The 72,089-nt window shown below is 38.2% G+C and overlaps 2 protein-coding genes and 1 pseudogene across 3 annotated transcripts in view; 1 reads left to right on the forward strand and 2 right to left on the reverse strand.

Annotated features, from left to right (window-relative positions):
- The first annotated feature begins 31,831 nt into the window (after window positions 1-31,831).
- ANKEF1 (ankyrin repeat and EF-hand domain containing 1) lies at window positions 31,832-49,728 on the forward strand. Its single transcript, XM_081256229.1, is given in 10 exon segments — window positions 31,832-32,216; window positions 37,107-37,306; window positions 38,085-38,234; window positions 39,265-39,388; window positions 42,703-43,124; window positions 43,126-43,526; window positions 45,418-45,644; window positions 47,168-47,331; window positions 48,512-48,649; window positions 49,496-49,728. Coding segments are annotated over 10 exon segments (2,331 nt in total). The 5' UTR covers window positions 31,832-31,870; the 3' UTR covers window positions 49,655-49,728.
- Window positions 49,729-64,751: 15,023 nt separating this feature from the next.
- On the reverse strand, window positions 64,752-65,228 carry LOC308629073 (V-type proton ATPase subunit G 1-like; the record flags this gene model as incomplete). The annotated part of the gene is given in 3 exon segments (XM_081256515.1): window positions 64,752-65,144; window positions 65,148-65,165; window positions 65,169-65,228. Coding segments are annotated over 3 exon segments (408 nt in total). The 3' UTR covers window positions 64,752-64,814.
- Window positions 65,229-71,951: 6,723 nt separating this feature from the next.
- LOC308629182 (large ribosomal subunit protein uL6-like) overlaps window positions 71,952-72,089 on the reverse strand; it is a 595-nt pseudogene continuing 457 nt past the window's right edge. The window contains exon 1 of the transcript in view: window positions 71,952-72,089. This exon is cut by the window's right edge and continues 457 nt beyond it. The product of the transcript in view is annotated as a large ribosomal subunit protein uL6-like (transcript).

The following is a 72,089-nucleotide window of genomic DNA, read 5'->3' on the forward strand; positions in this document are numbered from 1 at the left end:
CTCACCCGCCAGGTCGGACGGGGCTGGGAGCTGAGTCTCAGGCTTCGGTCGGATCGCAGGGAGAGGACTGGGGTTGGCGGCGTGAACACAGCCTGAAGGGGTTAGTGCACCACGGCTAGCCGGGAGGGAGTCCAGGGAAAAGTCTGGAGCTGCCAAAGAGGCAAGACACTTTTTCTTCCCTCTTTGTTTCCTGGTGCATGAGGAGAGGGGATTCAGAGCGCCGCTTAAAGGAGCTCCAGAGATGGGCACGAGCCGCGGTTATCAGCGCGGACCCCAGAGATGGGCATGAGACGCTAAGCCTGCTGCTGCTGCCACCAAGAAGCCTGTGTGTGAGCACGGGTCACCATCCACACCTACCTTCCGGGGAGTCTGTGCAGCCCGCCACTGCCAGGGTCCCATGATCCAGGGACAACTTCCCCGGGAGAACACACAGCACGCCTCAGGCTGGTGCAACGTCACGCTGGCCTCTGCCGCCGCAGGCTTGCCCCGCATCCGTAACCCTCCCTCCCCCTGCCCTGAGTGAGCTACAGCCCCCTAATCAGCTGCTTCTTTAACCCCTTCCTGTCTGAGTGAAGAACAGACGTCCTCCGACGAACTACACGCAGAGGCGGGTCCAAATCCAAAGCTGAACCCTGGGAGCTGTGTAAACAAAGAAGAGAAAGGGAAATTTTCCCCAGCAGTCTCAGGAACAGCGGATTAAATCTCCACAATCAACTTGAAGTACCCTACATCGGTGGAATACCTGAAGAGACAACGAATCATCCCAAATTGAGGAGGTGCACTTTGGGAGCAATGATATATGTATTTTTTCCCCTTTTTCTCTTTTTGTGAGTGTGTATGTGTATGCTTCTGTGTGTGATTTTCTCTGTATAGCTTTGCTTTTACCATTTGTCCTAGGGTTCTGTCTGTCCGTTTTTGGTTTTTTTTACTTAAATTTTTTTTCTTCTAATTATTTTTTTAATTTTTATTTTATTAACTTTATATTATTATATATTATTTTATTTTACCTTCTTCTTTCTCTCTTTTTTTTTCCTCCCTTTTATTCTGAGCGGTGTGGAAGACAGGCTCTTGGTGCTCCAGCCAGGTGTCAGGGTTGTGCCAATGAAGCGGGAGAGCAAAGTTCAGGACACTGGTCCACAAGAGACATCCCAGCTCCACGTAATATCACACAGCAAAGATCTCCCAGAGATCTCCATCTCAACACCAAGACCGAGCTCCACTCAGCAACCAGCAAGCTACAGTGATGGACATCCTATGCCAAACAACTAGCAAGACAGGAACAAAACCCCATCCATTAGCAGAGAGGCTGCCTAAAATCATAATAAGGCGACAGACACACGAAAACACACCACCAGACGTAGACCTGCCCACCAGAAAGACAAGATCCAGCTGCATCAACCAGAACACTGGAACTAGTCCCCTCCACCAGGAAGCCTACACAACCCACTGAAACAACCTTAGCCACTGGGGACAGACAACAAAACCAACAGAAACTGCGAGCCTGCAGCCTGCGATAAAGAGACCCCAAACACAGTAACTTAAGCAAAATGAGAAGACAGAGAAAGACACAGCAGATAAAGGAGCAAGGCAAAAACCCACCAGACCTAAGAAATAAAGAGGAAATAAGCAGTCTACCTGAAAAAGAATTCAAAATAATGATAGTAAAGATGATCCAAAATCTTGGAAATAGAATGGAGAAAATTCAAGAAATGTTTAACAAAGACCTAGAAGAACTAAAGAGCAAACAAACAGAGATGAACACAATAAACAAAATTAAAAATTCTCTAGAAGGGATCAATAGCAGAATAACTGAAACAGAAGAACGGATAAGTGACCTGGAAGATAAAAGAGGGGAAATAACTACTGCAGAGCAGAAGAAAGAAAAAGGAATGAAAGGAATTGAGGACACTCTCAGAGACCTCTGGGACAACATTTAATGCAGCAACATTCAGATTATAGCGGTCCCAGAAGAAGAAGAGAAAAAGAAAGGGACTGAGAAAATATTTGAAGAGATTATAGTTGAAAACTTCCCTAATATGGGAAAGGAAATAGTTAATCAAGTCCAGGAAGCACAGAGAGTCCCATACAGAATAAATCCAAGGAGAAACATGCCAAGACACATATTAATCAAACTATGAAAAATTAAATACAAAGAGCAAATATTAAAAGCAGCAAGGGAAAAACACCAAGTTACACATAAGGGCATCCCCATAGGTTAACAGCTGATCTTTCAGCAGAAACTCTGCAAGCCAGAAGGGAGTGGCAGGACATATTTAAAATGATGAAGGAGAAAGAACTACAACCAAGATTACTCTACCCAGCAAGGGTCTCATTCAGATCTGATGGAGAAATTAAAAGCTTTACAGACAAGCAAAAGGTAAGAGAATTCAGCACCACCAAACCAGCTTTACAACAAATGCTAAAGGAACTTCTCTGGTCAGGAAATACAAGAGAATGGAAAGACCTAAAATAATAAACCCAAAACAGTTAATAAAATGGTAATAGGAACATACATATCGATAATTACCTTAAATGTAAATGGATTAAATGCTCCAACCAAAAGACATAGAATGGCTGAATGGACACAAAAATAAGACCCATATATATGCTGTCTACAAGAGACCCACTTCATACCTAGGGACACAAACAGACGGAAAGTGAGAGGATGCAAAAAGATATTCCATGCAAATGGAAATCAAAACAAAGCTGGAGTAGCAATTCTCATATCAGACAAACAGACTTTAAGACAAAGACTATTACAAGAGACAAAGAAGCACACTATGTAATGATCAAGGGATCAATCCAAGAAGAAGATATAACAATTGTAAATATTTATGCACCCAACATAGGAGCACCTCAATACATAAGGCAAATACTAACAGCCATAAAAGGAGAAATCGACAGTAACACAATCATAGTAGGGGACTTTAACACCCCACTTTCACCAATGGACAGATTATCCAAAATGAAAATAAATAAGGAAACACAAGCTTTAAATGATATATTAAACAAGATGGACTTAATTGATATTTATAGGACATTCCATCCAAAAGCAACAGAATACACATTTTTCTCAAGTGCTCATGGAACATTCTCCAGGATAGAACATATCTTGGGTCACAAGTCAAGCCTTGGTAAATTTAAGAAAACTGAAATCATATCAAGTATCTTTTCAGACCACAATGCTACGAGATTAGATATCAATTAGAGAAAACATTCTGTAAGAAATATAAACACATGGAGGCTAAACAACACAATACTAATAACCAAAAGATCACTGAAGAAATCAAAGAGGAAATCAAAAAATACCTAGAAACAAATGACAATGAAAACACAATGACCCAAAACCTATGGAATGCAACAAAAGCAGTTCTATGAGAGAAGATTATAGCTATACAAACCTACCATAAGAAACAAGCCTACCAAAAAAACAACGTAACCTTACACCTAAAGCAATTAGAGAAAGAAGGACAAAAAAATCCCAGAGTTAGCAGAAGGAAAGAAATCATAAAGATCAGATCAGAAATAAATGTAAAAGAAATGAAGGAAATGATCGCAAAGATCAATAAAACTAAAAGCTGGTTCTTTGAGAAAATAAACAAAATTGATAAATGATTACCTAAACTTATCAAGAAAAAAGGGAGAGGACTCAAATCTATAGAATTAGAAATGTAAAAGGAGAAGAAACAACTGTCTCTGCAAAAATACAAAGGATCATGAGAGATTACTACAAGCAACTCTATGCCAATAAAATGGACAACCTGGAAGAAATGGACAAATTCTTAGAAATGCACAACTTTCTGAGACCGAGCCAGGAAGAAATACATAATATGAACAGACCAATCACAAGCACTGAAATTGAAACTGTGATTAAAAATCTTCTAACAAACAAAAGCCCAGGACCAGATGGCTTCACAGGCGAATTCTACCAAATATTTAGAGAAGAGTTAACACCTATCCTTCTCAAACTCTTCCAAAATATAGCAGAGGGAGGAACACTCCCAAACTCATTCTATGAGGCCACCATCACTCTGATACAAAAACCAGACAAAGATGTCACAAAGAAAGAAAACTCCAGGCCAATATCACTGATGAACATAGATGCAAAAATCCTCAACAAAATACCAGCAAACAGAATGCAGCAGCACATTAAAAGGATCATACACTATGATCAAGTGGGATTTTTCCAAGGGATGCAAGGATTCTTCAATATACACAAATCAATCAATGTGATTAATCGTATTGACAAATTGAAGAAGAAAAACCATATGATCATCTCAATAGATGCAGAAAAAGCTTTTGACAAAATTCAACACCCATTTATGATAAAAACTATCCAGAAAGTGGGCCTAGAGGGAACCTACCTCAACATAATAAAGGCCTTATACAAAAAGCCCACAGCAAACATCATTTTCAATGGTGAAAAACTGAAAGCATTTCCTCTAAGTTCAGGAACAAGACAAGGATGTCCACTCTCACCACTATTATTCAACATAGTTTTGGAAGTCCTAGCCATGGCAATCAGAGAAGAAAAAGAAATAAAAGGAATGAAACTGGAAAAGAAGAAGTAAAATTGTCACTGTTTGCAGATGACATGATACTATATAGAGAGAATCCTAAAGATGCCACTAGAAAACTACTAGAGCTAATCAATGAATTTGGTAAAGTAGCAGGATACAAAATTAATGCACAGAAATCTCTGGCATTCCTATACACTAATGACGAAAAATTTGAAAGAGAAATTAAGGAAACACTCCCATTTACCACTGCAACAAAAAGAATAAAGAACCTAGGAATAAACCTACCTAGAGAGAAAAATGACCTGTATGTAGAAAACTGTAAGACACTGATGAAAGAAATAATAAATGATGCAAACAGATGGAGAGATATACCATGTTGTTGGATTGGAAGAATCAATATTGTGAAAATAACTGTAGCACCCAAAGCAATCTACAGATTCAATGCAATCACTATTAAATTACCAATGGCATTTTTCACAGAACAAGAACAAAAAAATCTTAAAATTTGTATAGAGACACAGAAGACCCAGAATACCCAAAGCAGTCTTGAGGGAAAAAAAACAGAGCTGGAGGAATCAGACTCACTGACTTCAGACTATACTACAAAGCTACATTAATAAAGACAGTATGGTACTGGTACAAAAACAGAAATATTGTTCAGTGGAACAGGATAGAAAGTCCAGAAATAAACCCATGCACCTATGGTCAACTAATCTATGACAAAGGACACAAGGATATGCATTGGAGAAAAGACAGTCTCTTCAATAAGTGGTGCTGGGAAAACTGGACAGCTACATGCAAAAGAATGAAAATAGAACACTCCCTAACACCATACACAAAAATAAACTCAAAATGGACTAGAGACCTAAATTTAAAACCAGACACTATAAAACTCTTAGAGGAAAACATAGGAAGAACACTCTTTGACATAAATCACAGCAAGATCTTTTTTGATCCACCTCCCAGAGTAATGGAAATAAAAAGAAAAATAAACAAATGGGACCTAATGAAACTTCAAAGCTTTTGCACAGCAAAGAAACTATGAACAAGATGAAAAGACAACCCTAAGAAGGGCAGAAAATATTTGCAAATGAATCAGCAGATAAATGATTAATCTCCAAAATATATAAACAACTCATGCAGCTCAATATTACAAAAACAAACAACCCAATCCAAAAATGGGCAGAAGACCTAAATAGACATTTCTCCAAAGAAGACATACAGTTGTCCAAGAAGCACATGAAAAGCTGCTCAACATCACTAATTATTGGAGAGATGCAAATCAAAACTGCAATGAGGTATCACCTCACACCAGTTAGAATGGGCATCATCAGAAAATCTACAAAAAACAAATGCTGGAAAGGGTGTGGAGAAAAGGGAATCCTCTTGCACTGTTGGTGGGAATGTAAATTGATACAGCCACTATGGAGAACAGTATGGAGCTTCCTTAAAAAACTAAAAATAGAATTACCATATGACCCAGCAATTCCACTACTGGGTATATACCCAGAGAAAACCATAATTCAAAAAGACTCATGCACCTCAATGTTCATTGCAGCACTATTTACAATAGCCAGGTCATGGAAGCAACCTAAATGCCCATCAGCAGACGAAAGGATAAAGAAGATGTGGTACATATATACAGTGGAATATTACTCAGCCATAAAATGGAATGGAATTTTGTCATTTGTAGAGACGTGGATGGATCTAGAGACTGTCATACAGAATGAAGTAAGTCAGAAAGAGAAAAACAAATATTGTATATTAATGCATATATGTGGAACCTAGAAAAATGCTACAGATGAACTGGTTTGCAGGGCAGAAATAAAGACACAGATGTAGAGAACAAACATATGGACACAAAGGGGGATAAGTGGTGGGGGGGGTGAGATGAATTGGGAGTTTGGGATTGACATGTATACACTAATATGTATAAAATAGATAACTAATAAGAACATGCTGTATAAAAAAATAAATATATAAAATTCCAAAATTCAAAAAATAAAAGACCCAACACAGCCAAAATTAAATAAAATAAATATTTTTTTAAAAGAAGAAAAGTGAAGCTCTCTATTATCATAATTCCTAACAGTAAGCTACATAAAACATTACCTGTCCAATCTCTTTTTCTAAAGTAGTAGTTTTTAACCTTGGATGTATGTTGAAATCTCCTGGGTAGTTTAAAAAATCACTGATGCTTCAGTCTCACCCTTAGAGTTTCTGATGTAATTAGTCCGAGGTGCAGCCCGGTAGAGGATTTTAGAAAACTTCTTGGTGATTCTAATGTTCAGCCAAAGTTGGGAAGCAAAAAGGGTAATAGCTTTTCAACCAGCCTTTCCTGGTTTTGTTATTTTTGTTATTCCTTGGCAAGTATGATGACAAATTACAAATTTACACTTCCCTTAAGGTCTCATGTCAGTCTTGGGTCTATTTTCCCACAACTCTGTTTCTCTCCTTCCCCTGTTCTAAGCTGCGCATTTCAGAGGGCTGATACTCATAGACGCTTTCCTGGGCTCCTGTGACAGCTAAAACTTTAGCTAAAAGTTTTGTAGTTTTACCTCTTATATTTAGGACTTTGATCCATTTTGAATTAACTTTATGTATAAGATGTGAGGTAGAAGACATTATTTTGTATATAGATATCCAACTGACCCAGTATCATTTATTGAAAAGACTATTCTGTCCACCCTTGAATTGTCTTGGCAACCTTATTAAAAAATCATTGGACCATAAATGTATTGGTTTATTTCTGGACTTTCAGTTTTATTCTATTTATCAATTTGTCTATCCTTATGTCAGTACCATACTCTTTTGTTTACTGTAGATTTGTAGTAAGTTTTGAAACAGTTCACCAACTCTGTTCTTTTTCAGTATTATTCTGGCTAATCCATGTCCCTTGCACTACCATATGCATTTATGGATAACTTGTCAATTGCTGGGAACAACATGGCTTGGATTTTGATAAGGATCGTGTTCAACCTGTAAATCAGTTTGGGGAGCACTACCATCTTAACAATGTTAAATCTTCCAATCCATGAACATGGGCTTTTGCATCATTTATTTATGTTTTTAATTTCTTTTTTTACTCTTTTTTTTTAGTTTCTGCTTTATAAAAAAAAGTGAATCAGTTATACATATACATCTGTTCCCATATCCCTTCCTTCTTGCGTCTCCCTCCCTCGCACCCTCCCTATCCCACCCCTCCAGGCAGTCACAAAGAACCGAGCTGATCTCCCTGTGCTATGCGGCTGCTTCCCACTAGCTATCTACCTTACGTTTGGTAGTATATATCTGTCCATGCCTCTCTCTCGCTTTGTCACAGCTTACCTTTCCCTCTCCCCATATCCTCAAGTCCATTCTCAAGTAGGTCTGTGTCTTTATTCCTGTTTTACCCCTAGGTTCTTCATGACCTTTTTTTTTTTCTTAAATTCCATATATATGTGTTAGCGTACAGTATTTGTCTTTCTCTTTCTGACTTACTTCACTCTGTATGAAAGACTCTAGGTCTATCCACCTCATTACAAATAGCTCAATTTCGTTTCTTTTTATGGCTGAGTAATATTCCGTTGTATATATGTGCCACATCTTCTTTATCCATTCATCCGATGATGGACACTTAGGTTGTTTCCGTCTCTGGGCTATTGTAAATAGTGCTGCAATGAACATTTTGGTACATGTCTCTTTTTGAATTATGGTTTTCTCAGGGTATATGCCCAGTAGTGGGATTGCTGGGTCATATGGTAGTTCTATTTGTAGTTTTTTAAGGAACCTCCATACTGTTCTCCATAGTGGCTGTATCAATTTACATTCCTACCAACAGTGCAAGAGGGTTCCCTTTTCTCCACACCCTCTCCAGCATTTATTGTTTCTAGATTTTCTGATGATGGCCATTCTGACTGGTGTGAGATGATAACTCATTGTAGTTTTGATTTGCAATTCTCTAATGATTAATGATGTTGAGCATTCTTTCATGTCTTTGTTGGCAGTCGGTATATCTTCTTTGAAGAAATGTCTATTTAGGTCTTTTGCCCATTTTTGGATTGGGTTGTTTGTTTTTTTGCTATTGAGCTGCATGAGCTGCTTGTATATTTTGGAGATTAATCCTTTGTCAGTTGCTTCATTTGCAAATATTTTCTCCCATTCTGAGGGTTGTCTTTTGGTCTTCTTTATGGTCTCCTTTGCTGTGCAAAAGCTTTGAAGTTTCATTAGGTCCCATTTGTTTATTTTTGTTTTTATTTCAATTTCTCTAGGAGGAGGGTCAAAAAGGATCTTGCTGTGATTTATGTCATAGAGTGTTCTGCCTATGTTTTCCTCTAAGAGTTTGATAGTTTCTGGCCTTACATTTCGGCCTTTAATCTATTTTGAGCTTATTTTTGTGTATGGTGTTAGGGAGTGATCTAATCTCATACTTTTACATGTCCCTGTCCAGTTTTCCCAGCACCACTTATTGAAGATGCTGTCCTTTCTCCACAGTACATTCCTGCCTCCTTTATCAAAGATAAGGTGACCATATGTGCGTGGGTTTATCTCTGGGCTTTCTATCCTGTTCCATTGATCTATCTTTCTGTTTTTGTGCCAGTACCATACTGTCTTGATGACTGTAGCTTTGTAGTATAGTGTGAAGTCAGGGAGCCTGATTCTTTCAGCTCCGTTTTTCATTCTCAAGATTCCTTTGGCTATTCGGGGTCTTTTGTTTTTCCAAACAAATTTTGAAATTTTTTGTTCTAGTTCTGTGAAAAATGCCAGTGGTAGTTTGATAGGGATTGCACTGAATCTGTAGATTGCTTTGGGTAGTAGAGTCATTTTCACAATGTTGATTCTTCCAATCCAGGAACATGGTACATCTCTCCATCTATTTGTATCATCTTTAATTTCTTTCATCAGTGTCTTATAATTTTCTGCATACAGGTCTTTTGTCTCCTTAGGTAGGTTTATTCCTAGATATTTTATTCTTTTTGTTGCAGTGGTAAATGGGAGTGTTGATTTCACTTTCAGATTTTTCATCATTAGTGTACAGGAATGTCGGAGATTTCTGTGCATTAATTTTGTATCCTGCTACTTTACCAAATTCATTGATTAGCTCTAGTAGTTTTCTGGTAACATCTTTAGGATTCTCTATGTATAGTATCATGTCATCTGCAAACAATGACAGCTTTACTTCTTTTTTTCCGATTTGGATTCCTTTTATTTCCTTTTCTTCTCTGATGGTTGTAGCTAAAACTTCCAAAACTATGTTGAATAAGAGTGGTGAGAGTGGGCAGCCTTGTCTTGTTCCTGATCTTAGTGGAAATGGTTTCAGTTTTTCACCATTGAGGACGATGGTGACTGTGAGTTTGTCATATATGGCTTTTATTATGTTGAGGAAAGTTCCCTATATGCCTACTTTCTGCAGGGTTTTTATCATAAATCGGTGTTGAATTTTGTCAAAAGATTTCTCTGCATCTATTGAGATGATCGTATGGTTTTTCTCCTTCAATTTGATAATATGATTAATCACATTGATTGATTTGCATATATTGAAGAATCTTTGCATTCCTGGAATAAACCCCACTTGATCATGGTGTATGATCCTTTTAATGTGCTGCTGGATTCTGTTTGCTAGTATTTTGTTGAGGATTTTTGCATCTATGTTCATCAGTGATATTGGCCTGTAGTTTTCTTTCTTTGTGACATCCTTGTCTGGTTTTGGTATCAAGGTGATGGTGGCCTCATAGAATGAGTTTGGGAGTGTTCCTCCCTCTGCTATATTTTGGAAGAGTTTGAGAAGGATAGGTGTTAACTCTTCTCTAAATGTTTGATAGAATTCGCCTGTGAAGCCATCTGGTCCTGGGCTTTTGTTTGTTGGAAGATGTTTAATCACAGTTTCAATTTCAGTGCTTGTGATTGGTCTATTCATATTTTCTATTTCTTCCTGATTCAGTCTTGGTAGGTTGTGCATTTCTAAGAATTTGTGCATTTCTTCCAGGTTGTCCACTTTATTGGCATAGGGTTGCTTGTAGTAATTTCTCATGATCTTTTGTATTTCTGCAGTGTCAGTTGCTACTTCTCCTTTTTCATTTCTAATTCTATTGATTTGAGTCTTCTCCCTTTTTTTCTTGATGAGTCTGGCTAATGGTTTATCAATTTTGTTTATCTTCTCATAGAACCAGCTTTTAGTTTTACTGATCTTTGCTATCGTTTCCTTCATTTCTTTTTCATTTATTTCTGATCTGATCTTTATGATTTCTTTCCTTCTGCTAACTTTGGGGTGTTTTTGTTCTTCTTTCTCTAATTGCTTTAGGTGCAAGGTCAGGTTGTTTACTCGAGATGTTTCCTGTTTCTTAAGGTGGGATTGTATTGCTATAAAATTCCCTCTTAGAACTGCTTTTGCTGCATCCCATAGGATTTGGGTCATCGTGTCTCCATTGTCATTTGTTTCTAGGTATATTTTAATTTCCTCTTTGATTTCTTCAGTGATCACTTCGTTATTAAGTAGTGTATTGTTTAGCCTCCATGTGTTTGTATTTTTTACAGCTCTTTTCCTGTAATTGATATCTAGTCTCATAGCATTGTGGTCGGAAAAGATACTTGATACAATTTCAATTTTCTTAAATTTACTAGGGCTTGATTTGTGACCCAAGATATGATCTATGCTGGAGAATGTTCCATGAGCACTTGAGAAAAAAGTGTATTCTGTTGTTTTGGGATGGAATGTACTGTAAAAATCAATTAAGTCCATCTTGTTTAATGTATCATTTAAAGCTTGTGTTTCCTTATTTATTTTCATTTTGGATGATCTGTCCATTGGTTAATGTGGTTTGTTGAAGTCCCCTACTATGAGTGTGTTACTGTCAATTTCCCCTTTTATGGCTATTAGTATTTGCCTTATGTATTGAGGTGCTCCTATGTTGGGTGCATAAATATTTATAATTGTTATATCTTTTTCTTGGATCGATCCCTTGATCATTATGTAGTGTCCTTCTTTGTCTCTTCTAATAGTCTTTATTTTAAAGTCTATTTTGTCTGATATGAGAATTGCTACTACAGCTTTCTTTTGATTTCCATTTGCATGGAATACCTTTTCCATCTCCTTAGTTTCAGTCTGTATGTGTCTCTAGGTCTGAAGTGGGTCTCTTGTAGACAGCATATATATGGGTCTTGTTTTTGTATCCATTCAGCCAATCTGTGTCTTTTGGTGGGAGCATTTAGTCCATTTACATTTAAGGTAATTATCGATATGTGTGTTCCTATTCCCATTTTCTTAATTGTTTTGGGTTCGTTATTGTAGGTATTTTCCTTCTCTTGTGTTTCTTGCCTAGAGAAGTTCCTTTAGCATCTGTTGTAAAGCTGGTTTGGTGGTGCTGAACTCTCTCAGCTTTTGCTTGCCTGTAAAGTTTTTAATTTCTCCATCAATTCTGAATGAGATCCTTGCTGATTAGAGTAATCTTGGTTGCAGGTTTTTCTCCTTCATCACTTTAAATATGTCCTGCCACTCCCTTCTGCCTTGCAGAGTTTCTGCTGAAAGATCAGCTGTTAACCTTATGGGGATTCCCTTGTGTGTTATTTGTTGTGTTTCCCTTGCTGCTTTTAATATATTTTCTTTGTGTTTAATTTTTGACAGTTTGACTAATATGTGTCTCGGCATATTTCTCCTTGGATTTATTCTGTATGGGACTCTCTGTGACTCCTGGACTTGATTAACTATTTCCTTTCCCATATTAGGGAAGTTTTCAACTATAATCCCTTCAAATATCTTCTCAGTCGCTTTCTTTTTCTCCTTCCTCTGGCACCCCTATAATTCGAATGTTGGTGTGTTTAATGTTGTCCCAGAGGTCTCTGAGACTGTCCTCAGTTCTTTTCTTTCTTTTTTATTTATTCTGCTCTGCAGTAGTTATTTCCACTATTTTATCTTCCACCTCACTTATCCGTTCTTCTGCCTCAGTTATTCTGCTATTGATCCCATCTAGAGTATTTTTCATTTCATTTATTGTGTTGCTCATCGTTGCTTGATTCATCTTTAGTTCTTCTAAGTCCTTGTTAACTGATTTCTTGCATTTTGTCTATTCTATTTCCAAGATTTTGGATCATCTTTACTATCATTATTCTGAATTCTTTTTCAGGTAGACTGCCTATTTCCTCTTCATTTGTTAGGTCTGGTGGGGTTTTATCTTGCTTCTTCACCTGCTGTGTGTTTTTCTGTCTTCTCATTTTGCTTATCTTACTGTGTTTGGTGTCTCCTTTTTCCAGGCTACAGGTTCGTAGTTCCCGTTGTTTTTGGTGTCTGTCCCCAGTGGCTAAAATTGTTTCATTGGGTTGTGTAGGCTTCCTGTTGGAGGGGCCTGGGGCCTGTGTTCTGATGGATGAGGATCAGTCTTGTCTTTCTGGTGGACAGGTCCACGTCTGCTGGTGTGTTTTGGGGTGTGTGTGTCTTTATTATGATTTTAGGCAGCCTCTCTGCTAATGGGTGGGGTTGTGTTCCTGTCTTGCTAGTTGTTTGGCATAGGGTGTCCAGCACTGTAGCTTGCTGGTCGTTGAGTGAAGCTGGGTGCTGGTGTTCAGATGGAGATCTCTGGGAGATTTTCGCCGTTTGATATTATGTGGAGCTGGGAGGTCTCTTGTGGACCAGTGTCCTGAAGTTGGCTCTCCCACCTCAGAGGCACAGCACTGACTCCTGGCTGTAGCACCAAGAGCCTTTCATCCACCCAGCTCAGAATAAAAGGGAGAAAAAGTAGAAAGCAAGAATTAGTAGAAGTAGAAAGAAAGAGAGAAGGAAAGAAAGAAAGAAAGAAAGAAAAAAGAAAGAAAGGAGGGAGGGAGGAAGGAGGGAAGATAGGAAAAAAGGAAATAGAGAAGATAAAGTAAAATAGATTTAAGTATGATAAAATATAATAGAGTTATTAAAATAAAAATATAATTATTTAAAAAATAATAAAAAAAAACCGACGGATAGAACCCTGGGACAAATGGTGGAAGCAAAGCTATACAGAGAAAATCTCACACAGAAGCATACACGTACACATTCACAAAAAGAGGAAAGGGGGAAAAATCATAAATCTTGCTCTCGAAGTGCGCCTCCTCAATTTGGGATGATTTGTTGTAAAAAGAGGAAAAGGGGAAAAAATCATAAATCTTGTTCTCAAAGTCCACCTCCTCAATTTGGGATGATTTGTTGTCTATTCAAGTATTCCACAGATGCAGGGTAAATCAAGTTGATTGTGGAGCTTTAATCCGCTGCTTCTGAGACTGCTGGGAGAGATTTCCCTTTCTCTTCTTTATTCTCACAGCTCCTGGGTCTCAGCTTTGGGTTTGGCCCCGCCTCTGCATGTAGGTCGCCGGAGGTCATCTGTTCTTTGCTCAGACAGGACGGGGTTAAAGGAGCAGCTGCTTCAGAGACCCTGGCTCACTCAGGCCGGGGGGGAGGGAGGGGCACAAAGTGCGGGGTGAGCCTGCGGTGGCAGAGGCCGGCGTGACGTTGCACCAGCCCGAGGCGCGCCGTGCGTTCTCCAGGGGAAGCCGTCCCTAGATCCCGGGACCCCGGCAGTGGCGGGCTACACAGGCTCCCTGGAAAGGGGGCGTGGACAGTGACCTGCGCTCGCAAACATGCCTCTTGGCGGCGGCAGCAGCAGCCCCAGCGTCCCACGCCCGTCTCCGGGGTCCGCTCCTTCAGCCGTGGCTCACACCCATCTCGAGCTTCTTTAAGCAGCGCTCTGAATGCCCTCTCCTCGCGCACCAGGAAACAAAGAGGGAAGAAAAAGTCTCCTGCCTCTTCGGCAGCTCCAGACTATTTCCCGGACTCCCTCCCGGCCAGCCGTGGTGCACTAACCCCTTCAGGCTGTGTTCACGCCACCAATCCCAGTCCTCTCCCTGCTCTCCGACCAAAGCCCAGCCTCAGCTCCCAGCCCCGCCCACCCCGGCGGCTGAGCAGACAAGCCTCTTGGGCTGGTGAGTGCTAGTCGGCACCAATCCACTGTGCGGGAATCTCTCTGCTTTGCCCTCCGCACCCCGGTGGCTGTGCTCTCCTCCGTGGCTCCGAAGCTTTCCTCCTCCGCCACCCACAGTCTCCGTCCACGAAGGGGCTTCTAGTGTGTGGAAACCTTTCCTCTTTCACGGCTCCCTCCCACTGGTGCAGGTCCCGTCCCTATCCTTTTGTCTCTGTTTATTCTTTTTCCTTTTGCCCTACCCAGGTACGTGGGGAGTTTCTTGCCTTTTTGGGGGTCTGAGGTCTTCTGCCAGTGTTCAGTAGGTGTTCTGTAGGGGTTGTTCCACGTGTAGAGTGATTTCTGGTGTATCTGTGGGGAGGAAGGTGATCTCCACGTCTTACTCTTCCGCCATCTTCCCCTCTCTAGGTTTTTAATTTCTGTTGACAATGTTTTGTACTTTTCAGTTACAAACCTTGCACTTCTTTTGTTAAAATTTTCCCAAGTGTATTATTCTTTATGATGATATTGTAGATTGAATTGTTAATTTCATTTTGTGGCCTTGCATTGTAAATCTGCCTTTTTCACAAGGTCTCCAGATGATTCTTATGTACTCTGACAGTTTGAGAAGTGCTGCTCTATTCAATAAACTCAACCCAAATAATATTCCATACAACACTGCCAAATTCTGTCCCCCAAAGCTGCCAGCTCTCCATTTAGAAATGACTTGAAGCAGCATTGTTTACAGGAAACAGAGGTAGGTCCAAAGATACTACTTAACTGAGTGAATTAAATGTTTTAAATAAGAGGAAGCAACTAGTTAATATAAATAGAGTTTTGTTTTCATTTCTATGCAGTGAAAAACTCATATTAAATATCCATTTAATTTAGGCAGAAACTACAGTGTTGACTTTTCCCTGAATTATGTGGATAAGTGAAACGTTTGAAAGAATTATATTGATAATTAATAATTCTTCATTTCTATTGTATTTTTCATTTTTTTTCCAATAATAGCAACAATTACAACAGTTATACCTTATAATGAATGTTTACTACACCCTGTTCTGCCATCTGGTGTTAGATATGAACAGCAATTACCTCCATGACTTTCGATAACTCACTTTATCTTTCTAACTTGCAATTTCCTCAACTGAATAATGTAGAAAATGGACTAGATTTCTCTAGCATCTCACTCTTTTTGCTCTACATTAGATAATTCTGAATTTCTCTCATGTCCAAATATACCACTTAATTTTATGAACAATGTATTACAGAATTAGTCACTTACGAATAGTATAAAGCATGATTCAGAATGAAGGTGCTGAGGTCTGACATTTTTATACATAAATACAGCTACAGATCAAATTCAACACAACACTTATAGTCATAATATATTCTCTCGGCTTGCAATGTCCTTTTAGCAAACAATAGTTAATGAAACAAATTAAACAAAATGCAGTTTAAAAAACTTATACTGAGAGTCCTTTGAAGTTAGTTAAAAGGGTACTTATTTACATATGTCTTCCCCAAATTAACACTTTTCTGTATATTTAATAGTCATTTTCTTTTCCCCCAATTTCACACTAATAATTTTGTAAAAATCAATGTGTAAATTACTGTATTAGCGTGTAAAACTAACATGATGCTTTTCAAAGATGAAGTGAATATTTTGGTAAAAAGCCTTCAAACTGGAGGCATTTAATAATACTTATATTTCCTTCCTATTAATTCAGGTTAGCTTTCTCCCTCAGTCCAACAATTACTAACAATTTACCATACAGCAAACATTTCAAGATTTTTGCTAACAATTCTTGCCTTTGAGAAATTAAATCTATTTTCAGAAAACTGTAAAGATGATTTCTTTCTCTGATATCATTCTATCATGGAAGAGATTCTATTGCTTGCTTCTCTCAATGTACCTATGGGATTGATGATATACCCATGACACATTAGTTATATGATAAATGAAGTCAGTTAACTGAATATATAAATAATAATAACAATAATAATAATACTTGTCTTCCTATGGTATCATTGACCTAGGAGTACTTAGCAATTTGACTGATGCCTTATGTCTTATTTCAGGTTTCCTAGAAACAGAGCATTAGCCAGGGATTCTCGTTTAAGTAATTTATTGAGGGAGTGCTCTCAGAGGACACTTGTAAGAGACTGAGGAAAGGAGAAGAGTGCCAGGGAAGGACATGAAGCATGAGAATGCAGCTGAAATCTACTCTCAGCCTGATCACAGGAGCAGCTCTGGAGTGTGAAGAGCACCACAGAGTTGTTCACGTCTAAGCCCATTTGATGGGTGAGTGGTGGATTATGACCTCCCAGGAATCTCCTGGTATATGGGGTCCACTGGCTCAGGGCAGTATCAGGAGAAGGGGGAGCTGTGAACTATTAGCAGGAGCAATCACAGCATCTAGAACAGTGGCATATAACAAGTATGTGCTTAATAATGATTTGTTAAATGAGTCAATAAAATAGCCTTTTGAGTAGAAAATTATGTTTAAAATTGTTCAGTTATTCAAAACTCCCTGGAAAAAAATGAATGAAGAATGAATTGCTGTGATGCCAATGAAAGTTAAATGAATTTGGATTCAATATCCGCCTCTATTATCCATATTCATTCTTCTAATTGCCCAGGGCAAAATGAAGACCAAGATCTAAATATTATTGTCTATCATCACCCTTATCTGCTGTTTTGGTTTTGCATCATGGCTGGATCTCATCTAAATGTGATTCAAACAAAGATGCAGTTGACGGGAACTAGAACACAAATTCATATGGCCCCATTCTATTACTCTACTGGATTCTTTCTGTATCATAGATGCACAAGGACAATTTCAAAGGGAATTCGAGAAAAAAAATGTTCACAGTTTAACACAATATGAATTTATTATTTGTGTTTTATTTCCTAAATAATCTTCCTAAATTGTCTCAAGGGCACTCTAAAATAATTAAAATATTGAGAATAGCAAGATAAAAAGCAGTAAGTTTTCTTTCCAAACTGTTTTATAAAAAGTCTTCCTTCACTGTTTTGAACATGAGTTATTTTAAGAACTTAGCACAGGAAAACAAAATTCTCAATGCAGTAATCATTTTACTGCTTGGTCATATGAAAGGAAAACAACATCATGGATCTTTCCTGCAAAGCTGGACAGGTAGAAAATATGAAAGTATGTAAAACCAATCAGACTGTGTCTCTAGAGAATTTCTCATCTCAAGTGTAGTTAACAAACTCCCAGTCCATTGTCATATCTAGATACAGCCTGTAACCCATGTATATGAGCCTGTGAACAGTGTAAAATAAACTCAAAATAAAATCTTCTTATAGTACAAGATATGGCAGTCATTAAACTAAGATACAGCAAGTGTTATGAAGCATGAAAATTTGGTACTTGAATTCTGTTTATTCAAAAGTCTTCACTGAGCTGAGGGTGTAACTAATTCAATTACTGATTTGAATATGTATTATATTTTAATTGTTGAAGCTGTGAAAAGCAGCATTGCCTAAGGATGAAATTAATAAAAATATCTAATCAGCTTGAAGTTACTCATTTAACTTTTTTTATTTAATGAAGATCTAATTTCTAGAACAACTGTGCCTATATTTTTTGGAGGTACATACCTATACTCTGGTCTATCTAGTGCACAAATCACTTTAGAATCATACTAGTTTGCTTCAACTGCTTATCTAGGGAATGTTAAATAGGAGAGAAAGGTTTGGGTTTTTTTCCATAATTGAAATAAAGGTACAATGAACAGTAACTTCCTGATGTTTTGTCTAATCAACATAACAGTGTAGATTTACTCTGCCTATATATGGAACTGTAGAAGAAAGTTGAGAAAGAATAACTATTAATAAATATAGGTTATACAATAATTATATGTTGCAGACCAGCTATAATTTCTGGATGGATATTCAGACTATATTTACATTGCATAGAAAGATAGACATCAAGATTTATTTGATAAATGTGTCAAATATTGATGAAATTGAGTATCAAAAGGGTGGTGTCAGGATGCTGTGTCAGCATGTTTTTGTCATCTCAAAATGGCTTAAAAATACAGGAAATTATTTTCTCACTTAGTTTGAAGTCAGAAGTAGGGCAGGTCCAAGTTAGTTCAAGTTTATTAAAGCTCCAAGTTCTTGGAATTTGCTGGTTGGCTTTTGTCCTGAAGCTTGCGCCCTTGTGACCAGAATATGGTTGCAGCATCTCCTAACAATGAAGCCTGAACACAAGGTGTAAACCAAACCACTATACATGGTAACCTTTCCATAACCAATCATATTCTTGGCAAAGCCCTCATTCTTGCTTGGCGATGGATAAATTAAATGTTTTCTTATTCAATAATCTAGTCTAATCTGGGATTTTCTACCTAATCCTGTTATGATAGCAGTCACAAGTAGTCAGAAATCCAAGTATTATCAGTATTAGCACATTGTCCATCACTGGGGTGTGCTGGTGGGAAGAAGAGAGGAAAGGGAGGAAAGAAAAGCTGCTTGGATAAGTGATGGTGACTGATGGTTCCCTGGTGGAAAAAGCTGTTTTCCATTGGGATCATCAGCTGCTGGGCAGGTCGGGAGAATTTGACTTTTTAATAATTATTGATGTGATAGTTTCAACATAGCTGGTGGACATATTTTTCTAGACACACCCCTACCTTTTAGCCATATCTCAGTTGTGTTTCTCTTCAGAGCCCACAGTTTATTCACACTCCCTTTAGGAGGCGTGTCCCACTGTTCCATTGCTCTACTGCCAGGCTGGCTCACAACTGCCCTTCAGCTAACCTCCGAGATCTCTTTTGGAAATAGAGGAACTTGTGGGGTCTTACTTGCTGTCCTCTGAGAGCTTAGGGAATGAAGAGAGGGTGGGTGATTTTGCTTATCTTTTTATCCCACCATGTCCTGTTGGCTCAGATCCGTCAAGGATCCTCTTGCCTTTAGAAATGTCCAGATGAGAAGCAGGTATCATTCCTATGGTTCGGCATACATGCAAACTTCAAAAGGTTTATGTTCAGGCCTCTGTCCACCCTGTCTGACCTGCTTGGATGTAGGAAATATTCACGCACCGAACTCTGATTTGCCCAAACTCTGCCAACTTTAGTATATTTTTCTCCCCACTACCTCTTGTTTATACCTCCTGTGGCATTGTTGGGGGTGGGATAGGAACACATCAAGCATGTTATGGCAAAGTCTCCATTAAGCCTGGCCATTGGTCACCTAGGCTGGGGGATGATCTTGACACAGGAAAAAGCCTGATATCTGCTGCCAGGGATTCAGGCATCTGAAGTTTTAACTGGAGCTGAAGGATCCACTTTCTAGATGACTTACAAGGCTGTTGGCTGGAGGCCTCAGGTCTTTGCCACGTGGACCTCGCCCCGGGACTGCCCGAGTATCCTTGTAACATAGCAGCTGACTTGCTCTAGAGTGAACATTCTGAAGGGGAGAGATTCAGAAATTACAATGTCTTTTATGACCTTATCTGAGATGTCACATGCTGTCACAGTCACTTTATTCTAGTCATTAGAAGTAAGACCAAGTCCTGGATCTGTGAAAGGGGAAGGGAAGTAAGCTCTACTATTTTGAAGGGAGGGTCAAAGAACATGTGGACACTTTAAACCACCACAATGTTATTATTCTTTTCACTGAGATACAAAAAAGAAATTTAACTTGACCAAGCTTACATGGTAAAGGTTCTGACTCCATTGTGTGTGTGTGTGGCGGGGCATTGATTTTCCCACACTACCAAGCAATTCTCAGAATCCAGCTGGGTGTCCTACAATTCAACTCAATCCTGACACTATCTACTCAAGTTAGCATCAGGGTAGAGGGCTCATTCCCACAAGATTGCCCTCCACTTCAGATGCCAATAGCAAGTCCAGTTTGTCATCTGGCCTTCTAACCAAACTGCTATACATTGGAGGTTCCCATAATCCCTTCCTTGGGTTTGATTAATTTGCTAGAATGGCTCAAAAGACTCAGGAAAACTGTCTGCTCACTAGAGTACTGGTTTATTACAAATGAACTTAAAGGATATTTATCAATAGCCAGATGAAGAAATACATAGGGTTAAGTCCTGAGGTCCTGACAAAGGAGTTTTTGTTTTTGTGGAGTTTGGGGCCCTGCACAATGGCACATGGAAATTTTCTGGTTCAACTTGGAAGCTCCCTAAATCCCATCTTTTGGGGGTTTTATGGAGGCTTTATTACATAGTCATAATTGATTAACTAATTGGCCATTGGTGATTGATTCACCCTCCAACCTCTCTTCCCTCCCTGGAGGTAGGGGGTTGGGACTAGAAGTTCCAACCTGCTAATCTCAAGGTTGGTTCTCCTGGAAACCAGCCCCCATCCTTAAGTGGGGTCCAAAAGTCACCTCATAAATATAACAAAAGACATCTTTGTTGCTCTCATCCCTTAGGAATTCCAAGAGTTTCAGGAGCTCTGTGCCAGAAATGGGGATGAAGACCAAAGATATTTCATACTATAAATCACAATATCACACATGGTTAGCAGCCAGGGGAGCTGAGACACAAGCCCAGATAATCTGACTCCAGTGCCCAAACTCATAACCACAACATGAAACTGGCCTTTCCATGAAAAAAAAGATTGATTTCTTAGGATTGTGTTATATGCATTGACATGGAATATTCATACTTCCAGTATAGTATAATAATTGTCTGGAATTAGAAATTCTAAATTATCTTGGCCAAACAGAAGAGTTGTCATTGGGCTTGGAGGGATGTAAGATCCTTCCAAGAAGGTTGGATGGAGATAAGATCATGCCCAAGATGTCATCTAGGGGTGGAAAAGTAGAATGGGGAAGTGAAAGTGTTCTTTTTAGATTGGGGGAAACATTGGGAGAACAGAGCATCTGGAGATAGGTGGAGAAAAGTTATTTTTATAAAATAAAAATATAGATTATTAGTGCCTGAAAATGGAAGGTGATTATTAATGGGATAGAAAAGTTCATCAGATTTCCAAAGTTAGCAAGAAGGAAGTTGAGCAAACCAGAAAAATAAACAAAAAAGAGGTCATAGCAGAATAAACTAAATAAATTGATAATGAAAGTTAAAAATAAGAGATTGAGGTATAGCAAACAAAAAGAAATGATTATTGGACCAGGAGGAAAGAAAGGTTATGGACACTACCTAAGAAAATGAGAGACATTATTTAACAATAAAAGGCAAAAGTTAGGAAGCAGATGTCATAAATTTATATGCACAAATAGTATGGCAGCTAAGTACATAAAGCAAAAATTACTAGAAATATAAGACAAACGATAAAAATACACTTATGCAAGAAATTTAGTATATTATAAAAATTAGACTGATATAGTGAATTTAAAAATAATCAAATTCATGGTGTAGGGGTTCAGAATGAACATCCCCTAAAGTGTGTCACTTTTGCATGAGGATTATTTTAAGCTAAAAGGGATCAAGATCCTGAGGGTTTAAGAGAAACTACTACCCCTCTTTTAACTACCTAGAAGAATTTAAGCAGGGGATTTTTCCTAGGAAAGAGTTATTACAGATACATTTTACCTAAGTGGCCCCATCTATATGGCAGGGCAAACGTCTAATTACCAAACATCTGATCTTCTTCTTATCATCCTGTGAAAGAACCTTCTGTCCTTAGAAGCCCCAGGCCCCTATCCCATTCCTTACCTTGGGATGGCATATAGACCATTTTATTCTTCTGTTTCTGACCCTCTGGTATATGTGGGGTCTCTGATCCTCTCATGTATGTGTGATACCTGTATATTTTAAATTAAATTTGATATTCTCCTATTAATCTATATCATGTCAATTTAATTCTTAGACCAGCTAGAAAAACTTAGAAAGGTAGAGGAAAGTTTTCTTTCCCTCCAACAATAGGATCTAAATGATATAACAGTAGCCTACAAATAATGAAAATATGCTGGTGTCAAAGTAAAATGCACAACATAAGAGTTGTGAGTTTAAGTTTTACTCAGGGTCTTATTGAGGACTATAGCCTGGGAGACAGACACTCAGTTAGTCCTGAAGAAACTGCTCAGAAGAGGCAGGGGAAAAGCCAGTTTATATATGATTTGTGACTAGGGAATATGTGCAGTCAAGCTTACATCTTGGTGAAAGATTACTGCTAATCACAAAGAAGAGATATCTTGAGATAATGATTTTTGTGCTTTTCTATGTATGGGAAGATGCAAGAATCTGAGTTCATCATAATTCTTTCTGAGATATACATTGAACTATCTAAGAGGACTGCTTGTCCAAAGCACAGAATGACTCATCCTGTTTTTCATCCTGAATTCCTCCCAGAGTGCACTGTTGGTGGGCAACTGCAGTGGGTTACCACTTAACCCTTATAGAACTGAGGGGTAAGTAATACCCTTTGTTCTTCTTTTTTCACCCTGGATCAAGAGAATTTTTGAAGTGTTTATTTCAGATTCACTATCATTTCCTTATATGATCTTAGACTTTAAGCCAGAGAAAAGTGCAGACTCTGATGTATTTAAACACATTTATCCACAAACTGCTTGTATTCTAAAGGAAGACTTGCTCAACATTCCTTCAATTCAGGGATTGTTTTCTAACTGCTATAATATAAATGAGTCAATCTAAGTTCTTAATGGAAGCATTACCAGGCCAAAGTTGAGTCCATTTGTCTGTCTCACAGCAAGGCCAATCTACTGACACCAGATTGTGGTGAAGGAAAATACAGTGTTTATTTGCAGGGTGCCAAGAAAGGAGAATGGGCAGTTCATGATCGAAAGATCCAAACTCCCCAGTGGCTTTCAGGGAAAGGTTTTTAAAGGCAACATTTGAGGTAAGGGTGGCAGTTCATGGACTTTCTTCTGATTGGTTGGTGGTGAGGTAACAGGGTGATGTTCAGGAACCTTAATGATCAACCTTCTGGTTCCAACCAGTCTGGGATCTACGTGCTTGTGGTCAGCATGAAGTCACCATCCTCCATCTGGGTGGGGGGTGGTCTTTTCATTATGAAAAGGTCCACAATGATTCAATGAATTTTATTTCCAATTAAATGTACCATCACCCTCTAGCATGCCATACAGGTTACTAAATTCATCCATATTTCAATTAATTTCACATTTAATTTAATTAATATAGTTGTTGCTATGGAACAACTACTCTATGGCCTGCTTTTCAGGCCAGTAAATAAGAATTTAAGCACTCTGGTAGCTAATGCAATACTATTGGATTTTAATGACAGTTTTAATAAAGATGTATGACATAATTCAGTAGAATCACTTTTATTTACCAAGCGTTTTGCAGAAAGCCTGAGACTGTGTAAAAAGTGTTAAATATATAATCTCTTTGCATAGTTGTAATTTAGAGATAAAATTTTATTTAATATGAGATATAGATGGAAGCACAAGTTAGATTATTGGTAAAGTATTTAGCCCATGCATCAGTCTGTCTCCTAGTTTGTATTGGGAATGTAGGTGTGTTACCAAACCAGGTCTCTTTGCTAGATGCACAGCAAGCCAAAGGCTGAGACATGGAGGTTTGTGACCGAGAAGGAGTTTATTCACAAGGCAACCAAATGAGGAGACAGGAGAGCTAGTCTCAGATCCGTCTCCTCAAAGCCCAGGGGTTTGGGATATTTATGGGATAAGTAGGGTGGTCTTAGGCATAGGGAAAGGTGCTTGGAAGTAGAGAAAAAGGTGAGCTAATCGGTCTGGGTTACCTGTTTCTGTATATTCAAAATGAAGGCACTTAGCATGGTCAGAGGGTGGAGATTTCCCACCATCTGATGTCAATAAGCCATCACCAGACACCTGCCCAGGGCCAGTTTTAGGGCTGGTGATCCTGACTAGCCCTGGCTCGCACTGGGCAAGATCCAAGCTCCAGTAAAGCAACTGGGTGGTGTGAAACTGGGTAAGTATGCAATTAAAGAGAAAAGAAGAAAGAAAGTAACCACAGAGAGCTTAATTAAGCAAAGGGCTTTTAACAAGTTGTTCCCTTATCTGTTGTTCTGTAAGACAAGCTAAAGAATGTCCATTAGTTACCAGATTCTGTTAACTCTATGGGGCGTGGGGGAGCAAAATTTGCCCCCCAAAATGTCTTTCTGTCATGCAGAATATTTTGAGCTGAAAATAATCAAGGCCCAAAAGAGTCAGGACATCTTTCTTTTGACCTCTGGCTTCGCTACCTGAAGAATTTCAATGAAGGGCCTGTTCTTGGAATAGAGCTATCACCAGGGAATATGGGCTGGGTGTAACGAGGGAAACTCAACAAGGCCTAAAGATCAGAGTCCACTATGTGCCCACTGTCTTTGCATGGCCCAATGTTTTGGTAAATATTTGTTTACCAAATGTTTGCTTTTTCATCTCCATGTGAACTGCCTTCCTCCCCTGTGAAGTCCCAAGCCACTACCCCCAACACCTCTTTTGTCTTCGGCTGAAGATGGCATTTAAGGTGAGGGCTCCTGCCTTGTTGACAAGTTATTAAGTTCTCCTGGGTCTCTCTCCTGTATAAATGTTATTAAATTTTGTTTGATTTTCTCCTGATAATTAGTCTCAGTCAATTTAATTCTTAGGCCAGCCAGAAGAACCCAGAAGGGTCGAGGAAAATCTCTTCCTCCCTGACAGTAAAAACTCTATAAACTTTTCTGTCATGTCTCCATTAGCTTTATTTTAAGCAGTAGGACTATTAATGCCCTTTCCTCCCATTTTTTTCTTTATGTTGCCCAAGTTTTGACAACTCTACTGCCAAATGCTAAGGGCAAAAAATAAAGTTCAAGTTAAGAACGTTTCTGTTTTTAAGACCTCTCATGAAAGAGGGGAAAGGTTGTGTCTATTTACTAATCTGTGGGATTTCTAAAATTTTACCCTTGTTACGCCTGCCCTCTCATTAGAGGAAGATGGTATTTATGTCATTGCTCAGTGTAACTAGCCTCCCAAGGCTACAAAATGTTAAAATCACACATGATTTTCAATTGCCAACTACTTTTCAGCTACCTACTCATAAAATCAAAGAGAATTTTTATGAAACTCAGACATTACCCTTTCAGGGGAAAATTTTCCCTAAAACCATATTAGGAGTGTGAGTCAGACTGCTTTGTCTATCTCCAAGGTCTCAATCAACTAACAAATATTTACCAACTTCTACTCAAAGTATTTGTACCAATAGTTCTGATAAATCCAAGCGTAGTTTATACATAATCAATCTATTCCCTTGGTCTTCTAGGTGTGTTTCTTCCCAAATCTACCAGATCCTCAAATAACTTTAGGGACCTTCTCCAGAGTTAAACAATGCTGCCATCAACATCAACTTTGTCTCCAGAATGAAGAAGACTATCACTGTAAAAATCCATTGATGACCTCTAATACAGAGTTTGAACTATTCATCTATAGAAGCATTCCCCAAGAATCAATCACATTTGTCCACCAGAGCCAAGATGAGATCATTCTTTTTTTTTTTTTTTTTTAATGTTTGGCCATGCCTCATAGGTGCGGGATCTTAGTTCCCTGGCCAGGGATTGAACCTGTGCCCTTGGCAGTGAAAGAGTCCTAACTAGTGAACTGCCGGGGAATTCCCAAGATTATTCATTGTTAAGCCTAGTTCCTATATGGCTTGTAAGCGTAGTTTATTTTATTCTAGTTTTACAAACTGAGACCCAAGTAACCCTAGTGACTTCCTCTTCTTTGCCAAACCCCACTAGGTCAACAAGCTAAACCCAAATGTGAGGCTTTCCCTACACTGAGAAGCAGTAATTCAAGAAGTGCTGCCCTGAATCTATTCAAATAATCTGAGTTGTGTGGTGAGTACTTGAGGGTAAACAGTGTAGCTTTCTGATAATGTTACATTCAAATATCTACATGCAATCAAGCTTTTAGACTAACAATTACTAATCAGAGCATACAAAATAAAATCAGGAAATAGATGGGCAAAAATTTTAAAGTGTGACAAAACCAAGTTTTGGCTAAGACACATACTGCTAACGGGAGTCTAAATTGCTATACATACTTGGAAAACAAGTTGACTTCACCTTGACATCATAAATAACCTATGACCCAGAAATTTCACTCCTAGGTTTATACCTTAGAGAAGCTCTTGAACTTGTGAATCTAAAGACATGTACAAACATGACAGCAGCATTTTTTTTATTTTATTTATTTTTGGCTGTGTTGGGTCTTTGTTGCCGCCCGTTGCGGCGAGTGGGGGCTACTCTTCGTAGCAGTGTGTGTACTTCTCATTGCAGTGGCTTCTCTTGTTGTGGAGCACAGGCCCTAGGCACACGGGCTTCAGTACTTGTGGCTCGCAAGCTTAGTTGCTCTGTGGCCTGTGGGATCTTCCTGGACCAGGGATCGAATCCGTGAGCCCTGCATTTGGCAGGCAGATTCTTAATCACTGCACCACCAAGGAAGTCCCAACAGCATAGTTTTTAATAACAAATATTGGAGACAGCCTAAATGCCCATCAAGAGTAGAATTGATTTAAAAGGGAAATAGAATGGTGGTACCATGGAATAGTTTACAGCTGTTAAGATAAAGGAGCTATAATTAAGTATATCAACAAATACACATTTCGAAAATAAGATGTTGAAATTAAAAAAGTCATCAAAACAATAACACACAGTTCTATACCATTTTTATAAACTCTGAAAACATGCAATATTAAATAATACTATGTGGGGAAGATTTCATATAATGCAACACATTTTTAAAAGGCAGGGGGATGATAAGTACAAAATTCACAATAGTGGTTATCTCTGAGGGCAGGAAAGGAAAGATGCAGTGTAGGGAAGAAAACCCAGGCTGTAGAGGCAGACTTCTTTTTCCTTAGCCATGGTGCGCTTTATTTCTTCATACTTTCAAAGTGTTATATAGTTTACTCTTTTGTGTTCATGGAATAGTCCTTAATCATATTTTTAAATGAAGTGTAAAATATAGGACAGATGGGGTAAGGAACTATTGCTTTTAATTAGAAGCTATTACATATTATTTTTAAAAGCATACATATTTTATACTCACATAAACAGATAAAAGTTTTCAGAATTTGCCTCCAAAAAAGGGTGTATGTGTTTGGGGGTAGGGATGTTAGGGCATCTTTGTAGGCCCTGAAATAAAGCTATCTCCATGATATATTTGGTCCCATTTGTGTATAAATCTTTTTAAGTATATATACATCCTAGAGTATGCAAAGAAAATTTCTGGGGTCTATGAGAAAGAAAACTTACAAGACGCTACTGCAGTCGTCTCTGACAAGTAGATTTACTTTGCCTTTTATTGTATTTTCATTTAATCTTACTGCTTACTTGATTAATTAACACTATATGAGCTTTACCTTTCTGATCAAGTTATTTTTTGAATGAGGGCAGGAGGTAGGAGGAGAGGATGAAGGAAGGGAGAACTTCTGGAGACCCCAGCAATGGGCGCAGCGCCCCTGCCATCCGTTCTGGGAGCGCTGAGCCCTCCTCCAGCATCCTAGTCCGGCCGGGCGACCAGGCAGAGACCAGGGCACCCGGCGGGAGGGGCGGCGGGCGGCGGGCGGCGGGCGGTGAGCGGAGACGGGCCTCGCCCCACCCCACCAGCTGAGCACCTGGGCCGTTGCCCTGGCAGCGGGGCCTTGCTGGCGTGGCCAAAACTCATAATCGGTGGGTGTCGCCGGCTCCCACCCCGCCCCTGCGCTCACCTGGCCTCTCGCTCGCCCTCGGCGGATCCGCGGCCCATGGGCGCACACACCCCCTTCCGCGCGCCTGCTCGGCTGCTCTGCCCAAGCGGACACCATTCACGTCCGGGCGCCCAAGCCGGGCTCTGGGAGCCCGAGGTCGTGGCTGGGACCCGCGCCAGGCGGCAGAGAACCAGAACCGGCCCCCTCAGGCCGAGGCGCGTCTGTGCCCGGACGGCTCTGATCATCCTGGCGACTAAGAGGTGAGCTCGGCACCGTGGTCGCGGCCACCTGGACTTTCCCTTGAAGTGACATCTTACCCACCTTCCCTTCCCGATTTTTCTGAGACTTAAAATTGAACGGAACAGTAAAGAATCCCCGACATCTAAACCTTGGCTTATGAATGAGCTGAAACCCATAGATGTTTGATTTATTCATGGCGAGCCTGTGTTGAGAGACTTGTCTAAATACTTTACAAAGCTGATCTCATTTCTGCTTCACACAGCCCCATGAAGGGTGCACTCCTCTTATCCCCACCTCACAGATAAAGAGACTGAGGCATGAGCTAGGTAGATGACCTGTCCAGGTTTATCTAACTCCTTTGTATAAATAATGATGCAGAGGAGAGAAAACAATGGGCGGCAACAGATCTCCCCACTTCCAATCCTGCACTCTTTCCGCTGTACCTTTCTTCTTTCTGACCAACTACCATTGCCTCACAGGCTCCTTTGAAAAGTTAATGAGCTCTATGGCTCTCTCCCTACAATGGAAAAATGCATCTGGACACACTTACCCTGTAGATTTTCATATAATTTCAGAGTATCCAGACTCCAAACGTGAACTTCAATTCAAAGAATCCTGTTCTATTGCACTATCTTTTGAGATTGTGCATATGGATGGTTACATGGGGTATGCCAAGGTGCCCCAGGGCTACGCATGCATATGCATGTTTGTATATGTGGTGACCCTCCTGAGGATCAGAGAGGCTGTACAGTTTACAAGGAACCCAGGACTAGAGGGCAGGACTTCTGTCATTTCCTCCAACAGGGTCAGTCTTGGCAGTTGGTCGTGAAGGACACTGCACAAGGCGTTGCTCTCTCCCCAGCAACTCGAAGCATTAACCAAGAGGAAAGCAAGCTGTAAAACTGACCTATGGGCTACTGAATTTCCTTGTAGCTGAATGGGACAATGCCATATGCTGCTAGTTCTTTGTAGGGGTGGGTGCTCTCAGAGGCAACATTGAAGCCTCGATTAGGAGGTCTGTCCTCACAAATGAGTTTGCATCAACTCAGTATAAGCAATAAGCTCTTGGGGTGCATCTTATCCTATTCTGTATATGATGTATGTATGCGGTAAGACAACCCAGCATCTAACCAGAATAAGACTAATAATAATAATACAACAAACCATAAACTCCAGCTAAAATAAATGTCACCAAGCCAAGCTGCAAAGGCCAAGTGGATAAGCTCTGAGGCAGCTCAGGACTTACTGGGAGCCTATTTTACACACATGGTTCTAACAAGCTGCCTTATCCAGTTCCCAGTCCATCACCCATTGTAAACAGATTAGAAGGGAAGAGAGGGCCTACAGCAAACAGAATGTTGAAGCCACAAGCCACGTGATGGCTGATGTTCTGCAGCAAAAGAGGAGGCACAAAGAATAAACAGCAGGCAGAAGTGGGGGAAGAAAGGAAGGACCCCATTTGATGGTGGTAACTCCTCACTTGGAAGGCTCTCCTCCTTGTCCTCACCCAGCCTGGGGCTTACTGAAACTGCTAAAAACCTCATCACTCCCCACCCACCAGGCTTAGATCTTTCCCTGAATAATGTACACCATTGCCTTGTGAATTCTAACTCTGCATGTTCAAAGCTTAGCTCACTCCCTGACCAATCTGGACGCTATCCTGGGCTCACCATCTCAGACACAGGTTGCTCAAGACAGAAACTTAGGCGTTTTCTTTGATTTCTTCCATCCCTCAATCTTTTAACTTTCAGTCATCATTTATTGAGCAAATATTTATTGAATGCCACATAGGAGTCAGGTTCTGGGTGATGGAGAGATAATAGTAATTAAAATATAAAGCTTCTATTCCATGAAGACTATATACCAGTGAGGGAGACAGATAATACAAAAATAGAGTATATCTATATTTACAGATTTCTAGAAATGTTATATATAGAATGTTTCACTTCATCGTGAAAAAAATAAAACAAAGGGATGATGTAACATGGTGGCTGCAATTTGAGTGGTGAGAATGCCAACAAACAGAAATTCTGAGCAAAGAGCACTCCAGGCAGAGGGAACAAGAGGTTCCAGAGTCAGGAATGAACCATAACCAAAAAGAAGGCCAGTGTGTGTGGCTGGAGATCACTAAATCGAGGGAGCCTGGAGTGAAGTGAGGTCAGAGGGGCAGGGAAAGTGTCCTTAAGAGATCTCCCCAAGGGGGTTGGATTTTTTCTGATTACAATGGAAAGATATTGAAATACTTTTAAAGGTAGTTTGGAGAGAACTTTCAGGTGTGAAGTTAATGCTCTGTATCTTGATAGGGGTTTAGGTTACAAAGTTGTATGCATTTATCAATGGTTATATATAGAAATAGTACACATAATTCTTGTACATTATATTATATATTCAGAAGACCAAGAAGAGAAAAGGAACTGTAAACAAATATTGAACTACAGTTAAGGATATGTATGCTGGAATATGTCTGCAATTTACTTTGAAATGGGTCAATAAATAAGATAGATTAATGGATAGATAGAGGGATGGATAGATGTGTGATAATGCAAATAAAGCATGAATGGTAGGATCTCAGTGGTGGGGATATATGGGTGTTCAACTTTCTTTATGCTTAAAAATAGTAATACTAAAATGTTGGGGGTGGAAGCTGGTCTGATGTTATCTAATCTACATTTTACAAAGCTTTTTCTGGGGACTAAATAGAGAATGGGCTGTAGAGGGTTTTTGTGGAAACAGTGAGACAAATTACAAGGCAATGGCAATGATTTGGCCTAGGATAGCACCTCTGTACTCTCTGGAATGGATTCCCAATATGTTAATGAGGTTCTGTTCCCAGAAAACGTGAAGAAACACAAGCTGGGCGTACCTAACATGGTCTACTACTTGACTCAAAATATTGTTTTTTGAACTGAATAAACAATAAGAGATAAAATTACATATTAGAATGCTCATTGCAACTTAGTGGGATTATTTATGAAAATTTACAGTTATCTCTGAACCATTTACCTACATAGTTCCCACGTTAAGATGGCACAGGAATCATCCATCACATCTTTGGTATTTCCCAGGGCTCAATAGATTCCTGTTTATAATGAGCACTTCAAAATTCTACACATTCTTTATAACATTTTTAAGCTACTGAAATCTGTATGGTCTGTACACTGTGAGGAACATGCTGGTACAGATCATTATAGTGGGGAGCTTGGCAATTTAATTAGCTTCACCTTCTTCATGGGTAAATGGTAAAGCTGTGTCAAGGAGGGAGGATTAAATGAAATAATAAGAAAACTGCATAGCAAGTCTAGTGTTAATTATGATGGAAGATTTGTTTTGAAATATTTTAATGTTATGCTAGCTGAATATTTTTGTATTTATATGTAATTTCTGCTTTCATGAATCAGTTGCAATAGATTATGGTAATAACGTTTCATACGAAACAGCATCTCTTCTTAGGGAAGGCTTAAACTATTATTATTTAGTCAAAGTAAAGAAGACAAAATTAACTTGGAGTTATATGTTTTTGCTTTGATTTTTGTTGCTGTAGTTTTTGCTTTGGCCCACAAAGGCATTTTCAAGAAGCTGGTCAAATATGGCTTTAGCAGATAAGAGACTTGAGAACCTGCAGATCTACAAAGTTCTCCAGTGTGTTCGGAACAAAGACAAGAAGCAGATAGAGAAGCTGACCAGGCTCGGGTACCCTGAACTCATCAATTTCACAGACCCCGTCAATGGAAACAGTGCCCTGCACTTAGCCTCGATTTCCAATGACATCGATATGGTCAGCTTTCTCCTGAGCCTCGGTGCTCACCCTGATGTGCAAGATAGAATGGGCTGTACTCCGGCTATGAGGGCTGCAGAAATGGGCCACGAATTGTCCATGGAAATATTAGCCAAGGCAAAGGCCGATATGACTATTGTCGATAATGAAGGAAAAGGTAAGAACTCCCAGCATTCTATCCAGCAATTCAGTTTGTAGCCAGAAATCAATAAAACGCATTTTTTGCTTTCCAACTTTAGAAGAGAGTTACTTATGGTACATGGTAGTGAAAGTCTAGATTCTCACTCTTATACCAAAGGACACTATCTCCCCATGATTTGAAAATGATGCAGGTATTTCTTAGGGAAGCCAGTTCTGAGAACTTTCTCATTGAAAAAGAATATTAGAATTAGTCAATCTGTTTTTTTTTTTTAACGTGGAGAACTTTCAACATAACGCACGTTGATATTTCCATAATCACAATCACCCATTGTAAAATGTGAAGTCTCATTTAGAGCTAAAGATGAAGGAGAGCATCTCTTCTTTTTTACATTTTAGAACCTCGAGTAATACTAGATATAGGTTTTGCTCTCAAAAGCAGTCTAGTGTAGAAAGTGTTGTATTTAGGAAGTTGAGGGACAGAGGTGGATGCTGACATAAACTCCAACTTTCTAGTATCATTTAAAAATGTATTTGAAAACATGACTTAAAATTTGAGATATGACATTTCCATGATTATTCAGCTGAGATAGCCCCACTTTCTCACACTTCTCCTCCCAAATCCCATTCAAGACCACGATCTGGGAACTTCTTGTCCAAATAACTCAAGGTTCTGACAGGAGGTGACACAGCCTCATGATAATCATTAAGAAAATTACCTCCAGGCTTAATATAAATTGGTAGATTTAATCAGTTGTTCCAAAGAGTTGCTTCAAGTACAAAGCCATTAACATCAGTCCCACATTAGAGAAATGAATCCCATTTTATAATGTTAATTAATGTTTTCTGACAGGAGCAGAGTCTGCTTTTGTAACTCTCTGCAGACATGGTATTTGAAAAGTGACTTGCTTATAACAAGAGGAGAGGACAGAGTAAAGGAAGAATTATTTAATTACTTAATGGCACCACATAACAAAATACGCTTCAGATGCCCCCAGGAGTCAAATGTGTTTTAAAATGTTTTATTCTGAAAGAAAACCTCCCAACGCTCTATAGAATATCATTTCACAAAGTGTGTGTCACGGGCCATTGAATCAGTGGGATGTTGATAAGTGCTACATGCAAAATTGGTTCATTCCGCTGCCAAATTTATGAGAGAAACATTGGATAAAACAAATTTAGACATGTTTATTTTACATTTGTCATATCGACCAAAACCAGTGACATTTTCCATATTTATTTGACCATGAGATAGTTTTTTAAATGGCATCTTGTATACCTGGAGTTTCATGGAAACTTCAGTACATTCAGAAGAATGGTAACAAAGAAAAGTTTACCTTCTTGAGTTTGAAACAGAGGTACAAGTCACAAAGAAATCTGTCTGAGACATTTTATAGCATAAAAAACTAAAATTATAAAATGTAAACAATCAAGGTAAAATTGGAAACGAGGTCAAATGAGTATCTGTAGCAAATGCAACAGCCATGAGTTTATCTATACCCATTCAAATTAATATTAAACCTACCAAGGTTCTGGAAGACCAATGTATGATAAAAAAACAACCTGAAAAATCAAATAGGAAGAATTAAAAATATAAAATGAAACTTGAAACAAATACAAAATCTTGTTTCACACGTGACCTTGTTAGTACTGCTCCCACCAGCCTTGATTGTGGTTCATGGTATGCCTACTGCACAGAGGGCCTTGTATTCCCATCAGTGAACCTAGCTTACCTTGCACATCCCTCAGTTCAAGGGCTGCTACTGGCCAAACTCCTTGGTTTATTCCACTGTAGTCTCTCTACCCTTAACATCCTATTTTCCAGTGATTGACATTTGGCTCACTGCACATTGTTTCAAAAGGATGAGCAAACATTTAAATGGTTAAAATACTTACTGGAGCTTTAGAAGGATGAGGGACATACTCTAGGTCTAACCTGTACTTTCTCTTTGAACAATTTTGCAGAATATGGAGAAGGTAACACTCTAAGCCAAAAAATTATTTGTTGTATTAAGAAATTAATTACAGTGTCTGGAATTATTTTCTTTAAGGGTAAAGCTGGAATAGTTCCTTGTAACACCCATTCCATTGGTTCTCCCATTTATAGGGATGCATCCCCAATCCTCAATGCAATACACTAGTTCTATTGTGTATACATTTTTTTTCTCTTTTGTTTTTGCTTCAATCTTGGAATGTTGATTTGTGTCCTTTGTGGCTTAAACAGCATAGATAGACTTTCACTGTGCGTTGCACATGCCATCATTATAAAATAGCCATTTCATAAGTTCCTTAAGGTCTTTGTAGTGAATTCAACCTCATCTGGTACTATTTTCTAGATTTTGCTGTTGTTATTGTTTATTGCTGTTTTGGTTCACTCTTGCCTAATATGACTTCTCTGTCTTTGATTTTATATTTTTAACCATGTCCTTGACCATCTTTCTATTTTTAACTGTTTGAGTAACTCTATTTTAGATGCATGTTTATATGAGATATATTTTGGTTTCGATTTTCACATAAATTTTATTTTTATTTTAATGGTAGAGTTTATCCAATTTACATATATCTAGATGCTCCATAGGTTTGGCGTCAGAACTGTCACTTATTTTATATTATGAAAGCATAATATATTTAATTTATATAAATACACAAATATGTATAAAAATATTTCCCTCTATGGTCCATGTGTTCTGTGTTTTGTTTTGCTGTGTGTGTATATTTTCCTTCTCACATTTTCTAAAATTAATGGTATGTTTTTAGTTCTCTTAATGGCTAACTGGACAGCTTTACATATACTTAAAACTTTATTGAATTAGCACTTTAAACAGTATTCATTAATATTTCTCTATGAAAGATGAGATTGGTACAAGAACCCTTCCTCTCACCTCCTTTACCTCCCTTCCAGTACCTAATTTTAGTACATTAAAGTCATTTTAGTTCTTTCAGTGATTCTTTTCATACCTTTAAATAATAAACGTCTATCTCTTTATCTGTTTTTAATAATATCTCATACTCCAGCAGTAAAAGATAAAGAAAATCAAATGCTTACACTGTCTCTCCTTCCCTCTCTTCCCTCCAAGTTTTGTTAAATTACATTATTATTTCTATATTACTGTGAATTACAATATTCTTTTCTGTATCTACAGTTCCTAAGGTAATTGAACTTTGGTTCAATGGTTGAAGGGATTCAGCATCTATCATGGGTCTTTTAGTCACATATTCTCTGTTGATCTCCTGTTAGACTCATTTTTGTCATCAAGTAGTTTAGCTCATTCCTTTGGGCTTATATCCTTTGATTTCTTGCATCTTTAAACTGATTGTCCATCACTTTTATATATGAACAATAGCTTGACTGAGTATTAAAAATTCCCTGTTTTCTTTTCCAAGTGACATTGTAGAGCTCCTTTGGTTATTTTCTAGCAATGAATGTTGCTGTACCAAAGTCTTGCAGCCAGCTTGACTTTTCCTCTTTAGAAATGACTTGAATTTTTAACTGGATGCTCACAGGACACTTTCGTACCTAGCTTTACCTAGGCACCATCTTATGGATTGTTCTTAATCAATTTTTCCTGAGACTCAGTATACTCTGTCAGATCTAGGTTTTTCCTTCAAGAGAGTTTTCTTCTATTATATCTCTCCATTTCTTTCTGTTCCATTTGTTCTTTTATTTCTGAATATCAATTACATACATGTTAAATATTCTTTGCCTCTCTAGAACATTTAAATTCTTGCATCATTTCAGTTACATTTTTCTTTCAAGTTCTTTCAAGTTTTTCTTCCATGTCCCTGACCATGGTTTTGGCGATGTCTGCTCTCCTTTTTCGTGCTTCCAATGTGAACCACTTTCATTTCTTTAGTGGCTTTACAATATTTTTCTCTACCATTTCTTTTTTCAAGCTCTGCTTGCTCAAATTCATCTTTTCCTTCTATTTATCTTTTATTGTCCTATAAGTACTTATTATAGAATCGGTCTAGCTTTGCACTTTTGTTTCAGAAAAAAATATATTTAATTTCTTTGTTATCTTGGAAATGGGTCAGTCAATAATTTTCATGTCGTATAGTTTTTTGAGTATATAATTTTTGCCTAGTGTTTGTCATCAAGTTTCTTTCCTTACCTTTCTTTCAGTATATTTCTTCATAGGTCACATGCTGGTTTCTTGTTGATTATTGTTCCTCTTTGAATGAAACCTCTTTTTAGAGTCAAGTCATTACAAAGTCAGTTTGGAGTTTGATTGCTGTTTACCTGACTTTCTTACCAGGAGAATATAAATAATACCCCAGGTCTGTAGTACATTTTTGAAATGGGTTATGTTGAGGCTCTGTGTGTCACCAGTGCTGGGTATGAAGATTTAGCATTTTTCTCTCTTCAGTAAACAAAATGATTTGCCAAAATGTCAGAGCCCCTTGCCATCTAGTGTTTCTTCTCACTGCTACTGTACAGACAGCCTGCTTCCTATAAATATGGCTGGTCTGCACATTTCATCATTATGTACCATCTCCTTTGCCACTCTGCAGTTTCAGAGGGGATCCAGGGATCCACCAATAGTCTTCTGGCACACACACCTCTGCATATTCCAAGAAGGGACACTGGGGTATAGACTGCAGGATGCCAAATACCCAGGGTCAACCAGAGCTCACATCCCAGCACTCAAATTCTTCCCAAACAAAGTCTTATCACATTTTGCTTATGACTGTTTTCTGGCTCTTATAAGAGGTTGGGTTTCTTTTCTGGTATCTCTGTCTTGGTGTTTCAGTTGATTTCAGAGGGAAAACCAAGGCATAAATATCTTTGCTCTATCACCTTCAGCTAGCTAATTATGAATTTGTAAATTATTGTTTGTTCCTTCCTATCTGATCCAAATATAGAGAGACTACTAATTAAGTATTCTTTGGGGATTCTATTTTTCTACAGGTATTTTGTTTTACTGCATTTTACCTACTAAGAGACATTATCGCTGTGCACGGATTGCCTTGGAACATGGTGCAGATGTCAACAATTGTACCTATGAAGGAAAGCCAGTATTCCTTAGAGCTTGTGAAGAAGCACATGATGTTAAAGATGTGTGCCTGACATTTTTGGAAAAAGGAGCCAATCCAAATGCTGTCAACCCAGTATGACTATTCCTCTGATTATAAATATTCCTTTTTTTCAATTATAGAAAAAAAAATCAATACACTAATAATCTCTATTAGTGTATTTTTTTCATTTGAATATGGTAAAATTATCCTGTTAGGTTAGACTGTTCATTTCTGTTCAAAACACTTTAAGATGATATACTTTCATTATCTCTATATGGCATGGCCATGATTCTACAATCTATTTCCTAATTACGTTTGGAAAATTGGTATTTATTAGGTATAATGTTAAAAGATCATTATAGGAAATAGAAAAGATATTAGTGATGCCTAATAAAAATTTATCTTCTTCAAAAGAAAATATGTAGTTCTGCTGTTTCCCTTAATCATTTTGCTCCCTCTCCTCATTTGGCTAATTTTATTGAGTTTTCTTATCTCTTAACTGTCATTTCCCAACAATAAAAATAGATTTTCTTCTCATTAGAAAACACCTATAGCCTAATTTTAGCATGTGTTTTACCCTCTTTTCTCCCTTATTGCTCTACTTTCTTTGCAAGAAACTGCATTTTTCAGCATGAAGTTCCTACAGGGACTTTTGGTGTGACCCTGACTCTGATTTTAGAATTCTACATTTTGGACACTGACCCATTTTACTGACTTCATTTTTCCTATTTGTTACATGAAACCAATACAACTGTACAGAACTGAACGTGTCAGTGTGACTCTAAGGCCAAATGGATTTAGACCATATTTATACGGAATATGTTATTTAGTATGACAGGGATAAACAGCATCTGATCTGTTTCACGTCCAGTCCACAGGTCGCACGGCTTTAATGGAAGCATCAAGAGAAGGAGTGGTAGAACTAGTTCGAGGGATATTGGAAAGAGGAGGTGACGTGAATGCATTTGACAATGACAGACATCACGCCGCACACTTTGCTGCCAAAGGAGGCTTTTTTGATGTAATAATCTACTCTTTGCTTTAAAATTTGTTGCTAAAAATATTCTCTTCTTTTTCTCAACATCTTAAAATATCATGTAGGTTACACTGATATAATTTTTTCTGAGTTATCATCTTGATTTTCTGAAATAATTCTAAAACTATATTTTATACCAAATATTAACCTTCAAAACATATTTTAGCTCTTTATTCAGTTTTATCTGCTTGCTAATTTATTCTTTTAATATTGCTAATAATGTTTTTTCTATATTTTTAATTATGACAGCTTCAAGGTTTTGCCAACCGGGATTACTCTATCTTATGACTCCCTTACACATTAGAATTTTCACAGTACAGTATGATCTAATTGTGGGGAGAACAATGCCAATATACTCATCTCCCCAATGTTTGAGGCATCTACTGACTCATCTAAATTTTTAACTCTAAGTATTCTTATTATCTGGATATATCAGCAAAGGATATCTCATAGGTACAGTGATATTGCAGAAACAAATTAGAAATCAATGCTATCCTATTTTTTTAAATTCTGAATTATATCTAAAATTTCTTTACTGAGTTTATCTGAGTTTTAACATAATTATCTTTACTTTTGGCATAGGGTCTCTTCCCTGCAATAAAAGTATATATCACATTAGAAGTCACATCTGTTTGGTAAAGAATTTGCTCCCCTGATGATGCTTGCCATAGTCTGATGTTTTCTAAAATTGCCTAAATTTACTTCAAAACGGTAGCTCCCCAGCTGAGTATAGAGTTTTCTATACTCTAGATCAATGTTGTTTGATAGAGCTTCTGGCAGTGATGGAAATATTCTCTGTGCTGTACAATGTGGTACACTACACTACACGTGGTTTTTGAGTACTTGAACTGTGGCAAGTGGAAGTAAGGAAATGAATTTTTTAAATTTCTGTTCTATTTAATTCATTTTAATTTAATTCAAATTGACACTCTGGATAGCACAGGTCTAGGTCCCAGTTTTCATTCAGTAAACATACATTCCTATTCCTCTACAATATCCACTCTTTATTTTGCAGATATTGAAGCTTCTCTTTGCCTATGACGGAGACATGGGGCTGATTGCAATGAATGGCAACACACCACTTCATTATGCTGCTATGGGTGGTTTTGCAGATTGCTGTAAATATATAGCTCAGCGAGGTAAAATGGTCTACCAATTTCATGCCTAAAGAATTTATAATTTTTCCACACTGTAGCTCATCTACAGAGAATTTCAGCCTGTCAAATGTCAGTTGCTTATCTCACACATATATGTAGAAAGAAAATTAAACTTTTTTCTTATTTACCTTCTGTTAAATCATGAATCTGGCCTTGAAGGTGATAAAAATTCATTTCTCAAGTATTTTTAAGTTATTATTTAAAATCTAAAGAGAATTGTTTATGAGTCAACCAATTATTAAGATGCTTATAGTTATTAAATTCTTGTTTAAAAAAATGTAAATAATCAATCTAAAAATACAAGCACTAGACACCATGTCTTTCAGTTTGCATTCTTAATGATTTTATTTTTTAAAATGTACTATCATGTCAAGTGCATAGATAACATTTCTGGGTAATTTTAAATTATGGGGGAAATATTTTGGGGAGAAACACATGAAATAAAATGAAAAATTTCATGGAACATTTGAAATATAAGTAATATTTATTATTTTAGATTTTCTGTAGCTTTCAAATAATTATTAACTTAGGAATATAAACTATGTTATGTATAGCTTAATGTATTCCTTAAAATAGTAATATTAGCCAATTAAGTTTAAAGATTTGGATCTATTTGGTTTTAATTACATGCTAATTAAATGTACATTCAAAGTTATTAACTCTGTTAGAGAGGGAGCTGCATTCTGCTGAATGTTATGGTAGTGTTTTTTTTTTTTTTTTTCCAGTTTATGAGAAATGGGCAGAAACTTAAAGTTCAACAACTCTATAATGGAGCAGAGAAAGTGCTTTTATTTTCCTGTCTTCTACAGAGGAACAGAAATTTTGAAGTCACTGGGACCCTAGAGAGCCTATACTGTAACCACTAACGTTATAAATAGGACTAATGTGCCTGCATAACTAATGGTGTAATAACTGATCCACTTTGACTTTTTTCACATTATACAAAGCTCACATTCTTTCCCCATTCCACTACAATAAAAAAAAACAGATAAAGGAAAATATATCTACTGCAATTTTTGCCCTCATCAACTGTCTCATCTGTCTCATTTTCAAATCTGTCACCATCAGCAGATTATTCTGACACTTCATTTTTAACATTGTGTATTTCTAGAAACTAAAGATCTGCCCAGATTGAGACAAACTTCTTCAACTTTAACATGCTGATTCCTTTCTTATTGGGACAAACATCCCCCAATAGATACTCTACCATTTATGTACTCCTGGGATAAAGTCAGAGAAAGCAAATTGAGAAGTAAAGGGCCAGAGCCTGCCAAAGGCCTTGTCTGGTGATGCAGAAAAGATTAATCCTCCTGGCTGGCTCACAAGACTAGGCTGTGTTTCTGAAATAAATGTCTAAAAATGTTCTGAGTTCTGTAGCATGTTTGGAAGTACAACCACCAGATCCTATGTGGGTGACCTATTTCCATACCAGGCAATTGCTTATCTAGGGCAATCAGAGCAGCAAGAAACCATTGGTCATGAAATGCTCATTTCTGAGTAAACTCCCTGGGTGTAACCTCTTTTATTCTTAAATGGGAGGGCTGGATTCTTTTCCCACATTAAACTACCTTCCTCAGTATGCTCCTGTTTTGTGCCTGATCTTGTCCCTGGAGTAATTTACAACTCCCTGTAGGCAGTGTGAGGCCAGATCCAGGGGAGAGGATGGGAGTTTGGAATAGTTCTCCTGAAGCCCCTGTGCAGGGTTCTCCTTCTCTTGGGCCTTTTGACAGCACAGTCAGCTGAAAGTTGAGTATCTCAGCCACAGAGGCACATAAATCACAAAGGAAATGAATGGATCTTTATTTACTAATGATAAAAAAGGAGACAAAATCAAAGGGAGAGGAAAATGCCTTCATATCTTTAAGCTGGGATGTTGGAGTCTTTTATCCACACAAAATTTCTAACAGGGAGGAAACTAGGAGCAAAAGAAGGCAAGATAAAGCCGCTTTAAAACCCTTTGATCCTTAGTGCTGGGCTGAATATAGGAGCGGATTGGGAGATGGTCGATAAACCCCCAGACACCCTGAATAAGCAAAAAAGCTAAATAAAAACAGCATACTCAAGATGACTATGGAATTATACTATGGAATTATTATGCTGTGGAATTATACTGTTGAGACCAGTCTCAGGTCCCTTTCCCAATAAGTCACTGTTCTTCAGACTGTCCAATATAAAAATTTTAGAATCTTTATTGTTCCAATGCTCTTTTTGAGTTTTTCTATCACTAGTAAAATTATCAGCCTTCATATAAAATTTTAATTTTTGACAATGCCATAGGAAGTGCTAATGTTGAAAAACACTGGTGATTAATTTTCTTTTTGATAAGGAATAAAACTATAAAGTGTTGGAGGGACGTGTTTTATTTTTGCATTCGGTGACCTTTACATTTTGGATGCTAGAGGTACTGAGGTTAGAGAATCTTTTTTGATTATGTGATGCTTGCAAAGCAACAGAAGAACCTTCTAGATTCAAAACACTAGAAAGACCATCTTCATAGTCTGAATTATAATGGGGTTTTTGTGTCTCCAGACACTTACTACAGACAACACAGCCTTCTTGATAGCATTAACTAGACTCCTTGATGCACTCAGAGAAGTTTATTTATTTGGAGAATGCTTACATATAATGTTGGTCCCATCATTTTAAGTAAGGGTCCAAAAAGGGAAACGGATTTTAATGCCTAATTGTACAGTTCTTATGCTGGAATTCTTTCAGGTTTGATGAACAAATTACTTTCTCCTCCGTTAGGCTGTTCACATGACCTTACTGCAAAACAGCAGGTCAATATAAAGTACACTAACTTCATGGAGAATACAGTTAAAGCATAGTTTAAGAATTTACACAGATTTAGTCATAATCGTTCAAAAGAAGCAGGTGTCAGTTAGCATCCTGAGTTCCTAAGGTCCTATTTAAGCTGTTTGAATCCAGCTTCCTTCCAAATTCAAATGTCACCCTTACTCTTTCCCGCTAGTCAGGAAGTCTCCTTAGCAAGTATCCCAATATGATATTTGTTTCAAATATCTATAGGGATTAATGTCCTAATCCTTTGGGAAAAGATACTATCAATTGGAAACATATCTCCCTCAGAATTCACCAAATTAAAGCTCACAGGAAAAAAAAATCATACCTTAATTTTGTAGTTATAATAGCTAAATGTGCTTACCTCTATATACAAGTAATTGGGGAGCAACTTTTGATTAATCACTAGAAATTTAAAAAACCGTTGGATGCATGTCATTTGTGGAGTCATGGAGATGCCTTGGCACCATTCATAATCATGATGTTTCCTGTTTTAGGATGTGATCTGAAATGGAAGAATTTGGAGCATAAAACACCCAGGGCCTTGGCTAAGAAAGGCGGCTTTAAAGCAGCCAGCAAAGAAATACGGCGGGCGGAGCGAATCGCTAATAAACTGGCCCAGCCAGGAGCCAAAAATCCGAATCCACGATTGTACCTGAGACTTCACGATTGGTCCATAGAACATGAGACTTTCCTTCGGGAAGCCCTTTCGTTTGTGGACAGGGGCGATGGGACAGTCACCAAGGAAGACTTTGTGCTGGCCCTGGAGGAGAGGCAAGATTTTATGAGCTCAGAACAGATAGCTACCATAGCTCAACTTCATGAAAAAGTCCGGGGCGGAGGGGTCAACATTAACGATTTCTTTAAAGGAACCAAATACTTAAGCAAGTCTTATGTCCTGGGATCCTATGGGCCTAAGAAAAAAAAAAAAAAGGATGGCCAAAAAAGCCAAAAAAGGCAAGTTTGTTTTACCCCTCCCAATCTGCATCATCCCTGACCGCGTGTTTCCACGCCGGAGCGAAGGTGGGCTGCCTTATTACATGATTGAAACCTACGATCATGTAGCTGATTGCAATCGCTTTAACCGAGATCATCCACCCGAACATCCCATTCAGGATGACTCTGCTTGGTACACTGATGATCCAGGGAAGGTCTTTTCAAACATTAATTTTATCACCAAGGCGGGAGACCTGGCATCTCTGAAAAAGGCGTTTGAATCAGGAATACCTGTGGATATGAAGGATAATTATTACAAGACACCCCTAATGACTGCATGTGCCAGTGGAAACATAGATGTGGTCAAGTTTCTTCTTGAAAAAGGGTATGCCTTTCGGTTGAGTGAAATTTAGATTTTTGGGAGCCTTCACATTTCAAGGAAATTCAGCTCCAGAATTTAAGTAGTGCAAGAAAGGGCTTCATTCCTGAAGTCCAGATCACAAATAGATCTTATACCGGGAGCCAGGCTGATGGAACATAGGAGTGTGTGTATGCAAAGACCGTTTGCCAATAACAACTATGCACAAAGTGAAGGCGCAGAAGTTTTCCCTCTGAGGGTAAACAAAGCCTTCTGATAAGGTAACCCTGGCCTCCCAAGACAATTTAATTTGGTCTCAGAGCTTTACCTAGATGATGTGGAGTTGCTTTTTATTTTATTTTAAATTAAAAACAGAATTTTTTTTATTGTGGTAAGAACAGATAGCATGAGATCTACCCTCTTAAATTTTAAGTGTAGGGTACAATATTGCTAACTATAATCACTATAGTGATTATAATATTGTAGAGCAGATCTCTAGAACGTACTCACTTTACATGGAGTCATTTTTAAATCTGTCTCTTTTTTTTTCTTTCTTTCTTTCTTTTTTTTTTGGAGGGGATCTCAACAAATTCAAGCAATTTGATGGTAGCCATAACGACTAAGCACGTTTCATTCCCTTTTCCTTGGTTCATTTGTAAATATCTTTAAAATAACAAAGCATGACATTTAGTTTAACTTTTAAATCTAAAGCAATGTCTCAGGTTTAAGTCCTTCTTTTTACCATTGCTGAATAACCCGGGGTAACTTTCTTAACCTTTTGTGCCTCAGTTTTCTCATTTTTATAATGGGGTTCTAATGGAACTCAGCTCACAGGATTTGTTAAAGATTAAATGAGTTAAAATATGTAAAGCCCTCAGTAGCCCAGTAATTGCAGACTTGATAAAAGGTATTATTGTTATTACTACTATAATGTTTAACTTCAAAGAAGGATTTAAATGTGTTTATTATAAAGAGGGCGTATAAAGCAACTAATGACAATATGAAGTGTTGGGCAGAGAATTTTTAAATAGGACTAAAATTTTATTTTATCTTTTCATAGTTTCTGAATGATATATTGCTTTCAATAAAATCAAAAGAATTAATTTTCTTTTTTCATTTAATTTTAATTTTATATTGGAGTATAGGTGATTTAAAATGTTGTTCTAGTTTCAGGTGTATAATAAAGTGATTCAGTTATAAGTATTCATATCCATCCTTTTTCAGATTCTTTTCATGTATAGATTATTACAGAATATTGAGTAGAGTTCCCTGTGCTATACAGTAGGTTCTTGTTCATTATTTATTTTAAATATAGTAGTGTGTATATGTTAATCACAAACTCCCAATTTGTCCCACCCCCTCACCTTTCTCGTTTGGCAACCACAAGTTTGTTTTGGAAGTCTATGAGTCTGTTTCTGTTTTGTAAATAAGTTCATTTGTATCATTTTTGATACAAAATTTTGATACATTATAATGCTTAAATTTTTAATAATGAAGGTGTATTTAAAAATTCATAACATACAGAGAAAGTAGATACAAAATGAAATACTATAACTTTTCTGTTTCCTGTTAGCTTTGATCTTTCATTGGATCCAGTTTTTCCCTGATTTTAATGATGCAAAATTGTAACCCTTAGGTTACAATTGTAACCTAAGGATCTAAGGGTTAAAATTGTAACCTTTAGTGTCTAAGCACCTTTTAAACTAAACAAAATGTATATATACACAAAGTTAATACTGTTATATAATGAAGAACACAGGTCAAGAAAAATTATGGCACAGAATATAACTTGATCCAAACCTTCCTTGGTTTACGGTTGAACGACCTGATAAAACTATGAAATCTTCCTTAGCATTTTTAGCCTCCAGTGCTTGGAATAACCCATATTTTTAGCTCATGCATCTACCTCCTTTTACAGGGCTAACGTCAACGCAACAGATAATTTTCTGTGGACTCCGCTTCATTTTGCATGCCATGCCGGCCAACAGGATATTGTTGAGCTTCTTGTTAAATCTGGAGCCGTGGTAGATGCCCTTTCAATCAACAACTCAACTCCCTTAAGTAGAGCCATTGAGAGCTGTAGACTGGATACTGTAAAATACCTACTTGATATTGGTGCTAAATTCCAGCTGGAGAATAGAAAAGGCATGTGTTCTCATTATGGGTGATTAGGGTTAGAAAAGGGGGATTTATGATAGATTCCAAACCCGTTTAAATCAATTCTTGTAGGACCACATTTTCCCTTGAGTCACTGCTGCGAAAACAAACCTGAGTAAATGTTATGGAACTTCATCGTATACACAGTGCTTCTCACATCATTTGTGTAAAAGAACCAGTTCTTTATGTTGGTGATCCATTGTGGATGGAGACTTTTGCAAAATACAATGAAAAATGATTTACTAGAAAAATAAAGAGGAAAAACCCCATAAAGTCCAAACATTTTTTTTTTTTAAAGGAGGAAAGCAAGGCTTTTTTTTTTTTAAATAGGAGACAATCTATTTATTTATTTATTTATTTTTGCTGTGTTGGGTCTTCGTTTCTGTGCGAGGGCCTTCTCTAGTTGCGGTAAGCGGGGGCCACTCTTCATCGCGGTACGCGAGCCTCTCACTATCGCGGCCTCTCTTGTTGTGGAGCACAGGCTCCAGACGCGCAGACTCAGTAGTTGTGGCTCACGGGCCTAGTTGCTCCGCGGCGTGTGGGATCTTCCCAGACCAGGGCTCGAACCCGTGTCCCCTGCATGGGCAGGCAGATTCTCAACCACTGCACCACCACGGAAGCCCCAAACTTCTTTTTTATCATTGGATTCAAATGACATAAAATTGTTATAAAAATTTCTAAACATTTACTCTTAATCCCTGTATTTATTTCACTGTGGCTGCATAACCATTAGTTTGTAGACTGACACCAGTCTGCAGATCACATCATGAGTCATCACTTTGTCTTAACAGTCAATTCCTAATAATTGGCATAGTTTGAAGCCTCTGTAGACTTTGGATTCTTTCTAAAGTTGGACAAATCATTCCTGAATTGAGGCTCTTTCTAGGAAGTAAACTGGAAGCCTACCTTATCTCATAAATATCCCGTGTAAATATGTGGAGGTGTTGTTTTCTTAGAGTAAAACCCATTGCTTCCTTTTGATATGAAGGAGCTTTAGTATCTGTGGCTGCTTCAGGCTGCCTCTGAGTCACAGGTAATATTGTTAGGCCTGCCTGAGGACGTTACAGGTGTCATAATACCCAGCCATCTGCATAGAGCACTTGTGACCTCCAGTCTCCCAGGCCTTTTTAAATACACCTCCTTCCATCATGGGAAGGGGAGGACAATGTAAAATTGTCACACACAAAGGAATGTGTGCACTGTGGGAAGAGAACCAGCACTCAGATATTCAAAATGTAACCTACCACTATTTCCTATCAACTTTTTAAGAAACATGCTCAAAATAATTAACAAGAAGAAATGGTTTTGCTGGTAAATGGCACTCTAAATGATGAGATTTTATAGCTGGGGCCACCTTAGAGAGTATCTGATCCAGCTCTGTGACTTTATACATACCATTCACTTCAGTAATCACCCTTGGTGCTGCATGCTTAGAGCTGATGTGCTGAGATTTTACTACATGGTTTATTATTAATCTGTTTAATGAAACTCTGAATTTATATTTTAAACAGGGCATAGTGCCATGGATGTTGCAAAGGCTTATGCTGACTATAGAATAATTGGTTTGATTAAGGAAAAGCTGGATAACTTGCCAAAACCAGCAGAAAATCAAAAAACAAAAGGCAAGCCACCGCTTAAAGTGAAGACTGAAGGCCCTGAGATTAAGGAAGAAGAGGTATGAAAGGCAGTTGACCTCCCATTAGTAACTGGTGGGGCTGCGGCACCATTTACATATTGTTACAGGACATGGGCAAATAATATGCAGTCCATGTTTTCAGCACCATTATGCAATAGTTTTAAAGAAATATCTAGCAAGAAATTTCCTGTTACTGAAAAGCCTAAAAAGTACTCATTGCAAACAGAATCCACACAAAAACCATTTGGTTCAACCAAATACCATTAGAATGTTGGAAAAAGAACTGGTATTGGATATGTATACACTCAGACCTGAATTATACAGATTTGATGGGATGGCCCAAAAAGGGAAGAAGAGTAACCCTTATGAGAAATGAAGTAAAGCATGATTTTCCTTCATTTTGGTTTCATAATATTTCACTACCCACCTTACCACCCCACTCCCAAAGAATTTTAATGATTACTATGAATCCAGGGATATGTAACTTGGATATCCTGCAAAATAACTCTAGAAGGTTTTAAAAGTGTCAAATTGTCCCTGGTAATCTGGAATGGTTTGGGTGCCTCTAAATTAGCAGCAGAAGATTGAGGTTGTTGTTTATGGGGATTTCTGAGACACCAAGAATTTGTCATTCATTAGCAGGAAGCTTTAAGTACATTTCTAGACTGGAAGCTTCTTTTAGGGAAACAGATGGATCCCTAGAGATTCTTGGCTGACACAGGATAGGGGATGAAATTCAGGAAGAAAAAGCTTTAATGTTATCAAATTAGAAAGGGTTAGAGAAATGTAGGTGGTAGGAAGTAGATAGAGTTGAAGGGATGATAGGCAGACAATAGAGAGCAGTAAGCATGGAGGAAGAGAGTAAGGATGGCCAGAGGTGAAGGAGGATTGATCAGCTAAAGCTCCTAATACATGTACCATTATCATTTTGGTAGGAATACATCCTTCTGATTAATAATGGCCACAGGTCAAGGATGGGTATCTGAAAGACTTTTGTGATCTGTCACTAATACTAATTAAATAAAGTTAAACGAGGCAAACGAATGATCTCTCCTCACCCAAAATGATAATAATATTCTATTTCATTTCAAATTATAATTTGTATAGTAACATTTTTAGTTTTTTTCTGGCTTCAGAGTAAGATGCAGAACAGCAAATAATGTTAGGAAGTGTATATAGGTTTTTGCAATTGACAGGTTTTTTTTGGTCTTGTTTCCAGGAGCCACTTTCATCAATGTATACTGTACCAACCATAGTGGAGAAAAAGAAGATGCATAAGGATAATGTGGTTTACCTCAATTCGTTGATTACCAATGGTTATACCAAGAAAGTGGATATCACATTTATTCCACAGAGGGTAAGTACTTTAGAAAGATCATAACATGGTATAAACTCCTGATGTCATTTTTCAAGTACTCTTTATGCAGAGCACACAAACAAATGTCCTTATCTTTTATAGTTATTATTTGGAGGTGTCCTTTTTCTAGGTCCTACTACTTCTGACTAAGTAAGTCCAGCTTGTATAGCTTCCAATATCTGGTATTACTATTTTCTGTATTAACATTTTAATTTTCCTTGAACAATTGAAGTCTTCTTCAGTTAGTGCCATTCCTTATAGCCATGTAGTCACCGAGTTCTATAGATACTTTCTCTGGGTACTCCTTAGAGCCCAACCCTTCCTCTTTTTACACACTATCACCATCTCACTTGGGAGTTTCATACTAATCAAGACTGGATTTATTCAGTGGCTTCCTTAAACATCTACAATTAAAAAGGTGAAAATGTCTTTGGAGAATAAGAGTGGTCTTGACAATATGCATCAAGCCATGCCAAATAAGAGACCACCAGCTCCTTCTGGCCTCTACTGTGAAAATAATTTTGACTTCCCCATAAGACGTAAAGGCAGTAAACCCAAACTATCTACTAACTCCATTGCTTCCTGGTTTTGACATCCTAAAAATGATCAGCAGCTGGCCTGAGGATCATCAGAGAGGTAACTGAAGAGCATTTCAGTTGTCCAAATAGTCCCCATCAGAAACAGCGATGCCCACATAACCAAAACTGTTGTGTAAGAGATAAAAGTTAAAATAGATTTAGAAATAAATGATAGTTTTAAATTAACCATCTTGAAGATTGTCTGGATATTGACATGTTTATTGGCCATCATACTCACACCTGCTCTGGATGTGGTTGTTTATTTAAGATCTGGATTCCCAAAGCCACGACAGCAGAGCTGATCAGGAAGAGGGAACTGCGCCGGGAGCGGTTCTCTTACGAGGTAGATTTTGATGACTTCATGATGCCCTTTCAGAAGCACATCACAGAGAAAGCGCAAGCATTGAAAGCTACCTTCAAGACCTAAATCACAACAGTTGCTTCTTGGGATAAACATTTTGAGACCCAGGGACCAAACGTTGGAGAAAGTAGGTATTTCCATTAAAGCCAAAACAATCCACAAGTAACCAAATATTTGTTTTTGCTTTAACAGTATTCTGAGCTGTCTAGAGAAGGTGTGTTTTATTTTGCAATGAATTGCATGTTATTCTGCATAAATCCCCCAATTTTCCTCAATAAGGCCAGGGAAGGGAAAAGAAGCCAAGCACAGGGGAGCTTTCTGATGAAACCCCAGCTTCCATCCAACCTGTGGGGAGCTGTGGAGCACCAGGAAAAGGCTCTGGGCTTCTGGATTCCCAAGTCAATCAGTTACAGACTACAGGCTAGAGAGGGTCCCAGTAAGGCTATTCCAGTTCTCAAGGGCAATTCAGTGAATTGGGTCACGTTGGGAACTACTGGCTGGAAAGCATGCAGCAGCTTGCTGCATGGGTGGGTGTGCCACATGGGAAAAGGAACCCCAGGGCTCTGGGTGGGCACCAACAGTGTGTGTTATAAGAATGTATATACAGAAGCTGAACTTGAGAAGGAAATACTCTTCTCTATACCCTCCTCTATACTGATCTTTAAATGAATGGGTGAGCGGGTTAGAAGTGTGGTTTTGTAGTCAGTAGATTTGAATCTTCACTCTGCCATTTACCAGCTGCACATCTATGGATCAAGTTACAAATTATCTCTGAGTCTCAATTTCATCATCTATAAAGTAGGGAAATCAAAATGGAATATCAAATGGAATCATTTGATATTGACTGAAAATCAATATCAAATGAAAATTTGCTATGAAAATCAAATGGAATAACATCTATAAGGTTTCTAGTTTTGTGCCTTTGCATAGTCCGTGCTCCATAAGTGATTTGTTTTTAAACTTCTTTCAGTCTCGGACTGCGAAATAAACCAAAAGGAGGCACAGGGATGAGGACCCAGACCTAGACAATCAGAAGAGTATAAAGGATTCACTTTCAGACTGTCAGTTGAAGTGATTTAAACCTGTAGACATTTTATGTAGCTTTTGATCGTCAGAGAAAGATGAACAGTATGCATTTGCTATGGAAATAGTTACTAATACTTAGTCATAGTCATTCTAGTGGATAGTGAAACAAATGTTCACTTTTTTTTTTTTTTTTTTTGGTCTGCAGAGCCTAACCAATTTCTTATAGAGTCTAAATAGTTAGATAATGAAAATAGTGTCTTGGGTTGAGCTCCCTAGAAATAGGGAGATGGAGACTCTTGTGTAAGTATTTTATTGAGGGAGTGTTCCCAGGAGAAACTTGTAAGGGATGATGGAAGAAGAATAAAGCAGGGGGAGGACCTAAGAAAGAGAAAGTTAGCCCCAGCCTGATTGCATGGGGAATCAGCTCTGGAGGATGAATTGTAGCACAGAGGTTGCCCTGCTCAGAAGGAAGGAGGTTGTCTGTTAGATACTTCAAGTTTTTCACCTTGTTCACTGACAAGGTGACTCCAATCAGCCAAAGGCAATCCTCCAGAGGAGAAGGTAACTCTGAGCCCAAAGCCACCACCAACCTCATCAGCTGAGCAGTGGCTACTCTAGCTGTTAATGGAAATGTGTAGCACTGTAGCATCTGGTACAAATGACATGTTTTGTGTTCAAAGTTTCAGGTGGTGATGCCTTGAGGTTCATTTTGTACAACATGCTTTCTTCTTAAAAAGAATGTAACTTTTACAAACTTCCAAACTTGTCTAAATTATTCTTAATTACAAAGAACAAGAAAGAACAGCAATGAGAACCAATTCAGCAGCTACTTAAAAGGAGAAAGCAATTCACAAATCCCACTGGCTGCATCTGTTTCTTCAAAGTTGAATTGAGCATTATCAATCACTGAAAATTTTAAACAGGAGAGACATGTTCAACCTCATGCTCAGGATAAGGTCATGTCTAATTGGTACAAATGAATCAGCTCCAGGGCAGTTAGCTTAGCAATTTTTATTAAATCCACAACTTAGCAAATTCACTCTGTAGCATGAAAGTGCCCAAGAGAACCACTCAGCCTATAGTCTGTTTTTAAGGAAGGTAGTATGAAAAGAGAGAAGGGAGAATTCAGATGGCTTCTACAAATAGGCATAAATTTGAAGTAAATTGTCATCTGTACTGCATTATTGTTTTCCAAATATTTGTATAGGGTATATTTTTTCCTGAAATTGTGTTTATTTAACAATGGATTCTGGGGGAAATTTACAAATGAAGGTAGATGGGGCATTTGTGCAGATCAAATAAACTCATGTCAACATTCTTGGATCTTTAGGTAATTGTTACTATATCATGGATTTTATCTGGGCAATAAGGAATAACTGAATATTCTGTTAACATTCTGGAAGTCACTGGAGATTTTTTTTATCCTAGATAAAGAGTTGAGTATTGTGTGGTGTATGTGTTTTATTCAGGATTTAGAATAATGGCCTTTCCTTTTTATCCTCATCAAATAGTAAGACTTTGAAGAAGAACTAATACACAAAAGATGATTTAATTTCCATAGGCTTAGTTTTTTACAAGATGATTTGAAATATCCATGTATTTCTTTACATTTGAGAGATTATTATGCTCTTTGTTATTGGGACACGCAGGCTCCAGTGTGGTCCCCTCCTAAGAGAGTTAGAAGCAAAATAAGTATTCCCTCACCTCATAAAAAGTAAATACGGAAATCAACACAGAACAAATGAAATGACCAATAGGCAAAGGATTACTGATAAATATTTATCAGTAATTCATCCCAAGCTAAAGCTATAATATATTGTGAGGTAGGAGATAGATGGGCCCCTGGGCCGGACAGATGGTGTTTGTCAAGTGGGGTGAAACTGAAGCTTTGTTCTCACCCAGACACTCCAAGGACAAAGCTAGTGGCAGAAGCTGAGCTCTGCTAAAGTAAAGAGATAAGGTGCCCGCTCCTGAGATCAAGGAAGACTTCCCTGTCTGCACATGCGCAGGAAGGCTCCTTGGGGGTCAAAAAGGAAGGGGACCCCACCTCATAATCAGTGTGGACCTGCACCCACAGCCCTCTATGGTGGGATACATCTTAGCAAAAAGTTGCACATGCGTCTTGGGGAGGGTTCTAGGACCAGTCAGGTACGAAAAAAGAAATGAGATAATTGACCAAATGTAAACAAAGACCCAGAAGGACTGTCCTATATAAGAGATTTAAATCACCTCTTTACTGCACTCCTCCTCATTAGGGAGGATGCCCACACCCTATCTCTCTGGATGTGTATTTCTGCCTTGCTTCTGTCTTAAGTAAACAAAATGCTTCTCTGTGTGCTCTCCCATATGTTGTGCTGTATCTCATAATAAACTTTGTGCCTGTTTTTACAGTTTTTGCCTCCTTGACACATTCTTGCTTTCAAACGGGGGAAAGAGCCAGGGCCACTTTGCTCCTAGCCTCTAGCCCCTGGTGGTCTGGCAGCTAGAATTCCTACTTTTCATCCAGGCTACCCAGCTTCAGTTCCTGGGCAGGGAACTAAGATCTCTCTTCAGGACTGCTCACTGCTGTGTCTCTGAGATCAGTTGCACAGCTAAAGAAGGAAGTCAGCCAGGAGGAGGATTGATCAGAAACAGACTCATCACTAAGTGACAACAGCCAGGCTGACTGACTGTGTCTCTCCAGATTCTCCCCTGGGTATGGACCTCTGGTCTATGTCACACATGCATTTTTGTTATAAATTTAGACCCTTCAAGGCTGGTAGCACTAGAATTTTGAATCAACCAGCAATGCTTGTTCTGCACACAGTTTGGTTTTATTCATTCATTCAGTGTATATTTATTGAGCACTGATAATGATTATCCTGGAGCTGTTCCTTTCTCTTCCCCTGTGGTGCACCCCCGGAGTGTGACCTAGCCAGATTGTTTCAGTGTCATCTGGCTTCCAGCTGGATTGGGACAATGGCAGACACTGGTAAGAGAAAGGAGTGGAAAGGAAGGAGAAGAGAAGCCAGGCTAGTTCTCCTTTTCCCTCTTTGCCTCAGGCTGCATCCCAGGCAGTAGCTGTGTCTGTCTCCCCCATAGCTCCAGTTCCCACCTGAATATCCTGCCCTGGTTCCAACTTCCACTGTGTGACCCTGGTCTCTGAGCTCTGGTGGCACCACCTCCTCCCTCTGTCCCTTAGCCTAGGGATGGTACCAGCTTCCTATTTTTTTTTTTTTTTTGTAAATATCTGGGTCACCTCACAGTGTCCTGGTTGACTCCTCGGCCTCTTCTATCACCTGTGCCACCAAATCTTTGCATTAACTTCCCTTCTGTGAGAACTCAGAATGGTTTCTGCTTCCCTGGTTGGATCTTAATTTACCATGTACCAAGCACTACGGCATGTAAGGAGAAGATAAAATGCAAAATGAGGCATGACCCCTGCCTTCCTGGAGCTTTCAGTTGGTAGGAGAGACATATTTTAATAGAATAATCACAAAATACATATGTGACAATTACACAAGGTTGGATAATTGGAGATTATCACAAGACTCACACGATTCCACAGGATATACTTAAGGAAGTTTCTCATACAAGCAAAGGATATGGCAGGACAGAGAGCATAGGCTATCATATTTTGGTCTAAGACTTCTAGGCATAACTCCGTAGGTCCCTTCTTAGTTGCTCAGGGCAGGGCACACTTCAGATTATCCACTAACAAGATAACAGTGAGCCCAGGCACACATTTATTGAGGGCTTTTTTATACCACTGGCTATATAAAAACCCAGGCTGTGTAACCTGTTAAATCAGGCACAAACTATCAATCTACACATACCTAAAAAGTGTAGACAAAATACATGTTGCCTCTAGGGGAATTTTGAACTTTAAACAGAACATTATGAAGTTGGAGTTAGTATATTTCAACCTTCCCTTGACCAGACTTCTAGACATCCCAGGAGGTAAGCACAGCACTACCCAGTATAGGTGCAAGGTTAACCCTTTCCTTACACAACATGTAAACTTACAGTATGTGCTCTGGAATCAGAAAAATCACACTGATGAAATAGCATTTTACGTGAGATCTGAAGGATGAGGAAGAAATTAAGTTGGCCCTTACGGAAGGGAAGAGTCTGGTAGAAAGAACAGCATTTTTCAGGAAAGACCCAATTCAGCAAAGACTGAAAAAAAGGCAGTGTGACTAGAACCTTAAATAGAAATTTTGGCAGGGGAAGAGGCCAAAGCCAAGTTCACTGAGGGCTCAAGTCGGGTTTTTACTGGACCAACTGGAGAAGAGGTTCACTTTTTACTTAGGATTCCAGCAGGATGTAAACCTGGAGCTGTCGGTGGACAGTTTCGCTACCTTGTGGGGACATTCCAGCTGCGGTTGTGTTACCAAGTCCAAGCTCGCTCTGCTCACAGCACGACAGGCCAATAAATTGGAGACGAGGTGTTGAGGCAAGGAATACGGCTTTATTTGGAAAGCTAGCAGACTGAGAAGATGGCGGACTAATGTCTCTAAATAACCATCGTATCAGGGTTTGGATGCCAGTTTCTTTTATAGCACAGAGAGGGGGAGGAGATGAGGAAGTAAAGTAAAAAGGCCATAAGTTTTACAAATATCCCCTGGAATGACCAGCCTCAGGGAGGGGATGTGTTAAGTTCTTCTTTTTTGTAGCTATCCACAGGTGGACAGGGTCCAGATGTTTCCCTGAACAAAGGCACTCTGGTTTAACATTCAGACAGAGGGGCAGGGCTCCCCGAGGCAGACCATTGTGTACAGACGGTATCTTTTAGTGAACAAAAGCAACCGGGAAGCAAAGGTTAAAGTAAAAGAAACAGATCCAACATGTAGTCAGAGTTGGCTCTTCCCTGTTGCAGTTGGAGTTCACACAAACGAAAGCAGAGCTGAGAGAGCAAAGAGCCAGAGGATAGTGCCAGCAAGCACAGCAGAGGGAGAGAGAACAGTTCTCACGTCTCAGATCCAGGCTTGCTCAGTCTATCCCTTGAAACTCTAAGTTTTAGGACCTGTCACATTCTCTTTTGATTAAATTGGTTAGTGTTCATGTTACTGAATGCATGTTCCTGTGCCCGACACACAGTGAGGCCAAACAATACTCAAGATTGGAGTTTGGAGCAGAAGAAGGTTCACTGCAGGGCCATGAGAGGAGAGCAGGTGGCTCATGCCCCAGAAAGCCCCAAACTTCCCAAAGGGTTTCAGCAAGGCATTTTTAAAGGCAAGGTGAGAGAGGAGTAGGATGGCCTTTTGCAAACTTCTTGGTGTAGGAATCCTTTATTCTTGCAGCTGTCCACATAGGTCAGGTCATGATGTCCCTGTAAACCTCCAACAAGACAAATGTTACTTTCTGTTCTGCAACTTTTTAATCTCTATTTGGATGGAAAAGTGTTATCACCTTAAAGGTCAGAGCCTTGAGAATGGGCTCTCCTTTATATTTTAGGCTATAGGCAACGTTCTTAATTTGTAGCAAAAGCAGTGGAATACAAAGGTTAAAGTAAAAGAAACAGATCTAATATGGAGTCAGATTTATTCTTCCCTATTACATTAAGAGTCCTAATACTAAAAGGAAAGCCCTGCAAAGGATATTGAGAAGTACCAGGAACTGTAGTGTTACCAAAGTCAAGGAAATTCCTAGGAGGGTGGAGGAATCAGCAGAATCAAATAGAAGATCATCATTTCCCCAAATCCATGATTGCTTTACCAACCCCTCCAGGGATTTTCCTGCTATGTTGAAAATATAACATCATCTAAACTTAAATTATTTAAAAATTAGTCATTATACAGACTAAAAATTATGCATGTGCTCTTTTAGTGCTTAGTCACGTGTAGAGAGATGTTTGCTCTTGTGCTAACTCATCCCTGACTGTTATAACCCTGAGTTGCTGCATCTGTTCTTTAGAGTGTTTCTTTGTTTCCTTTTACTGGACTATATTAGCTTTCCATTTTTCCACTCAAAACATAGCTAGTTCTGTGAAGCTTCTAATCAGTGACCACCCATAGACGGGCTTCCTTACCCCATTGCTCTCCTAGTTGAGTCTCAACTCCACTCCAGACCCCAAGATGTATAAAAATCTCAATACCTTCACTTCTTGTGAATGATTGGCAAATAAACAAGAAAGAAGTAGTCTCAAAAGCTCTTTGAAAATGACCTTACAAGACTTTTTCTTTTCAGAGGGTAAGATGGGATGTACAGCTGACAAAATAAATAAACCTGAAATGGATTAAAGACCTAAATGTAAGGCCAGACACTATAAAACTCTTAGAGGAAAACATAGGAAGAACACTCTATGACATAAATCACAGCAAGATCCTTTTGACCCACCTCCTAGAGAAAGGGAAATAAAAACAAAAATAAACAAATGGGACCTAATAAAACTTCAAACATTTTGCACAGCAAAGGAAACCATAAACAAGATGAAAAGACAACCCTCAGAATGGGCGAAAATATTTGCAAATGAAGCAACTGACAAAGGATTAATCTCCAAAATATACAAGCAGCTCATGCAGCTCAATATCAAAAAGCACAAAAAACCCAATCCAAAAATGGACAGAAGACCTAAATAGATATTTCTCCAAAGAAGATATACAGATTACCAACAAACCCATGAAAGGATGCTCAACATCACTAACCATTAGAGAAATGCAAATCAAAACTACAATGAGGTATCACCTCACACTGGTCAGAATGGCCATCATCAAAAAATCTACAAACGATAAATCCTGGAGAGGCTATGGAGAAAAGGGAACCCTCTTGCACTGTTGGTAAGAATGTAAATTGATACAGCCACTATGGATAACAGTATGGAGGTTCCTTAAAAAACTAAAAATAGAACTACCATATGACCCAGCAATCCCACTACTGGACATATACCCTGAGAAAACCATAATTCAAAATGGGACATGTACACATTTTTCATTGCAGCACTATTTACAATAGCCAGGACATGGAAGTAACCTAAGTGTTCATCAACAGATGAATGGATAAAGACGATGTGGCACATATATACAATGGAATATTACTCAGCCATAAAAAAGAAACGGAACTGAATAATTTGTAGTGAAGTGGATGGACCTAGAGTTGGTCATACAGGATGAAGTAAGTCAGAAAGAGAAAAACAAATACTGTATGCTAACATATATATGGAATCCAAAAGAAAAAAATGGGTTCTGATGAACCTAGAGGCAGGACAGTAATAAAGGCACAGATGTAGGGATTGGACTTGAGGACACGGGCAGGGGGAAGGGTAAGCTGTGACAAAGTGAGAGAGTAGTATTGACATATATACACCACCAAATGTAAGATAGATAGCTAGTGTGAAGCAGCTGCATAGCACAGGGAGATCAGCTCGGTGCTTTGTGTCCACCTAGAGGGGTGGGATAGGGAGGGTGGGAGGGAAGCGAAAGAGGGCAGTGCTATGGGGATATATGTATACAATATAGCTGATTCACTTTGTTATACAGCAGAAACTAACACAACATTGTAAAGCAATTATACTCCAATAAAGTTGTTAAAAAAAGAAAACTATATGAGATATTAAGTATTCATCATTGTTTTAAGGCACTAAGTTTAAGGACCATGTATTATGCAACAAGAAATGACTAATTTAGTTGTGTACACATAGAGAAGAAGGTGTATTTGAAGTATATTTGGAGGTACACTTGATGAGATGTGATAAAGGTCTGGATTTGTGGGTGGGGTTTGAGGAGAGCAGAATTGAGAACACCTCCCAGATTTCTGGCCTGTAAAAATGGGGAGATCACATTATATAGTGAGAGTAAGGAAGGTATTAAAGAGGAACACATCTGAGGTCAAGAGTCCAGGTTTGAAAATGTTTAGTTAAAGATGCCTGTAAAACATCCAAGAGGATAAATAAGCTGAAAAATATTAATCTGGGCTACACATATAAATTGGGGAGATTTTGGCTTAATGATGGTATTTAGAATCATAGGAATAAATTATATCAACTAGACCAGGATGATGACTCTGCCTCAAGAGCTGAAGTTTGATGATTTTCATAATGTAGAAATCTAGAAGAGAAGCTGACACATGAGAATGGCGGGGTGGGGTGGGGAAATGGTTAGAGAAGTTGGAAGAAAGAGGAAAATGGGAAAATGTGGAGTCACAGAAGCCAAGATAATAGTTTCCCAAGGAGGAGAAAGAAGTTGGTGTCAAAAGTTACTGAGAAGTTTAGTACAATATTGACTGAAAAGAAAGTAGTACAATCATTCTTAACCTTGGCTGCATTTTGGAATCAACAGGTGAATGTTTAAAAACCGGATTTTTGGTTTTATTGGATTTTTTGGTGTCCACCCAAAATGATTCTTATTTAATTGGGCTTGTGTATGGATAGCTGTCTATATTTTTAAAGATTTCCAGAGTATTCCTGTGTTCAGTATTGAGAACCAGTGATAGGATGGATTTGGCAATGTGGCAGTACTTGTAGACCTTGGCAAAATTGTGGGCCAGAAACCAAATTTGGTAGGTTGAGGAATCAAATCCTCTATCACAATTTATCTTTTTTTGTTGTTGTTTTTGATAGAGCAATGTTACAGTTTTCCCATTTTCCTAATCTAATAAATTGAACTTTTCGGTAATAACCTTGTCTTGGGACACTTTTTAACTATTTCCTAGGTCTGTGGTTCTAAACCTAGGCTACTGTTAGAACCATCTGTGGAGCTTTGTAAAATATTCTCAGACAATCCCTACCCCAGGTTAATTAAATCAGATCCTAACAGTGGAAAATGGACAAGGGGATTTTTTTTTTGAATTTTAATGTTACTTTATTTTTAGATTTTTTTTTATATGGACCATTGTATTAATTCTTCATGGAATTTGTTAGAATACTGCTTCTGTTTTGTTTGTTTGTTTGTCTGTTTGTTTATATACACCAGGTTCTTATTAGTCATCAATTTTATACACATCAGTGTATACATGTCAATCACAATCGCCCAATTCATCACACCACCACCACCACTCCCCTGCTGCTTTCCCCCTTTGGTGTCCATATGTTTGTTCTCTACATCTGTGTCTCAATTTCTACCCTGCAAACTGGTTCATTTGTACCATTTTTCTAGGTTCCACATATATGCATTAATATACGATATTAGTTTTTCCCTTTCTGACTTACTTCACTCTGTATGACAGTCTATACATCCATCCACATCTCTACAAATGACCCAACTTCGTTCCTTTTTATGGCTGAGTAATATTCCACTGTATATATGTACCACATCTCCTTTATCTATTCGTCTGTCAGTGGGCATTTAGGTTGCTTCCATGACCTGGCTACTGTAAATAGTGCTGCAATAAACATTGGGGTGCATGTGTCTTTTTGATTTATGGTTTTCTCTGGGTATATGCCCAGTAGTGGGATTGCTGGATCATATGGTAATTCTATTTTTAGTTTTTTAAGGAACCTCCATACTCTTCTCCATAGGGGCTATATTAATTTACATTCCCACCAAAAGTGCAAGAGGGTTCCCTTTTCTCTACACCAACTCCAGCATTTGTTGTTTTCAGATTTTCTGATGATGCCCATTCTAACAGGTGTGAGGTGATACCTCATTGTAGTTTTGATTTGCATTTCTCTAATAATTAGTGATGTTGAGCAGCTTTTCATGTGCTTCTTTCCATCTGCATGTCTTCTTTGGAGAAATGTCTATTTAGGTCTTCTGCCCATTTTTGGATTGGGTTGTTTGTTTCTTTAATATTGAGCTGCATGAACTGTTTATATATTTTGCAGATTAATCCTTTGTTGATTTGCTTGCAAATATTTTCTCCCATTCTGAGGGTTGTCTTTTCATCTTGTTTATGGTTTCCTTTGCTGTGCAAAAGCTTTGAAGCTTCATTAGGTCCCATTTGTTTATTTTTGTTTTTATTTCCATTACTATAGGAGGTGGATCAAAAAAGATCTTGCTGTGATTTATGTCAAAGTGTGTTCTTCCTATGTTTTCCTCTAAGAGTTTTACAGTTTCTGGTCTTACATTTAGGTCTCTAATACATTATGAGTTTATTATTGTGTATGGTGTTAGGGAGTGTTCTAATTTCATTGTTTTACATGGAGTTGTCCAGTTTTCCCAGCACCATTTATTGAAGAGACTGTCTTTTCTCCATTGTATATCCTTGCCTCCTTTGTCATAGATTAGTTGACCATAGGTGTGTGGTTTTATCTCTGGGCTTTCTATCTTGTTCCATTGATCTATATTTCCATTTTTGTGCCAGTACCATATTGTGTTGATTACTGTCACTTTGTAGTATAGTCTGAAACCAGGGAGCCTGATTCCTCCAGCTCTGTTTTTCTTTCTCAAGATTGTTTTGGCTATTCGGGGTCTTTTGTGTTTCCATACAAATTTTAACATTTTTTGTTCTAGTTCTGTAAAAAATGCCATTGGTAATTTGATAGGGATTGCATTGAATCTGTAGATTGCTTTGGGTAGTATAGTCATTTTCACAAAATTGATTCCTTGATTCCAAGAACATGGTATATCTCTCCATCTGTTGGTATCATCTTTAATTTCCCTCATCAGTGTCTTATAGTTTTCTGCATATGGGTCTTTTGTCTCCCTAGGTAGGTTTATTCCTGGGTATTTTATTCTTTTTGTTGCAGTGGTAAATGGGAGTGTATCCTTAATTTCTCTTTCAGATTTTGCATCATTAGTGTATAGGAATGCAGGAGATTTCTGTGCATTAATTTTGTATCCTGCAACTTTACCAAATTCATTGATTATCTCTAGTAGTTTTCTGGTGGCATCTTTAGGATTCTCTATATATGGTATCATGTCATCTGCAAACAGTGACAGTTTTACTCCTTCTTTTCCAATTTGTATTTTTTTATTTCTTTTTCTTCTCTGTTTGCTGTGGCTAGGACTTCCAAAACTATGTTGAATAATAGTGGCGAGAGTGGACATCCTTGTCCTGTTCCTGATCTTAGAGGAAATGCTTTCAGTTTTTCACCATTGAGAATGATGTTTGCTATGGGTTTGTCATATATGGCCTTTACTGTGTTGAGGTAGGTTCCCTCTATGCCCGCTTTCTGGATAGTTTTTATCATAAATGGGTGTTGAATTTTGTCAAAAGCTTTTTCTGCATCTATTGAGATGATCATATGGTTTTTATTCTTCAGTTTGTTAATATGGTGTATCACATTGATTGATTTGCGTATATTGAAGAATCCTTTCATCACTGGGATAATTCCCACCTGATCATGGTGTATGATCCTTTTAATGTGTTGTTGGATTCTGTTTGCTACTATTTTGTTGAGGATTTTTGCATTTATATTCATCAGTGATATTGGTCTGTAATTTTCTTTTTATGTAGTATCTTTTGTCTGGTTTTGGTATCAGGGGGATGATGGCCTCATAGAAGGAGTTTGGGAGTGTTCCTTCCTCTGCACTTTTTTGGAAGAGTTTGAGAAGGATGAGTGTTAGCTCTTCTCTAAATGTTTGATAGAATTCACCTGTGAAGCCATCTGGTCCTGGACTTTTGTTTGTTGGAATATTTTTCATCACAGTTTCAATTTCATTACTCGTGATTGGTCTGTTCATATTTTCTATTTCTTCCTGGTTCAGTCTTGGAAGCTTATACTTTTCTAAGAATTTTTCCATTTCTTCCAGGTTGTCCATTTTATTGGCATAGAGTTGCTTGTAGTAGTCTCTTAGGATGTTTTATATTTTGGTGGTGTCTCTTGTAACTTCTCCTTTTTCATTTCTAATTTTATTGATTTGAGTCCTCTCCCTCTTTTTCCTGATGAGTCTGGCTAATGGTTTATCAATGTTGTTTATCTTCTCAAAGAACCCGCTTTTAGTTTTATTGATCTTTGTTATTGTTTTCTTTGTCTGTATTTCATTTATTTCTACTCTGATCTTATGATTTCTTTCCTTCTGCTAACTTTGGGTTTTGTTTGTTCTTCTTTCTCTAGTTCCTTTAGGTGTAAGGTTAGATTGCTTATTTGAGATTTTTTTTGCTTCTTGAGGTAGGCTTGTATAGTTATAAACTTCCCTCTTAGAATTGCTTTTGCTGCAACCCATGAGTTTTAGATCGTTGTGTTTTCATTGTCATTTGTCTCTGGTATATTTTGATTTCCTCTTTGATTTCTTCAGTGATCTCTTTCTTATTTAGTAATGTATTGTTTAGCCTCCATGTTTTTGTGTTTTTTACATTTTTTTCCCTGTAATTCATTTCTAATCTCATAGTGTTGTGGTCAGAAAAGATTCTTGATATTATCTCAATTTTCTTAAATTTACTGAGGCTTGATTTGTGACCAAAGATGTTATGTATCCTGGAGAATGTTCTGTGTGCACTGGAGAAGAAACTGTAATATGCTATTTTTGGATGGAATGTCCTTTAAATATCAATTAAATCTATCTGGTCTATTGTGTCATTTAAAGCTTCTGTTTCCATATTTCTTTTCATTTTGGATGATCTGTCCATTGGTTTAAGTGGTGTGTTAAAGTCTCCCACTATTATTGTGTTACTGTTGATTTCCTCTTTTATAGCTGTTAGCAGTTGCCTTATGTATTGAGGTGCTCCTATGTTGGGTGCATATATATTTATAATTGTTATATCTTCTTCTTTGATTGATCCTTTGATCATTATGTAGTGTCCCTCCTTATCTCTAATAACAGTCTTTATTTTAAAGTCTATTTTATCTGATATGAGTATTGCTACTCCAGCTTTCTTTTGATTTCCATTTGCATGGAATATCTTTTTCCATCCCCTTACTTTCAGTCTGTATGTGTCCCTAGGTCTTAAGTGGGTCTCCTGTAGACAGCATATATATGGGTCTTGATTTTGTATACATTCAGCAAGCCTGTGTCTTTTGGTTGGAGCATTTAATCCAGTCACATTTAAGGTAATTATCAATATGTATTTTCCTATGAACATTTTCTTAATTGTTTTGGGTTTGTTTTTGTAATTCCTTTTCTTCTCTTGAGTTTCCCACATAGAGAAGTTCCTTTAGCATTTGTTGTAAAGCTGATTTGGTGGTGCTGAATTCTCTTAGCTTTTGCTTGTCTCTAAAGCTATTGATTTCTCCATGGAATCTGAATGAGATCCTTGCAGGGTAGAGTAATCTTGGTTGTAGGGTCTTTCCTTTTATCACTTTAAGTATATCTTGCCACTCCCTTCTGGCTTGTAGAATTTCTGCTGAGAAATCAGCTGTTAACCTTATGGGAGTTCCCCTGTATGTTACTTTTCCTTTTTCCCTTGATGTTTTCAATAATTTTTATTTGTCTTTTGTTTTTGCCAGTTTGATTCCTATGTGTCTTGGCGTGTTTCTCCTTGGGTTTATCTTGTATGAGACTCTCTGCACTTTCTGGACTTGGGTGGCTATTTCCTTTCCTATGTTAGGGAAGTTTCCAACTGTAATCTCTTCAAATATTTTCTTGAGTCCTTTCTCTCTCTCTTCTCACCCCTATAATGTGAATGTTATTGCATTTAATGTTGTCCCAGATGTCTCTTATGCTGTATTCATTTCTTTTTATTCTTTTTTCTTTATTCTCTTTTGCAGCAGTGAATTCCACCATTCTGTCTTCCAGGTCACTTATCCGTTCTTCTGCCTCAGGTATTCTACTATTGATTCCTTCTAGTGTAGTTTTCATTTCAGTTATTGTATTGTTCATCTCTGTTTGTTTGTTCTTTAATTCTTCTAGGTCTTTATTAAACATTTCTTGCATCTTCTTGTTCTTTACCTCCATTCTTTTTCCAGGGTCCTGGATCATCTTCACTCTCATTATTCTGAATTCTTTTTCTGGAAGGCTGCCTATCTCCACTTCATTTAGTTGTTTTCCTGGGGTTTCATCTTGTTCCTTCATCTGGTATGTAGCCCTCTGCCTTTTCATCTTGTCTATCTGTCTGTGAATGTTTCTTTTTTGTTGTTCCACAGGCTGCAGGTTATTAGTTCTTCTTGCTTCTGCTGTCTGCCCTCTGGTGGATCACTGCTTCTGTTTTATGTTTTGGTTTTTGGCCCCAAAGCTTGTGGGATCTTAGCTCTGCAATCAATGATTGAACTTGCACCCCCTACCCCCTGGTGGTGCAGTGGTTGAGAGTTCGCCTGCCGATGCAGGAGACATGGGTTCGTTCCCCGGTCCAGGAGGATCCCACATGTTGCGGGATCTTTAAAAAAATGTTTTGTTTCTTTTTTTTAAATATACAGACATAATTTAATGCCTTTTCACAAGAATATAACCCAAGCCTTGTTAAAGCCTCATATTCTATGAAGGCATCTAAAATGCCAATCCACGGCACAGTGCTTTTTCTCTTCCCCTCCATTTATGTGGTAATTCTCATGGATTTCTGGCCGGATGTCACAGACAAAGGCCAAGAGGTTATCCAGGACTTCATCCCTGTTCTGCCGGAAGTAGGTCTGAAGGATGGTCATCTTCTCCTGGGTGTCCTCCTGCACTTCAGTGCTGCAACTACTGTGGGATCCCAGAGACACAGCTTCCTTGGCCTTGAACTCCTTCTCCCTCTGCAGGCGGTACTGTTCAATTTCAGCCTGGGCTTCTTCTTTGGCCTGCTTCAACCTCCGGTTCTTTCACTTGCGAGCCTTGCACACCTACTCGGCGGCCCGCTTCTCGGCCTGGAGCAGCTGCTGGATGCCCTGCGACTGACTGGCCATAGCTGCAGTGAAGGCAAAGGCAAAGTCTTAACCACTGGATTCCCAGGGAAGTCCCAAGGGGATTTTTGAAAGCACCCCAGAGTATTAACGTACAGCAAGGCAGAGACCATTTCTGGGTGTTATGTAGAAGCAATGTAAATTTGCTGTTTATTTGGTGCTGGAATATCTAGGGAAGTAGAGATTCTTTAGTACCTACAAGCAAGTGCTGTAGATCACAAGATGTCAAATGCTAAAAGGAAAATGATAGGAAGAGTTTCCATTGGCTGAACCCTCAATGGAAACTCAAACTTTGTAGACTCCTCAAGACTTTACTGATAATGTATTCTCTCCCAACAGCTACTCATAAGTAGTGAAATACTACCGAGTAGAGGAGCTGAAATGGAGGAAAAGTATGACATTTGCCTCCTAGGAAGAAAGATTTTCTTTGACCAATGCATTTCATAAGTCCAGGAGGCAGCATCAACATAGAATACTATGTGAGCAGTGCCCCCTACAGCTGTGCATGCACCAGCCCTGTCTATAATTCATCTTCATGAAGAATGCACACCACTGAGGCAAGTTGGATTGACAGTACTTCCTCTTCCTGAGGTTCATTTGGCTTCACATTCCTAACATCTTCCAAGGGATTTCAAGTCACATTTCTCTTTATCTTCAATAAATTATCCGAAGAACTCCAAGGGCCATAACATTTCATAAGGAACTCAGCTCTGGTAACAGAAAGGCAATACTTTTGATCTCTAGCTTTTGAGGTAGGCAGCTGGAAATATAGCCAAAGGATTTCAAGTTCACAAAAGTGAAAGCAAGGGAAATCTGCTAATCCCTGTTCACTCTCTAATATTCCTGTGTCTTTCTATGTGACATAGAATTGGTAGGCTCAGAATTTGCCATAAAAACACTGTTCACTTCATGCTTGGTTCTTTAATAACATCTTAACTCTTTCACTTACTAGCTATGTGACTTGACAAGTTATTTGACTTCCCTCTGTTTCTTTGTGTGTAAAATAGGGGCACAAATTTACTATAGTAGTGATTAGTGCTATTCACCAAACATTGCCTGTTCCTTCCACTTCTGGATACACTGTGGGGTTGCATTCCCTGCTCTGCCCCCTTGTGGTTGGGTGGTGCCAGGTGATTAGCTGTGAACAATGAGTTGGGAGCAGAAGTGATGTTTGCCATTTCCAGGCTCGAGCTTTGAGTTGCAGGTTTGAGACTTCCTAGGTCTCTTTCTCTCTCTGCTGCTGCTGGCTACGCTGTCAGCCAAGGAGAGATGAAACAGGGTCCAGAGCTGCCTGTCAGTGGATATGGTGGTTTATAAACAGCTGAGATTACAGACTGTTGACTACCCTGACTAATAGACTTATCTGTAGGTTTGTGGTGAGGACTCAATGGGATAATATATTGTAGGCAATTGCTCTGCTTACTATCTGTCACACTATAATGTGCTAAATACACATATGTTTCCATCTTTCATTTAAGTATTACTGGCCTTCTCTGTCTAAATATTTGCATTTGTGTAGCTTTCAGGATTTAATTTTCAGATCAGGATTGAATGACACAAGCTACCTTTAGAAGTATCAACTCTGACCTTTACTTATACATGAAAATTATTAATCAACAAGTTAGTAAATCAAATTTTCATCTCGTGATAATTGGTGATATAAAAGAACCTCTAAGAACTTAACATTACTTTGCTCACAAAAGTGAAATAGTGATGACAAAAACTGTATCTAATCTTCTTTTTAATAAATAACCACATGTAACTGATTTACTCAGCTCTTACCAAATCAAGTGAGGGAAAGCTAACCTGGTTTATAAATATTGGAGGAGTGTTGAGTTTTAACACATAATAAATGCAAAGCATAAGGAATTAAAGAAGAAACTCAAAGGAAATAATATTCTAAAATAACGTTGGTTCTTCCTTTCTCTCATTGCCATTTTTTCAAACATTTATGTTCTACCTATAAATATGCACCTGTATAAATTACGACTAAATCTATTTACACTGCTTCACAGTAAATATTTTGCTGAATGTGTGGGACTTTAATCTCCGGTGTATTGTGTACTAAAGGATAATTGATTTGGCAACAGAAATGGATAGTTATGTTCCATTAAAAGCCACCTCTATAATTCATAACTGGACTGAGGTTCTGCTCCCAAACCAATGATATGCTTAACTTCCAAAAGGTCTAAAACAAATTTTCCAGTTATGATTTCCAGAGTCATATTTTCCTCCATTTTAAAAGACTGCAATATTTATATTATTTTCCATGGGTTCTCTAAATAATAGCTAAATGCCTTGACAATAAGTTGATTTGTTAAATTCAGTGATCTATTGATAAGCAGTAGTTTGATTATTTGCTCATATTTTCAATCATCATGTCATTTATTTAATTTTTATATTTATTTTTAATAATTTTTCTTATAAAAGGAATACATAATCATACAGAAAAAAAACCCTTCAAATTAGGAGAAAAAGAAAAACAGTCACCCATTATTCCAGCCCTAGAGAAAACCAGTTACCCTCTTGAGGACTTTTTATTCCAGTTATCTTGCTCTGCATACATTTGCCATAAAGGTACAATACAAATACAAAGTAATATATACTGTTCTTTTTGGATAAACAACAAGGTCCTACTGTATAGCACAGGGAACTATATTCAATATCCTGTGATAAACCATAATGGAAAAGAATATATATGTATAACTGATTCACTTTGCTGTACAGCAGAAATTAACACAACATTGTAAATCAACTATACTTCAATAAAATTAAATAATAATAATATATACTGTTTTTTAACCTTCATTCTTGATTATAAATGTAACCTATATGGCTCCCTATAGAGAATTCTGAGAATATAAAAATTAAGGCAAAAACATAAACCAGGGAAAACCCATCAGAGGTTACCATTATTCATATTTTAGTGCTTCCATTAAAAGCAATCATTACTCAACTACTTCAGAGTTCACTCAAAGAAATATTCCCTAAAATGGTCCTCAGAAGCACGATTACGTTTTCCAAATTTTTATTCACTTCTGAGTTGGATCACCATCATTCATCACGAATTTGCAATAGGAGACAACTACCTGTTACAACCTGATGTTATAGATACAAAAGACCCAGCCTCTTGTCACCAAGAGCTCCAGGTTTGGGGAGGATACAGACTAGAAAACAATGACAATACAGAGTGATTAGGTCTAGCATTTGAGATAAGCTCAGTCTGCAACAGAACTTGTTGGACAGAACACAAACCTATCCTGCTGGGGGAGAAAGAGTCAGGAAAAGAAGCTTCCTGGAGGCTACACAGTAAGGCTTCACTCTGAGGGAGGGGTTCAGCCAAAGACAGGGAGGAGGAGAGTCAGCAGGGAGCATCCACTGTCCAGGATCAAAGATAATCCCACATTGTTGGAAGATAGAAAGATCGAGACAAGAGCTGAGGTGGGAGAAGTTGGCACAGGTTTTGTATTCCATAATGAGTCTGAGTTTTATGGAGAAGGTAACAAGGCAATTAAGCAACAGAGTTGACATGATCAGTGTGCATTTAAGAGGAGCATTCTGGCTGCAGGTGGGAAGGGATGGGAGATATGGCAAGGCTGAGGGCACAATAAGCTACGGCAGTCATCCAGATTAGACATGGAGAGGACTGGAGTGAAGGCAGTGGTAGCAGTCAATGTCAGGAATGTCAAGGAGGCTTAGAATATTCCTTACCCCTCCATGTGTCACTTGGGGATTAAACTTGGATATTGATCATGCCAGCCAAATTGTTGATAAGGCAATATCTCAAGACTTACCTTGATGATCTCCTTTGATATGACATTGAACAAGACAAATAAGGATATATTTTGGATCCTGCTCCAAAGGGATCATCATATAAGGCCTGGGTAAGATTCCAACACTATAATTGAAGTCAGGTAATAGGGACATGTGCTATATCACTCATGGAGAGTGAATGGCTTGAAGAACCTTTTAGGGCAACATGACCACTGCAGAAGAACTAGAAAAATACTTTGGGTCATGGTGATTTATCTGAGCTGCAAGTTGAAAGTAGAATAAATATATTCTGAACAATGTACTTACTGAATCATAGTCATTCATAGTATATTAACAAGAGAGTTACCCAAATGGGTACACATTTGCTGAATAAACAAATGTTGGATAGGGGATGAGGACTTACAAATGCCAAGGTATGTAGAGGTTCAATATCAATTTTTTTATCGACTGGGATCACTAATGTGGTTTGCAGAGTTCTCTTAATCAAGGTGACTGACACTGAAAGCTATCCAAATTTTTTAACACAGTGCTTACACCTGTCTATCATTTGGCTGCTGAAGGCTTTTTTTTTTCCTTTAATAATTAGAACTTTCTGAAACTGGTTTGGATTGCTTCTTGAGGGGATAATGAGTTTGCTGTTACTAGAAGTATTTTTTTAAAAGGCTGAAAAGCAAAACACTGGAGGACAAGTTTTAAGCAGGATTTATATGCAGATTAAAATACTGGTTTATAGCTTTAGACGGTTTTATTTTTCTGTTGTAGTCATGGGATGATATGTTTATATATTACAGTAAGTCCCCTACATAGGACCCTTCAAGTTGCAAACTTCCAAAGATGTGAACGTGCGTTCACATATCCAAACACGTAAGTTAGTACACGTGTCTGGTGTACATTGTCACATATGTGCATCCTCTACAAGTGGTTGTGCTTTCGTGTACTTTACTGCACAGTACTGTATAAAGTACAGTACTACAATATCTTTATTTTAAGCCTAGGATGTGCAGAAGCAAGCGTAAAAACAGCAGTGATGTAGCTGGCACTGCTAAGAAGCACTAAGCGATAACGATGGAAACAAAAGTGAAAATAATTGAGAGAGTGGAGAGAGGTGAAAAGATGGTAGGTGTCACTCCTTCTTATAGTAACTGAAGAACTGAAGAGATTCATTATGAAGGAAATGCAATCCAGTGCTACCGTGTCATCTATGACAAGGAAAAAAAGAGCTACTACCCAGACATCACTGGATCGTTTCTTCAAGAGGGTAGATAGAATTGAATCCAGCAAGGAACCAGAACCTGTGTCATCCACGTCAGGCATGAGTGAAATTGCAGCTTGCCCTCCGTCTCCTATTGCTGACGATCCTTCAGCTCTACCATCTCCCACCTCCTCTCCCTCCTCCAGTCAGTAACTCTTCTTGACTATTCACTTGATGCCAGCCCCTGTATGCCAGCTGTTGTACTATACTTTTCAACGTACTGTATTGTAAGATTAAAAATGTTTTATTTCTTGTTTGCTTTTTATGTATATTTGTGTTAAAAGTATTGTAAACCTATTTTGTGTTTGTTTGTTTTTTATGCATTATTTGTGTGAAAAGTATTATAAACCTATTACAGTACAGTACTTTATAGCCGATTGTGTTACTTGGGTACCTAGGCTAACTTTGCTGAACTTACGAACAAATTGGACTTACAAAAGCACTCTCAGAATGGAACTCATTCATATGTAGGGGACTTACTGTACTTTTTCTTCCTTGCTACGCAGCACTACATAAACAAATGCAACTAAGTTGATAAAAGATTTAAGATACAAGGTCAGAAAACCAGATACCTAGAATTCCTTTAACACACATACTTAAAATTTGCATATGGATGATTAAGTTGGACCTTCTTACAAAGCAATGATTTAAATTTTTAATTCATTCAGCCTTAATTGAGAGCTAACTTTGTGTTGCCGGATATAAAAACAGATAGGTCATATATAAAGGGCTATTTAAAATTGTATCAAATTACAGACTGAGTACAGATGTCTACTTCCATCATACAGCCCATGCAATGAAAGAAAACTTGATGAAAATAATCCATCGTAGTGCAGAAAAATATAAGGTTTTCCATCAGAGAGGAACAAAAATTGTGAGAAAGCTTTGGAAGATAGAATACAGTCATGTGCAAACAAGACAAAAACTCCAAATACATATGGGAGAAAACGATTCTTTCAAAAGTTGGAACTACCAGAGACACCCCAAAAGGACCGTGCCACCAATGGAGGAGTATGATTTAAGGGGACACTGCCATTGCATGTTGATAAGTGATGCTGTTGCCATTGATAAGATTTCAGGAAATCTGTTAAGAAGTGAGATCTGAGATGGCTTCATTTATATATATATATACAGTTTTTAGTCTTCTTTCTAGCACTACTTACTGCACGTGCTCAAGATGAAGCCCCGTGTCCCTTGGGAGTGTATTACATTGCAAAGAAGAGAAGTGTGACTCAGACAATTTTGACAGTGACTCCATAGCAAGAAAAAAATCATAAACTCATTTAAGTCCTTCTCAATGCCACACGATTACTTACAGAATACTGAGATCCTAAGACAAACTTCAGGACTAGTGTCTGAGAGATATGGAATTACCTTTCAGCTGAGAGGCAGGACAAAGTGGGGAAGTTGGTAACTCAAAAATTTTGAGAAGTCCAGTCCCAGGTATCTGGATTGTCATCCCCACTGTCTTTAGAAGGGGCTGAAAATTTCTGTGTCTCCAATGAGAGGTCTCTTTTTCTAAGGAACTAGATTAGAAAAATCTCGGATGGAAGATGGGAACTCTCAAAGCAGCAGCCGGTGAAGATAGGATTAGGATTTTTCCCCAAATCAAGAGCTTTTATTGCATCTTTAAAATGTCACAGATGAGTCCGAAGTATCATCTGGCATCCTGCTGCTTCTGTAGCTGGACAATGTAGATCTTATTCATCAGTCTGCTGAACTGTTCCTTTTTCAGAAACAGAGATAGCATCCGAAAGTTTTCTGATATCCTTGTTTTTAAGTATTGTGGCTTGCCGAATCAAAGCAGCTGAATTTGATACAAGTTCAATGTCATTTCC

The sequence above is a fragment of the Mesoplodon bidens genome, assembly GCF_964165515.1.
Source record: "Mesoplodon bidens genome assembly, chromosome: 15".
NCBI lineage: Eukaryota > Metazoa > Chordata > Mammalia > Artiodactyla > Ziphiidae > Mesoplodon > Mesoplodon bidens.